This window comes from Triturus cristatus, chromosome 10, assembly GCF_964204655.1.
Source record: "Triturus cristatus chromosome 10, aTriCri1.1, whole genome shotgun sequence".
Classification (NCBI taxonomy): Eukaryota; Metazoa; Chordata; class Amphibia; order Caudata; family Salamandridae; genus Triturus; species Triturus cristatus.
In genome coordinates, this window is record NC_140593.1 from 1,093,985,973 (window position 1) to 1,094,058,061 (window position 72,089).

The 72,089-nt window shown below is 44.9% G+C and overlaps 1 pseudogene; it reads left to right on the forward strand.

The window, feature by feature from the left end:
• Nucleotides 1-15,887: 15,887 nt before the first annotated feature.
• On the forward strand, nt 15,888-44,879 carry LOC146796627 (uncharacterized; annotated as a pseudogene).
• The last annotated feature ends 27,210 nt before the right edge of the window (nt 44,880-72,089 follow it).

Here is a 72,089-nt window from a genome sequence, read left to right on the forward strand (position 1 = left end):
TAAATACTGACTAAGAAATTATAGGCCTGAAGCACAAGTGTGACGGTGGTTAGACCACTACATGCATAGTGCATACTACTTGGAAGCAGTTCATGCCCTAAAGCCTGCCTAACTGAAAGACTACATGCTTACTGACTGAATGATTACAGTACTATAAGGAGAGACACTGGGTGAATTCACAGTTGTTTAAATTGTACTTTACTGAATAGATCACTACATGCTACGGAAAGACTCACTATGGGTTTGCAACAGTGTGTTTGCTGGAGTGTATGCATAGTGACTGTGAAAATTTAGACCTGATGCACAAGTGTGAAACTGGTTAGACCACTGCATACATAGTGGATAGTTATTTCAAACAGTCCTTGTGAAAAGGCATGCTTCACTGCATGAGTACCTGGGTACTGACTGAAACATTAGAGTAATGCAAGGAGAGTACCTGAATGAATCTTTTAAGGGTTTGGGTTTTTGTGCAGTGAAGATTAGTACATGGTGCCGGATGAGTCACTAGAGGAGTACAAGGGGATTGACAGGGTGTTTGCTGGAAGTGTATGGATACTGACTGGCAAATTGAAGGTGTGAAAGACAAGTGTGTAGATGGTTAGAGGCCTACATGCACAGTGGATAGGTGTTTGAATCAATCCATGTGCTAAGGCCTGCCTCACTCCATTAGTACTTGGATAGTAACTGAATGTTTAGAGTATTGCAAGGAGAGTGCCTGCATGAATTTATAAGTGTTTGTTTTTTTGCACAGTTCATGGATTACTTCATGATACTGAATAAATCACTGGAGAAGGGCAAAGGGAGTGACAGGGTGTTTGCAAGAACTGTATGGATACTGACTGGGATATTGATGGTGTGAAAGACAAGTGTGTAGGTGGTTAGAGGCCTGCATGCATAGTGGATAGGCGTTTGAATCAATCCATCTGCTAAGGCTTGCCTCACTCCATTAGTACTTGGATAGTAACTGAATGTTTAGAGTATTGCAAGGAGAGTGCCTGGATGAATTTATAATTGTTTGGGTTTTGGCGCAGTAAATGGATTACTACATGGTGCTGAATGAGTCACTGAAGGAGTGTAAGGGGAGTGACAGGGTGTTTGCAGGCACTGTATGAATATTGTCTGGGGTATTGAAGGTGTGAAAGACAAGTGTGTAGGTGGTTAGAGGCCTGCATCCATAGTGGATAGACGTTTGAAACAGTCCATGGGCTAAGGCCTGGGTCACTGCATGACTACCTGGGTAATGACTGAATCATTAGAGTACTGCAAGGAGAGTGCCTGGGTGAATCTTTTTAAGTTTTTGGGTTTTGGCGCAGTGAATAGATTAGTAAATAGTGCCGGATGAGTCAGTGGAGGTGTGCAAGTGGAGTGACAGGGTGTTTATTGGAGTTTATAGATACTGACTGGGAAATTGAAGGTCTGAAAGACAATTGTGTAGGTGGTTAGGGGCCTCCATGCATAGTGGATAGGCGTTTGAATCAATCCATGTGCTAAGGCCTGCCTCACTCCATTAGTACTTGGATACTAACTGAATGTTTACAGTATTGCAAGAAGAGTGCCTGGGTGAATTTATAAGTGTTTGGGTTTTGGCGCAGTAAATGAATTACTACATGGTTCTGAATGAGTCACTGGAGGAGTGTAAGAGGAGTGACAGGGTGTTTGAAGGAACTGTATGAATACCGACTGGGGTATTGAAGGTGTGAAAGACAAATGTGTAGGTGGTTAGAGGACTGCATGCATAGTGCATAGGGGTTTGTAGCAGTCTATATGCTAAGGCCTGCCTCACTCCATTAGTACTTGGGTACTGACTGAATCATTAGAGTACTGCAAGGAGAGTGCCTAGGTGAATCTTTTTAAGTTTTTGAGTTTTGGCGCAGTGAATAGATTAGTACATGGTGCCAGATGAGTCACTAGAGGTGTGCAAGGGGAGTGACAGGGTGTTAATTGGAGTTTATAGATACTGCCTGGTCAATTGAAGGTGTGAAAGACAATTTTGTAGCTGGTTAGAGACCTACATGCATATTGAATAGATGTTTGAGGTACTCCATGTGCTAAGGCCAGATTCACTACATAAGTACCTGGGTACTGACTGAATCATTAGAGTACTACAAGGAGAGTGTCTCGCTGAATTTATAAGTGGTTGGGTTTTGGTGCACTCAATGGATTAGTTCATGATGTTGAATGGGACACTGGAGGAGTGTAAGGGGACTGATAGGGTGTTTGCAGGAACTGTATGAATACTGACTGGGGTATTGAAGGTCTGAAAGACAAGTGTATAGGTGGCTAGAGGCCTGCATACATAGTGCTTAGACGTTTGATGCAGTGCATGTACTAAAGCTGGGTTTACTACATAAGTACCTCAATACTGACTCAATCATTAGAGTACTTCAAGGAGAGTGCCTGGGTAAATGTATTACTGGTTGGGTTTTGGCACAGTGAATGGATTAGTACATAGTGCTGACTGGGTCACTGGAGAAGTGTAAGGGGAGTGACAAGGTGTTTGCGGGAACTGTATAAATACTAACTGAGGTATTGAAGGTGTGAAAGACAAGTGTGTAGGTGGTTAGAGGCCTGCATGCACAGTGGATAGGCGTTTGAATCAATCCATGTGCTAAGGCCTGCCTCACTCCATTATTACTTGGATAGTAACTGAATGTTTAGAGTATTGCAAGGAGAGTGCAAGGGTGAATTTATAAGTGTTTGGGTTTTGGCGCAGTAAATGGATTACTACATGGTGCTGAAATAGTCACTGAAGGTGTTTAAGGGGAGTGACAGGGTGTTTGTAAGAACTGTATGAATACTGTCTGGGGTATTGAAGGTGTGCAAGACAAGTGTGTAGGTGGTTAGAGGCCTGCATGCATACTGGATAGGCATTTGAATCAATCCATGTGCTAAGGAATGCCTCACTCCATTAGTATTTAGATAGTAACTAAATGTTTAGAGTATTGCAAGGAGAGTGCCTGGGTGAATTTATAAGTGTTTGGCGCAGTAAATGGATTACTACATGGTGCTGAATGAGTCACTGAAGGAGTGTATGGGGAGTGACAGGGTGTTTGCAGGAACTGTATGAATACTGTCTGGGGTATTGAAGGTGTGAAAGACAAGTGTGTAGGTGATTAGAGGCCTGCATGCATAGTGGATAGACATTTGAAGCAGTCCATGTGGTAATGCATGGTTCACTGCATGATTACCTGGGTACTGACTGAATCATTAGACTACTGCTAGGAGAGTGCCTGGGTGAAACTTTTAAGTTTTTCGGTTTTGGCGCAGTGAATAGATTAGTACATGGTACTGGATGAGTCACTAGAGGTGTGCAAAGTGAGTGACAGGGTGTTTATTGAAGTATATAGATACTGACTAGTTAATTGAAGGAGTGAAAGACACGTGTGTAGGTGGTTAGAGGCCTGCATGCATTGTGGATAGGCGTTTGAAACAGTCCATGAGCTAAGGCCTGGCTCAGTGTATGAGTACTTGGGTACTGACTAAATGATTAGAGTTTTTCAAGTACTTATATGTATGCAAAGCCATAAAGTACCCACAACCTTCTCTCTAAATGGTTCCTAAATGCATACAGACTCTCAGTGTGATTCTAGACAACAAACACTATCCCATACATATTACCAAATCACATTTTCTTTTCCGGAATTGGTAAACAGAGTACACACAATACACATATTGTACTACTGCACATAATTGTAGAACCCTGACTCTTTTACAAATACCTAACCGATGACTGGTTTCTTATTCTACCAAAGTATGAGAATATGATAGGTTTTTAACCAGTTATATATCTGCAAACACATAAAATACCCAAATCCTTCTCTTACTACAGTTTCTAAATGCACACAGACTCACAGTGTGATTCTAGCAAACAAACAATATCCCTTGAATTTTACAAAAACACATTTACCATTTATGAAGAGGTAATTTGAGTGCACACATTCCACATAATTTACTACTGCTCATTAGTGTATAAAACGGACTCATTTTACAAACACATAAACAACAAATGGAATCTATTTCTACCAAAATATAACAACAGGATAGGTTTTTAAGCACTTATGTGTCTGCAAAAACATGAAACCCCCAAATGCTTCTCTCACATTAGTTCCCACATGCACACAGACTCACAGTGTGATTCTAGACAAACAACACTATTCCTTCTATTTTACCAAAACACATTCACTAGTGTGGAAGGGCTGAAGTGACTGCAGAGATTCTACATATTTCCATACTGCACACTACTATGAAAGCCTGACTCATTTTGTGAATGCATAAGCAATGACTGGCTTCTAATACTACTAAAACTTGACAACATAACAGATTTTTAAGCTGTTATCTATCAGCAAATACATGATGTAACCAAATGCTTCTCTCACAATGGTTGCACAAATGCACACACACTCACAGTGTGATTCTAGACAAGCAACACTATCCCTTGGACTTTACCAAAACACATTCACTACTCTGGAAGGGGTAAGGGGACTGCACACAATCTACATATTTCAGTACTGCACTTTAGTGTCAAAGCCTGACTCATTTTATGAATGCATAAGCAATGACTGGCTTCTAATGCTACTAAAACTTGACAACATGACAGGTTTTAAAACAGTTATCTGTCAGCAAATACACGATGTTACCAAATGCTTCTCTCACAATGGTTACCCAAATGCAGACAGACTCACAGTGTGATTCTAGACAAGCAACACTATCCCCTGTACTTTACCAAAACACATTCACTACTCTGGAAGAAGTAAAGTAACTGCACACATTCTACATATTTTAGTACTGCTCTTTAGTGTCAAAGCTTGACTCATTTTCCGAATACACTGTCAGCAAATACACAATGTTACCAAATGCTTCTCTCACAATGGTTACCCAAATGCACACACACTCACAGTGTGATTCTAGACAAGCAACACTAACCCTTGGACTTTACCAAAACACATTCACTACTCTGGAAGGGGTAAGGGGACTGCACACAATCTACATATTTCAGTACTGCACTTTAGTGTCAAAGCCTGACTCATTTTATGAATGCATAAGCAATGACTGGCTTCTAATGCTACTAAAACTTGACAACATGACAGGTTTTAAAACAGTTATCTGTCAGCAAATACACGATGTTACCAAATGCTTCTCTCACAATGGTTACCCAAATGCAGACAGACTCACAGTGTGATTCTAGACAAGCAACACTATCCCCTGTACTTTACCAAAACACATTCACTACTCTGGAAGAAGTAAAGGAACTGCACACATTCTACATATTTTAGTACTGCTCTTTAGTGTCAAAGCTTGACTCATTTTCCGAATACACTGTCAGCAAATACACAATGTTACCAAATGCTTCTCTCACAATGGTTACCCAAATGCACACACACTCACAGTGTGATTCTAGACAAGCAACACTATCCCTTGGACTTTACCAAAACACATTCACTACTCTGGAAGGGGTAAGGGGACTGCACACAATCTACATATTTCAGTACTGCACTTTAGTGTCAAAGCCTGACTCATTTTATGAATGCATAAGCAATGACTGGCTTCTAATGCTACTAAAACTTGACAACATGACAGGTTTTAAAACAGTTATCTGTCAGCAAATCCACGATGTTACCAAATGCTTCTCTCACAATAGTTACCCAAATGCACACAGACTCACAGTGTGATTGAAGACAACCAACTATCCCTTGTACAAAATACATTTACTAGTCTACAAGATGTAAGGTGACTGCACACATTGCAGAAAATGTTGTACTACACATTAGTACCAAAATGTTTCTCTCAAAATGATTCCTAAATGCACACAGACTAATTGTGTGATTCTAGATAAGCAACACTATCCCTTGCACTGTACCAAAACACATTTATTAATCTAGAAGGAGTACTACATTTTAGTGTAGAAACGTGACTCATTTTGTAAATACATAACCAATGACTGGTTTCTAATTCTACCAAAACATGAAAACAGCACAGTTATCTGTCTGCAAACACATGAAAAACACAAATGCTTATCACATAATGGTTTCTACAGGCACACACACTGACAATAAGACTGTAGACAAAAAAAAAGTACTCATTGTACTTTGGCAGGAGAAATACATTAGTCTGATTAAAATCAAAATAGACCACATACATCCCCTCACAATTAAATAACTCACCTTTCAAGTTGTTTTGCAGATTAAGAAGTATGTCAGTCACACACCAGATGTTCTTATACAGAATCTCTGCTCTGTGCACCTGTCAGCAAAACCAAAGAATGGCAAAGCTTCCCTCTCATTTTGCACACATATACATGTAAACATCAAATCACATTCCTTCCCACATTAATTCAAAAGCTAACACACATTTCTATTGGTTAAACAAATTCAACCCTTTCCAAATGACATAAATTTGAACCCTACCCCCAATCTGCCTTCTGCCTGTTACCATAGAAATAGTTCATGGAATACTTAACTGAGCACACAGATCACAAGTTTAGCACACAATGTTGCTAATCAAAACAGCAAGTGTGCTTGACTTTTCAACATATCAGCTTATCATATATAATGTTCCTTTCAATCAGTTTTCGTTAACCAATAAGAATCATGCGTTTAAAAAACAGAAATATGCACCCTAGTTTTCAGTGTAGAAGGTTGTCAAACAATCAATAATTTCTTTTCTTTTTTCAAAACTGCATAAACTGCATCGTATCCACCATTTTAGAAAAATCTTACTTTTCAAACTGCCATTTCATTTACAGTGACCATCTGAGTGCATCCAGACCTCTCTTCAAGATGCTTAGAGTGTGTATTGTGGGACACAGCTATATTTTCTGGAGCCAAAGGTATGCAGGAAACAAAGGCATTCACAAAGACCTAGGTTTGCCAAATGTAGACATTAAATGGATTGGACAGAGAGGGTTAAAGTGGCACCAATTGATGCCATTGGTAAAATCCTTTATGCATCTCCAATACCCTGACCTCATAATTGTGCACTGTGGTGGCAATGACCTAGACACTTTGACTGGGGTAGGTCTGGAAATGCTTATCAAGGACACCTTTGCAGAATTGAAATCCCCTTTGCCCCAAACTGCCTTTGTCTATTCTAACATATGCCAGAGGCAGAAATGGAACTGTTCCAATCATTTTTGTCCACAGATTGAGAAAGCTAGGAAACATGTGAATAAATCTGTTTCTGCTTTTCTCCGAGACTATAGAATGGGGTCCATTTACAATAACAATGTGCGTTTTCATATGCAAGAGATGTATAGGAGAGATGGTGTACACTTTACTGATGAAGGAAACAGAGTATTCCTCAACAACTTTAGACTCTGTATAGGTACTTACTTATATGTACCAAAAACTCTCAATGAACACAACAGCTCTTTTTAGAGCCACTCAAGAACGAAACACATAAGCTTGATGTTTATCTCCCAAAAATGTTAGTTTTGTTTTGCTTGGAGTCGCGCACCCAATGCGTTAGGAACCGCGCACCCTGCGCGAGAGAAATCGTGCACCCAACGTGATAGGAGTCGTGCACCCAACACTTGCACACCAGGGGGCATGCTGAGAGCCGCGCTGGATGCGCGACTCCTAATTTTACCGTAAAAAAAATAGCCCCAATCACTAATTTTTATTATCCCCGGGGACCCCATCCTCCGGGGCTTATAAAAAACGTTGGGGATCGTGGGGGGAGCCCCAATGCCCCCACGGTCCCAGCCGGCTCCCAGCGTCCTTCAGGAGCCGGCATTGCTTTTCCACGTGGGGAGCTAATGACTTGCAGCTCCCCGTGTAGAAAAGCAATATGGTTTGGATTTTGAAAGAGAGAGAAGGTTTCACTGCTCTCTCTTTCAAAATCCAAACAAAGTTTGCTATGGGAGGGCAGGAGACTCCCGCCCTCTCATAGCAAACAACAGTGTCTGGGGGGTGGGCACCCCGGGACACTGCAGGAGCCGGCCCTGGGGGGTGGCGGTCCCCAGGGCCCTCGAGGGCTTGAGGAGGGGGGCCACACAGCCCCCCTCCCTCTAAACAATAAAGCCCCAGGGGGTGGTGGTCCCCAGGGCTTGGGGGGGCCGTTCAGCCCCCCCACCCTATTTATTTTATAGCCCGGGGGTAACGGTCCCCGGGGCTGGGAGGCCCCCCTTGTCCCCCAATGAATGGTACAGTGTTTGCCCCCGGAATTTGGCCCACCCGGGGGCTAATTATTAAGGAAGCGCAGAAGCCTGCGCTTTGGTTTTTTTTTTTACGGCCGGATCCGCGCACCCTGCGCTCATTTTTCCGTTTAAAAAAAAAACAAAAAGGGGTCCTGGGAGTCCTTCTAGGACCCCCTAAGCAGGTCTAGAGGGTCAGAGTATTTCTATCCTGCCCCCTTTATATGTTTCACACACATATTTCCCTTACTTCTTCAGCCTCGCTTCTACCGAGGCACAAAATGGCTGCCAACAGTTCCTGTTTTCGAATGTTGACAACCACTTCACAGCCAATTAGCATTCAGCGCGTGATCGGGAGGGTGCGCGCACGGTGCGCAGAGGGTGCGCTCAGGGTGCGCATAGGGTGCACGGATCCTCCGAGGCCATAGATATGTACTTTTAACTGTAATTTTCTCAGAAACTACTCAACAGATTAACACCATTTAAGCAAAAGGCACAAGTCTGAACTGAGGACTACCTCTTTGCCAAATTTGGTGTAATTCCGTTCAGCAGTTCGGGCTGTACGGGGGCGGCTAAAGGTCCTATGGGAAAATGCATGGGGAAAACGTGGTTTAGGACCCCCCTTTTTTCTCGGCCCCCGCTTGACGAATCACCCCGAGACTTTCAGGATAGGAGCAGACCGGAGCTGGTCAAAAGTTTGGGAAATTTCGCGAAGATTCATCAACCGGCGCCAGACTTATTGGGAATAGAATGTTGCGGATTTCCTATGGAAAATAGGTCCTAACTATAACTACCTACTGGCGACCGCCAGTAGGTAATAACGAAAACGCTTAATAAAGTCTCTTTTAGGAAACCAACGGAGCCAACAATGAAATGCGATCGGTATCTTCTTTCTTTAATTCAAAAGCATCAGCCATGATGCGTTTCAGCCGGCACAGTGGCCTTGTTCACAAGGTGTTACGGCGTACTCTACCAGTGGCCTTTACATGCCATGTGTGTGACTGGCCTGGAAAACAGACTTTAGTTACTTCACTGCTGTTTTCCATGTACATAAATGTGTCAAAAAGAAAATAAATCATGGTATTAAAATTGCTAAAGCATTTCAGTGTGTTTGAAAGAAAATACTCTGATGCTAAACTCCTTTTCTCTTAAGCTTCTAACACAGTTACACATGTGTTACACACCGTGTTATTTATGCATTAGGAAAGCAAACCAACTTTTTTTTTTCGCCACTAAATAATTATCCTACCCACATTATTTATATACAAGATAATTATAAATGGATACAGTGACTATAGATAAGTATCTACCAGTTGGATTCTAGAATAAAAGGAAAGTGCCTGAGTTACAAACACACAATTATGTATTTGGAAATCCAAAATTGCTTTGCAAAAAATCCCAGGCAAGTGCCCTTTTAATAAAATGTTTTATCACATGGTATGGGCCTGCTCTACGCTGGAATTCATTTGTGCGTTCTATGAAAGAACATTATCAATGATATACACAGTTTAAGACTACTTATTACTCCATAATCATAAATCCACATCTTAGTTGATTGCTCCGGAAATAAACAAATCAATTCAAATTACAGAAAAGAGTGAAATTCTTCATCATAATTGAGACCATTTGGTGTTCTGCTATCAAGTAGAAGAATATAGCGAGTCTCTAGGGCGCGCAGTTGCCTCACTCTGTCCCCCCTCTTTTGTTCGGTGGAATAGCACCCATCACGAAATATGTGATTTGAGTGGGGTCTTTATTGTGAGTCACTTCACAATGTCGGGCTACCGGATACAATCTATCCGTGTTGGATATTGCCCTCATGTGTTGAAGAATCTTCTTATGCACCTGTAGCGTAGTACTTCCCACATACTGTAAGCTACAGGTGCATGTCCACACATTGATTGCGAAGTCAGTTTTGCAATTGTAGGAGCTTCTAATCTTAATCTCATTCTTGCTAAACAGTGTAGAGTATTTGGTTGTGTTTTTTCCAATACTGCAAGCTCGACATTTGCTGCATCATTTAAAACCCAGAGATGGTTTCAACCATCCTTGAGTCTTCTCACTTTCAGGGCTTGATTTCACCATAGCATCTTTTAATGAGGGTGCTCTACGGAACGTCAGTGGGGGAAAATTGGGAAGATTTTGCCCTATAACTGGATCAGCTTTCAAAATATGCCAGTTTTTATTCAGCAACTCATGAAATTCTCTATTCTGACGGGTGTAAGTAGTTAAAGAACACATCTGAGGTTCACCTCTCTTTTTTTTAGTACTTCTATTAGCAAATACAAGCTCCTCACATATTTTCTTATTTGCTGCCTCCCTTGCTGTATTTATGGTGGCCTCATTATATCCTCTTTCAAGAAATCTCATACTCATTTCTGTTTGGCATTTAAATAGTTCCTCTTTTGTACTGCAATTCCTATTGGCCCTGAGCATTTCGCCATAAGGGATACAATTCTTAGTATGTGCAGGATGAAAACTAGAGGCATGCAGTGTTGTGTTGCCAACGGTTGTTTTTCCAAATAACCTTGTTTCTAGTTTGCCTGCTTTTACAAATACCTCAACATCTAAGAAAGGAACCTTTATAGTACTTACTACATGTGTGAACCTAAGATTCAGATCATTACAGTTAAGATGATTTACAAACTGTTCAGCAGATTCAATTGTGCCTTTCCAAATGACAAATAAATCGTCTATGTATCCGGTCCATGCAAATATGTTAGCATCCCATTCTGGTGCAAAGTCCTTGCGGAGCACCTGCTCCTCCCACCAGCCTACATGTAAACATGCATAACTGGGGGCGAAACAGGTGCCCATCGCGGACCCCCTCATTTGTTGGTAGAGTATTCACTCAAATAGGAAATAGTTATCTTCCAAACACCTCTTTGCCATCTTCAGTAGCATGTGGGTATGGCTCCATAGATTGACTGGTCTATCATTCAGATAAAATTCCATTGATCTCAAACCATCAGAGTGGACGATACTGGTGTACAAGGTTGAAATGTCCAGTGTCATTAGGACATAATCATTTTCCATTGATATGTCATATATCATCTTGAGGAAATCGCCACTATCTTTGAAATATGACGGGATTTTTTCAACATATAGCTTTAGGAAAAAGTCTATGGGCCAGATGTGGGTAAAGTCAATTTTGCGAGTCCTTAATAGCGATTTTTACCGAATCGCTCTTAAGGACTCGCAAAATGGAATGTATGTAGGAATCGCAAAAATAATTGTGATTCCTTAATATTCCTTAATTGCGAATTGCAAATTGAGATTCACAATCAAGGAAAACGTTCCCATTCATTCCTATGGGCCAAGAGGCCCATAGTATTGAATGGGATTTGCGCACGCAATTTGCGAGTAACCAAGAGGTACTCGCAAATTGCGTGCGCAATTTCAAGGGTGCAAGGGCTCCAAAAGGACACCCTGTTGCACCCCTGAAATGTGCATGCGTGCACATGTGGAGCACATACATGCCCTAAGGGCATGTGTGTGTGCCACATGGCACTTTGAAAAAAGCAAAAATGTGCTTTTTTAAAGGAAATCGCAAAATACCACCAACTTGAAGTTGGTGGTAATTTGCGATTCCTTAAGGCAATATCGCAATTTGCGATGCCTACTAGCATAGCATTTAGGGAATCGCAAATTGCAATTCTCTAAATTCTTGCGCAAAATAAGGAATCGCAATTTTTGCGATTCCTTATGTTCCGAGTGGGTATTTGCCTACCTACATTGCACACAGCCAAATTGCGATCGCAAACGCTGAAATTCTGTGAATTTCATCGCTTGCGATCGCAATTTGGCTTCCTACATCTGGCCCTATGTACTTTGAGCAATTTTCCAACATACTGCCATTAGCTGAGATAATCAGGCGGACAGGATGCATTTTTATGCACTTTGGGTATTAAATACAGTACCGGTGTTCTCGGTGTATCATTCCTAAGGAACTTGTATTCATCATGTGACAGTAACTTTAGCTCAAGCCATTCTTCTAGATCCACTTTGAAATCGTTCTGTGCTTTCATCATAGTTTCTTGCTTGCACTTTCTGTAGCATTCTCTTTGATTGAACTGACTACGTGCTTCCAGCAGGTACATTTCCATTGGCCATAACACCATGTTACCGCCCTTGTCTACATTGCGTCCCACTATTTGTTTGTTGTTCCGAAGTTTGTTAACTAGCTCCTGGTACTTCCAATCTTTGGGGGCACGTTTCATGTCTCGTACATTAGTAGTTTTATTCATGGATTTTTAATCCATCTGCTACGGGCTCATGAAAAATGTCAATATTGTCCTTGGTTGTGGTGGGCGTCGTTCTGGACCGTGGTCTAAATGGCGTATTTACTGTGTCACACAACTGTAAATTTTGTTCTATTACGACATTGTATGGAAATTGAGGCATTCTGGGTTTCGTTTTCAATTTCTAATTCTCTCATGACTTGAAGAACAAGTAGATCAGCAATAGTGGTTCCAGTCATAGATGTGGGTAGTTGCTCCACTGATCTTCTGCTGCATTTTTCCTTGCTGATGCCCATATATATTTTCTGCAGTTTAAGTTTCCTTATGTATTTAAATGTGTCGATACAAGCTTGAGGATAATTCATGTTATGTTTGGGGCAGAAAGAAAGACCGAGTAATAGTGTTTCTTCATCAGCTTTAGTTAAAGTCAAATCCGTGAGGTTTATAATGGATTTTTGCATCTCCATGTTGCTTTGTTTTTGTTGATTTGTTTTCCTGATTCTTTTTTGTTGTCTCTATCGGCGCTGCCTACTCCGGTAGGATTTGGAGTTCTGGGATTTTGGGGCCTTAGGGTGGCTCTTGGGTCCAAGCGTAAAAAATCCAACTCATCCGAGAAGGTCATTTTTCTCCTTGGTGCTGTTGCGCCTCCTTGGCTTGGATCCCGACTAAGATCCTCATTACTCGTACTCGCTTCAGAACTTTGTTCAGTTTCCGATTCATTTCCTCGACTATTGCCAGTTGTCTTTATATCTTGCTGTTGTCTTTGTTGCCTAATGCACTGAAATCGTTTGGCAAAAGTAAAGATCTGGCCGGTCTCATAGTCCATTTTATCTTGGGAAAACTTTGTTACCTTTCTTTTTTTGATGACATCTTCTTGTTTTTTTAGCCTCGATGGCATTTCCGATTTGAACTTCATTATTAAATCCATTTCAGGTCTTACATTTAATATCGTTTTCAGGCTTTCAATTTCCTCAAGAATATTTGCGCGATCTTTATCTGCGTATTTAATTAATATCTGGACTAATCGGGCGGAGGCTTCCAAATTGCTCATGGCCCATTCTTCTAACATTTCGGGGTCCGGATTCTCAAAGCAGGGAGCAATTAGAATCCGTAACCCCTGTGGAATGCGGCCTGCATCTAAGTATTTAGAGAGCGATTTTACCTCCCACCATTTTGTCATCTCTTTTCGCTGCAGTTTTTCATATGTTTTTAATGTTTGGTAAATGTCCATATCTTGAGGTGGAGTATCTTTGGTCTGTGTCCTTCCTCGCATTCCTTGTAGATTTAATTCACTGAACATCTGTTCAGCTTCCTCCTCTCTCGCAAGCACCAATGTGGCTGACATAGTTACAGAAAAAGTTTGACTTAAGTATTGATTTGTTTTATAACACCAACACTGTACGGTTTTTTGCATTGATGACATAGCCCCTTGACACACTGCGGCTACAGAAATTAAACGAAAGGGCATACGTCTGAATCTGTAAGCACCTAGGGGTGTGATGAAGGCAGTGCGATCTTGTGACTCAGGGTGAAACTTACCTGCCACTAAGCAGTAGCCAAGTCAAGGGTTGAGAAAATCTTGGCTCCCTTTAAGCTGTGAACATTTCTTAAATTGTGGGTAGAGCAAATCAGTCCACCACTTATTTTTTGTTCAGCGCTCTTAGATCAACACATAATCTCACCTTGTTGTCCACTTTGCATGGTACCACAATGGGAGCTAACCATGCCTTGGCTTCAACTGGTTTGATAATATTCTGATCACATAATTTCTCTACTTCCATTCACACCGCATCTTGTATGTTCACTGATAGTCTGCGGGCTTTGGATATCACAGGGGTAGCGATAGGTTTTAACTTTATTTTGTGGAAGTCAGATTAAGGGCATCCTAGTATTCCACTGAATACTTTTGGGAACATGTGCACAAAAAAGTTCTCCTGGAACTGGATCCCCTGAACTTGGATTTGTGCTGAGGCTGTAGGGCACAGAACTACTCCCAGGGTTTTTTGTATTGCCCAACCTAAGATGTTGTCACCTTTCTCAGTGACGTACACTTCAGTTAGGGTTTTCTTCCCACCATACTGGGCGTTCCCCAGTCTTTCACGTTGATAGGTTGGCCCCCATATCCACCGGGCTGTATGCCCATGTTCATCAATTGGACCCTATTCATGAATTTGTCTTTAAATACCTGGTCGGAATAATGGTTAGTCGGGAACACGAATCAAACACTGCATCCACCTTTACATCATCGATTTCTATAATGTCCTTGGGATTACCTTAATCTGTATCATTCATGTGCAAGATAATTTCATCACATACTTTAGCTTTTTTGCAGTTTATATATTTTTTCTCGCTTTTCTTATATGTACAGCAGGCAACAAAATGCACCTTTTGGCCACATCCCTTACACACTGCCTTCTATGCTGGGCATTCCTTCAGTTGGCCATATGGCCTATTATGCTACACCTGAAGAACTGACCTTTGAAGCTCTAATCATTGTTTTTAAATATCTCCTTCTTCTCTTTTAAAACATTTATTTTCCCCCCTTATTTTCATGTGAATTGCTTTTGTTCTTAACTTTCAGTTCTTTCACACAGGACAACATGTGTTCCACTTCCTTTGAAACTATTAACACTTCGTTAAGGGGGGAATCTTCCTTGAGCCACAATTCTTCACTTATTCTATCTATGTTACAGTGTCTCTAATGAAGCACGGAACTTACACGTTGCTGTTAGTTTTTCTTAGCACAGACACAAAGTCCTCTCTGCTCTCACCCTCTCACTGGCTCCTCTTACCAAAGTGATCTCTTTCTAGGATGGTGCTTATTCTAGGTAAAAAGTACTGATCCAATTTCATTACACATATTTCATAAGCATTAGAAACTTCTACCTCATCCTCGGATAGATCTTGTAGGTGTTCTAGAATGTCCTGCCCTTCTGCTCTTAGGCAATGTGCAAGAAACAGTATTTTTCTGCCAACATTTATTTTCACACCACACACTACGAGGTAATTATTAAAAATCTTTTTCCATTTATTCCATAACAATGATTCACCAAGCATGTTCATGAAGAATGGAGGTGGTGTGATGTTTTGCATTGTGAAAGAGAAACACAAAGGAGTTACAAACAGTAATGTTCCACTGTGTAATTCATATAGTGAGTTGTTTCAGGATAAAAAATACAATACCATGTGTTATATAATTTTTATTAGCTGTACACTCAAAGTCTCCAGAGAAATAGTATGAGAAACATGAACTGTACACCCTGAGTCTTTGGAGTAATAGTGTGTGAATCCCTGGTCCTTGCCTTGTGATCCATTGTACTTGGAGGGTAATTTGGCCAGTATGGATTTTTGAAGTAATTTATATAAATGTTAATGCATTGCATATGCATGGAGCAATAGTGTATGAAACACTGTTCCTAGTTGTATGATTCACTGTGTTTAGAAAGCCAAAACATGGATTACTGAGACAGACCAATACATATATTACTGACATATTTGTATTGGTTTCCAGAATAATGACGAAAATGCACTGGGATCCAACAGGTGGCACAATAACAATCTTTTCCTTCCTCTTTGTATTTTCTTTTCTTCTGCAAGCCTTTCTGAAGTGGCAGGCAGAAGACATTGTGAGGGAAAGCAGCTATGCAGCAGGAGCACAGCCAGTAAGAGTATGTGAAGGCAGTGGCAATAACTGCTAAGTAGACCACAAAGCGGTACCGGTACGAGCATTAAGTTCGCCAGCTCGCATTCAGCGTGCACAGTCAGTCAGGGCTGACTGGAATCTTCGGCGCATCGCGTTTAACCTGCAGAATCAGTTAGGGCTGCTAGGAATTCTCAGCTCACAGAAATGTTCTTAATGGTCTGTGCTGCCTTGGAGCCAATAGTGAGGGGAGCGATGACTGCGGGGAGGGGCTCAAGGAGTGGCTTGGCAGAGGCAACGCTCTTGGATGCAAGCATGCATTGAAGTAGCTGTCTGCCAATGTTAGTCAATCACCGAGAAGGCGGACCACACCACAATTCCTACAGTAATTCCAGGCACAGATAAATGAGCGCAGATGATACTTATAGTCACAATCAAAAGATGCTGGGGCACTTCAGAGTGGGATTCAGGCTGGGAAGCACTGAGAGTTACACAGAGAACTAGCGGTGTTGTGGTCCGGATACGCTTTATATAGACATTAGTCAAAGTGTGTCTCCTGAAAACAGTGCACTGCTCACCAGCCGCCCTCCATTTAGTGCTTGAAGGCACCACAAGCACAGTTTAGATCAGGGGTCTCCAACCTTTTCGGTACTGAGAGCTACTTCTGTTCAATTAAATGCATTGAGAGCTACTAATATTAGTGTTATATAATTTCATTTTTTTATATGTATATTAATTCAACCAAGCAAAAGCTTTCCAATTTATTAAGCTGGGCTTCATTCAGATGAGCCCATTAGAGGTAGCGGGAGAGCTACAGTAGCTCACAAACTACTGGTTGGAGACCCCTGGTTTAGATTAACACGCACTCATTAAGACATGTACAGTCTCACCGGGAGAGATGCAACAAATGATCTCTCACTTTTTCCCCAATCACATTCCTGGTTTAGTCAAACCTGTGCCAATACTGGTGTGTTGGGGAGTTCTTCAGCACAATCCCATCCTCTTTCGCTAGTGCAGAAATGTTGAATGAATGACTAGGAGGACGATGTGCTTGAAGAGAGGTTTATTGGTAACACCCCAGCCACAGCACAGGTACAGCTCTTCAATGAGGGGAACACAGTCTCTACAGTTGGAATGTCATATCGGAGAGTTCTAGTCTCCCAAGGGATGGGGGTCATAGGCAATGGGAGGAACCACTATGGAGGAAGGAACACATCTCTTGTTATCACTGGCAGCTCCCTCGAGGGCCCTAGAAATCCTGTATGAAAAGGGCACTGCTAGTGTTGTATGACACAATATTGTGGTTGATAATATTGACTTACAATAACATCGCATCTACTGCATCGCCAAGGTACGTACATGTTATGTTATGTTATGTTAATCGTGCTTCTATAGCGTGCAGCTGCCCCAGCAAAGGGGCGTCCCGGCGCTCTGACTAGCAGAAAAGAGTACATAAAGCAGAGAAAGGAGAAAATTAGAAAAAAAGAAGAAACAACGGGCGTGATAAAAAGGTCCAAAACAAAAATTAAGATCCGAAGGGGAAAAGATGGGTTTCAATAGTCCTCCTGAACGTGAGCAAATCATCCAAGGCGCGAATGTTGGCAGGTAAAGAGTTCCAAAGCCTAGCCGCCAAATAGCGGAAGGAACGCCCTCCCGCTCTGCAGCGTTTGAACCGTGGAACTACTGCTAGATTTTGACCCAATGACCTCAGAGGGTGGGAAGGGACATAGGGGGTAAGAAGATGCTCTAAAATCGGGGGAGAGGACAACTTAAGAATCTTGAAGGAAAGACATAATGTCTTAAACTGAATCCTTTGAGCCATGGGCAGCCAATGAAGTTTCCGAATGGTTTCCTTAGCAGAACAGAACCTAGGTAGGCCCACCAAGGCTCTGGCCGCCGCGTTCTGTATGCTCTGCATCTGGGTAACTTCCGCCTGATTGGCCCCCAGCAGAAGCGAACTCGCATAATCGAGCCGGGAAAGTATAGTGGCCTGAATTATCAGCTGTCTAGTGGGGGCATCAAAGAATTTAAGTGCTGGCCTAAGCCCACGCAGGATACCAAAGCAAGTAGCAGCCACTTTTTTTGTGTGTCCACAGAAGCTCAGGGCAGGGTCTAACCAGATACCCAGATTTTTAACCTCGGGGACCGGGATAGGAGCTAAACCCAACTCTGGGGGCTACCACTGAGTACCCCAGAGGTTGCTCAGCTTACCGACAATAAGGACCTCCGTTTTCTTGACATTGAGTTGTAAACAATTGGCCGTCATCCAGCCAGCCACTGCTGACAAACCCTCCCTAAACCTTAATGCCTCAGAGTCGGAAACCCCATTAAGTGCAACCGCCAGCTGCGTGTGGTCCGCATAGGAAACCATAGTCAGGCTCCATTGCTTGGCGACCGCAGCCAGCGGCTGCACGTAAAGATTGAACAACGTGGGGCTAAGAGCCGACTCCTGAGGCACTCCCTGCTCGATGAGATAGGGTTTGGACTCGAATGGAGGTGTAGCGACCCGGAATGACCTACCTGCTAAGAATGACCGAAACCATTCCAGTGCCACGCCAGAGACACCTGCTTCACCCAGTCGCTGCAAAAGTATCGCGTGTGAGACCGTGTCAAACGCGGCACTAAGGTCAAGTAACACCAGTGCCGCAGTTTGACTGGCATCCAGCACGGAGCGCAGATGTTCCGTCATCGCAAGGAGAGCAGTCTCCGTGCTGTGGCCTGCCCGAAATCCATTCTGGGAGGAATCCAGGATATTAGCAGTCTGGAGGTGTTGAGTCAAAATTCCATTAACATGGGCCTCCGCAACCTTGGCGGTCCATGGGAGAAGAGAGATTGGGCGATAGTTCTCCAATTTAAGAGGGTCCAAGGCGGGTTTCTTCCAGATAGGAGTGACATAAGCTTGTTTCCACTTAGTAGGTACCGTCCCTGAGGACAGCGAAAGATTGATAAGTTGGGGCACAGGGGGGAAACATAAGGCAGCCGATTCTCTGAGCTGCGCGGGTCTAAGCGGGTCGGCAGGGGACCCGGATTTAACTTTAGCCGTCAGCCTATCAAACTCTACCTCAGAGATTCCAGAAAGTGTGGCCAAAGCCACATTGGCAGTAGAATTTAGCCTCAGATCCTCACACTGAGGGATGATAGTAGGAAAAGAGCGATAGATAGTATGTACCTTTTCCAAAAAAAAGGTAGCAAGCTCTTCACAATGGGACACTGAGCATATCTCAGCTGCTGAGGCTCTTTTAGCGGTAAGATCTTTAAGAACTTTAAAAATCAACTTTGCAGGATTAGGGCTGCGTTTAAACTCCTGGGAGTAATAGGCCGCATGAGCTCTACATATAGCTCTATGGTAGATTTTTGTTTTAGCGAGATACAGAATTTATTTCTCTACATCATAGGATTTACGCCTGTCTCTTTCCGCTTGTTTACAAGATTTTTTTAAGAGTGATAGAGCGCTATCATACCATGGACTGGGTTCAGAAGACCGGCTTTTACTCCACGTAGCAGGGATCAGAGAGTCAAGTGCCCGGGTGACCCAATCACAGAAGAGATCATAGCCGGATTCAACGTCGTTAAAAGGGCCCAGCGGGTATTCGCTAAGAACCTGAAGAAAGTCCTCAAGCTTAAGTTTCTTCCAAGAACGTTTAAAAATGGGTCTGTCAAGAGTTTTAGGAAGGGGGTTTCTGATCACAAGGTTTAGTTCTACTAAAAAATGGTCTGACCAGGCTACCGGAACCGGCGGCAAAACATTAGTCACTGGCAGGTTAGTAAAGATAGGGTCCAGTATATGCCCACCCACATGCGTGGGGTGGGCGACCACCTGACTTAACTGCAGCGCCTCTAAATCTGCAAGAATACTACTAATAGCAGGGGTGTGGTAGAGGTCAAAATGGAGGTTGAGATCGCCAAGGATAGTAAAGTTGGCCGATCCAAACGCCAGAAAGCTCACTATTTCAGGAAGAGCTTTCCTGAAAGCAAGGTCATTACCAGATAATTTCTCTTACCCATATCTACTTACTTAGGCACAGCTAGTGAGTCAATGTAGCAAATGTAACATATTTCTCTCTTCCATGTAAAAAAAGTGGCGGGGTGGGCTGGGGCAGGGGTTAGAAGTGCAGTTACACTAAAAAGGAGACCGCACAGGGTGGGGCATAGCCCTCTCCAGCATCTCCCAGGTGTCATGTACTTCCTGCCCTTCGTTGTGGCAAGAATCAGGAAAGCTGAGAACAATTGTGCAGGGGGACTGAGATATACTGTTGAAGAATCCTCTATTACTGGTGGAGGGTTTCACACTAACCCACCTCATTATCCTGCACTAGATGGCAGGAGAACAGGGGCAATTCTTTAAGAGGCAGAGAGAGACATACATAAAGCTGTAGTTGGCATATTAGACAATCACATTCTATGTGAGGCTGCACCTGGGTAAATTAAGCTATGCCCAGACATGTCAATCCATATCCGAGCTTTTCAGGCTGTACAGACCAAAGGAGTTTGCCCCTTATCTGAGTGCATGAGGTTGTACTGGGAATATGAGGATATGACTAGTTTATAATCAGTACAGGACATATGAGACTGCATTGGGCACAGGATGCTATGCTGGGCCGAAGAAGCTGTATTGGGAATTCAGGGCATTACTGGGGCATTTGAGGCTGCATCTGGACGTATGTTAATGTACCGCAACATAAAAAAGCCATATTGGGTAAATTCAATTTGACTGGGCCCATAAGGCATGTAAGACAGTTGTTTGATATGTAAGGCTGTACTTGGTTCTATGGATATTGAACACATATATTAGGCTGTTCTTTAAGGCATGTCAAGGCCACAGGTCTGCAGGAAAAGATGTGCCTGAGCATATGAGAATTTACCCGATATATGAAGCACCACTCATCATTTATATTAAAAATAATATATGGATTAAAAAATCACTGAGACAGCCTAAAATGCATACCATTATTTCATAAATAGGAAAATAACATGTAAATAAAGAGTATAACACACATCTATAAACAAGAAAATATGGACTGCTCATTCACATCAAACCTCATGTTAACATTAGCAGACTAACACATTTACACTCGATGGTTAAAAATAGCACGTTTAAATGACTTGATATTGGTTCTTAGATTTTACAAGTGGATTTGTAAAGCGCACACAAGATCGTCAGTACTGTTTCAGCATGCAGAAATTGAAGGCATCCTTCCTCAGGATGAAATTTATGAAGCACATGACAACACCATCATCAAATGCACAATCATAAACAAGGAGATGTGATAATCCTTGGTGCCTAGCAGGTTATCAATAAATGCATTGAACAGATTAAAAATAACAAATGGCCGGGGTATCAAATCATTCCTGCGAAGATTATTCTTATTTTAAGGAGTATATATTTATTTATTTTCAGTTTAATGTAGCGCATACATGACACAATGGGTTTCAGAGCTCTTTACGTAAGATACATTTCAACTCCAAGAAAACAGTTTACAGAAGGACGGTTTCAAAGTTACATATACATTGGTGAACCTTTTCTTAGTAACATGATGTCTACATTATTGTATGGAGTGAACAGTTCAGCCATCAAAGTCACCGTTCATCCCCATTCACTATTGTCAGCTTTCAGACAGAGATAAGGCAGTTGGGCCCATACCTAATATGGCCGAACAGGTCTTGTGTTGTTTCAGGCAAGGTAATAATGATGAAGGCATAAAAGGAAAGAAGCTGCCTAGGTTTCTAAATGATCTCCAAAGAAAGATGGCTATCTCGTTTGGATGTGATATAGGGTCTCTTTCATGTCTGAACATGTCACAATTTACTTTCTTTTTTAGATGAAAATAATTAGAATGTTCCAGTATGGATTGGGGTGGGAGATTACAGGTGTTCAAACCTGGAATAGATATAGCTAGCTTCAGGAGTCAAAGACCTTGTCTAAACTAAAGGCCAGTAGTATTGATTATGGCTCTTCGGTTGCGGGCTACTCAGGCACCTAAAACAGCCTCCTCGTATTCTGTGACACCCCGCAACAAGGGAGGAACCCGTTATGGTTAGTGTGAAGCAGTGTAGGCATGCATGGGAATAGCCCTTGGGCCACAATTTTGCTTAGTATTTTATAATCTGTGTTTGATATTGATAGCACTCAATATGGTGCCATTTCTAGAGATGTTTCTTGGGTTTCAGCAGCGATACTATAAATCCCTTATCAGACATGGGTGGCAGTTGTCCCTCTTTGAAAACCACAGCATAAAGAGCTGCTAGTCTATGTGCTAGGCGGTCCGCATAGGTGTTGTAGAATTTGTGTCGAAGCCCATTTGTTCTATGAGCCCTACCTGGTGCCAAGTCCATGAGGGTGCTCAAATTCTGCTGAACTATTGATCTCAGACTACAGTGGCCCCTGATTAATACTTTGAACAATACCCAATCTGTCAGTGGAAATGTGTCAGTCCCTGGATTGCTTTCATAACAACCGTGTAAGAAATGGGGTTGCTGGTTGAATGGGGTGAGAGCCCTGGTCAAGTAGCAACCACAATCCTTGTCAGAGAAGGGCACAAATTAACCTGTGCTCAACCCCCTGGTAGCTTAGCTTGGCACAGATCAGTCAGGCTTAACTTAGAGGCAATGTGTAAAGTATTTGTGCAACACTTCAAACACTAAAACAGTGATAACACACCACAAAAGGAGCCCACAATGGGAAAAGAAAAACAGAGTGATTTTTAATAAATAAGACCAAAACAACAAAAATCCAATTAGTAGAACGAGAGATATTGAAGCTTAAAGTTTCTAGAGAAAATAGCACCCCAATGCGTAAAGTGCAAACTATGGATATCTGCTCACACTGGACCGGAACAAAGTCACAAGCTCAGGTTGACCGATGGAGCGCGGTCCAGCTACAGGGGCCTAGTTAGGCCAATTGATCAAAGTACCTTAAATCCTAGTTTGCGGAGCGTTGCCTGGATCTGTGTTGAAGATGTGTTGCATAGCCAAAGTGATGCATCGGTTCTGAGATGCAGCAAGGCTGCTGTGCGAAGTCCTGTTTGTGACAAAGTTGAGGATCCGATCTACGAGAGCTCGCGTTGCGAACTCCAGAGTCGGGGATGCATTGCGCTGTTGGAGTGATGCATCAGATCGCAGGAACTGCAATGTGGAGTGCGGCGTCAATGTTGAAGCTGCCATCGATGAGAGATGTGAGGGCCTGTGCCGAGGATGTCTCGTGCATCGGTGGTACCAAAGGCGATGCCGGCTGCGGCGGCGATGCGAGTCTTTCCAATCCACGCAGCAGTGAAGATTCGTCGGTTCTGCTTGGGGTTGTGCCGCACATCATAGACAATATCTCAGTTCAGCTGGATTGACAGTAGCTGGCAAAGCACCTTGAGCCCACATCCAAGGGCCCAGGACTGGAGTGGCACCACTTGACATGGTAGACTCACAGATAGCAGAGTCCATGTGCAGATGCAAGGTTGTTGGAAGCCTGTTATGTTCTTGAGTCTTCAGATCAGGAGGCCAGCCAACTAGCCCTTGGAGTCACTCTGGGTTCAGGAGATGCTGGTCCAGTCCTCCACGCCCAGTCAAGAGGGCACCAGGCAGCACGTCAGCACAGCAAAGCAGGAGTCCAGCAGAGTGCAGTCCAGTAGAGTGGCAGTCCATTAGCAGGCACAACAGTTCTTCTTCCTTGCTGAGTATCCATGGGTCCAGAAGTGTACTGAAGTGGTGGTGTATGAGGTCACAAGACCATCTTCAGGACGATGATGTTGCACCATAAAAGACCTGAGTTTATGGCGGGTGGAGAACTGAGCGACGCCGGTACTGGATTAAGCCTGAATTGTTGATTCATACGTACGGCTTCCTCAATTTGGAGACTATTGATTTTAAGATTCATGGTGCAACATCATCGTCCTGAAGATGGTCTCGTGGATCTTTTCGACCGTTAGAGAAACCGAAACGTCGACGCTATTACACCTTTTTGTTTGTATTTATGTTCTTTGATGCATAATGAAAGCAATGTAAAAATATCTGATTGATTTTGATATATGGTCTCCCATATGTATAAAAAGCAAAAGGTGTTGTGCTACTACTGTGAACTATATGAATGAAATCAGTAGCTTGTTAGTTGCCGTACATGATAAAGTGAATGTGTTTCTAAAAATTGGATTAAATACAAACATTTATAAAATACTGGTTGATGAGAAATTCCCTGATTGTTAAAAAATTTTGTTCACATCTGTGACGTTTTTGAAATAAGAAATGATAAGATAAACGATTCCTCTAAGGACGTTTGTATTTTGTTATTAACTTTCTAAAAGTGGCATTTTCAGAATGGCAATTTAAAATCCAATTTCACCATAAGATAGGATTTTAAATTGTGATTCCAGAGACACCAAACATGAACTGGTCATCTCTTCTCATTTGGAAATTACACTTATAAAATGTAATAAGGCAACTCCAATGTTATGCTATGGGAGAGATAGGCTTTTCACTAGTGAAAAAACGAATTTGAGGGTAGTGAAAAACAAATTTGAGGGCTTCACACTACCAGAACATGCAAAACTTAAAAGTACATGTCCAGCTTAATAAATACATTGCACCTGGAGTCTACCCTAGGGATGACTCGTATGTATTAAAAAGGTAGGTTTGGGCATGAAAAAAGGTTTATTATCAGGTCGAAAATGGCAATGGAAAATTGTAAACATAGGCTCTGCAATGGCAGGCCTGAGGCATGTCTAAAGGGCTACTTAAGTGGGAGGCACAATCAGTGCTACATGCCCACTAGCGGGTCGGAGCACTGATATTCCACTGACTTTGCCAATCGGTTATCCGCTACAGCTTCTTGATTCAATTCTCATTGCGAGCTACTGCTTTGCCGAATCCACAGCAAGCATTACAGAGCACTCCCTACATTGGGTCCTGTAACTAAAGGAAGTTGACATTGATGCATGGACAGTTACGGATCGGTTCTCACACAGAGGTGATCCCCAGTATAGATGTCATACCCATAACATGGTATTCCCACCTGGCTACACCAGACGGATTCCTACCGTAAGGGCACAACCTTGAAGGCAATCATTCCTTCTGCATGGCACTGGTCCTATTACATATAACTCACCCCGATTCAATGAATTAGGGTGTGGACTATTGGTGAATTGGAAGACTTATGCCACCAGTAACCTGGTGCTTACGACAGGAGCCCTAGTGCCCTTAGTCCCCAGAATTATCAGTCCTGAAGATACCCCTATACCCATAGTGGGTTCGAAATGTCATCAGCAACCAATAAGGATAGTCTTGAGAGCACTAGAAAAGACTCTGGTCCTGGATCTGAAATATTGAATCAGATTCACAAAAGACATTCTTCTTACTCCCTTACCCATTTTGTTTTAACTGAATACAGTCACTTCGCGTTTTAATACTAGCTGGTTATGGTCACTTTATTGGAGTCACATAAGTCACCTTTTTTTAATATTTGTATTAGCATTATTAATATATGTTGTGTTGTGTGAGTATGAGTTTTTATACAGATTTCTGTATTTATAAATAAACATTACTCACTTCGACTGAAGTGAGTATTAACCAATACACCTTCTGGGTTACTTCCTTAATAAGTATTAGGTAAATATCACAATGTTGAAATTAATTTAGACTGTATTACTTTTCTTTTCAGGCTCATGAGATAGTCATTGCAAAAAATCATATACTTGCAACAGTGATACATTTTTTCTTGAAATTAGTTACTTGTGAACAATTGTTCCTAGCTAAATAGATATTACCTAGACATATGGATTGTGCTTGTGTTTTTGATACATGCCCACTAGTAGCATTTAATTTACAAGCCCTAGGTTCATGTAACACCACTTTACTAGGGACATATAAGTAAATTAAATATGCCAATTGGGGATAAACCAATATAAGCATGTTTAGAGGATAGAACACAAGCTGTTTAGCACTGTTTAACAGTGGTAAAGTACACAGAGTTCTAAGGCCAGCAAAAATAAATTCAGCAAGTAAATAGGAGGAGGAAGGTAAAAGGTTTGGCAGTGACCTGCAGAGAGGGGCAGGTCCAACAAACTGTCAATAGCTTCTCCAGCGTGAAATACTGGATATTCCAACATGGCACACTGCAGATGCTTTGTAGGTATCAGAGTTAACCATCGTCCCCACTTAATGCTTATTGAGAGTGGGTTATATGATAAGAGATTTTTCTATCCAAATATTTGGCATATTGCACCGGAAATTAACAGCGGCATGGTGCAGACCACTTGATTTAGCCTATAATGAAGATTATATACCTGGGAGTAGAATGAGTTTTGCCACACCTGTGGCTGTCTGTCCCTTCATGTGTCCACCAACACCCAGCCATTCTCTTATGAGTATAGCTATTTTGTGTGTCTGTGTTTGATGGAGCGGGTGGTGAGAACAATCCTAGTCCACGTTCAACACACTGTTAAAATTCCCACCTAAACGGAGTGGGAGATATGTCCACCATGCCAAAAGTCTGTAGAGGGTAGAATAAAACATTGCTTATTCAAATTATGGGCATACAGGTTTCTTAATACTATGGATGTGCCATCTAGCTGGCCCTGACTAACCGGATATCTGCCCTCCTTAAGTAACAATTTCATATCCACCACAAAAGGGACCCCTGGTCTTACCTACACTAGTGTCTCAGGCCGTATGAGTAAAAACCATTTGTACATACCTGCCACCTCCGTTTGCGATGAATTCTCTACCCTCCATTGCATTTAGATAAGTTTCCTGCAAATAACCCACATGTACCCTGCTACACTTTAGGAATAAATGTATTGTGTATCTCTTAGTCACTGTTCTCATACCCTGGACATTCCAGGTGATGAAGGTATTACTATTGTTCGATAACATTTTGGTGTTTTCACATTCCATTCCCCAGCTGTGTCAGCATCCCCCAGTCCAGAGGCATATTGATACCTTTGATGCACTTCTTGTCCCTCCTCTCTCCAATGACCCCGAGTTTCCCCCCCCATTCTCTGGGACTGCCCAACCTGGTTTTTCACCTACTGTCCCCCCTCTCAACCTTAAGGCAGAAAACAGAATTTGTTCTGGCAAAACATTGAATCAAAAGTAAAAAATCTTGCTTTCTGCACAGTCCTTCTTCTGGGTTTTTTCAGTGAGGGCTAACATGTATCATGTTAGAAGGCCACTCCTCTCTGTGGCCGCCCACTGATTGTCATATTTATGTCAGCCGGGGGTTCTTCCCTGCCCACAGCTGGGTCTGTAATAGTGGAATGTCTAGCCTAGCCACTCATTCTCCAACTGCACCGCCTTCTTCTCCCATGTTACCATAGAACAGGTCAAATACACTCTTGGCAAGGGAGACCCTTAGCTTCCGTTTATGAATGTCTTCTATCAATACCAAATTGCACATTACCATACCTGTCAACTCACACGGTGCCACCGTGTGACTTCACGATATTGGCTTCCATCACACAGTCACCCGGTGAGGATCCGGTATCATAAGGTGGCAGGGAAAACAAGCTGACGAGCTGAATACCACCGTAATTAGTGGTCTCCAGCTCGTTTGCTAAGGCTTTGAACTGCTGGCGTCCATTAGGGGGTGGGAAAACACCCCAGGACATCAGCATCGGCCTCAGCAAGATTTGCTTAGGGACGAAGAGGGGGCTTTGGAGCAGGGTGGGGTACAAAAGTGCCTCTTAGGTACTTCTTGGCTTGAGTCCCTGCCCCCTCCAAGGCCCCGTCCCCTCTTCACAAGGTGAGATTTTTGTTCAAGTGGCAGGTATGCATTACCGTGTAAGTATCTCTGAAACTGGGCATAGCAGGTTACCTGCTGGGTCACCACTTGTATTTTCTTCCCTTTGATGTTCTGCTCAGTCAATGTAGAGTAGTCTTCAGTAGCGGCCGATACAGTATGGGGGGGTGAGGCAGGGGAGAGTAGGGGAGGGGCTTGGAAAAAATAAATCACTTATAAGATCGCGTCTCCTCCGCAAGCCTTCCAGGAAGCACTCAGGCCCCCCTGAGCCAATCACAACACTGCAATGCAGTGTAGTGATTGGTCTGAGTGCTGTGGTTCGGCGCTCAGTCGGGGAGCCTGGGCATTTTTTCCACCTAGGCTGTGATGCAGCCTAGGGGAGAAAAAGTGCACATGATGGTTTGGGCAGGCCAAGACAGCCGGCCAAAGCGCCATGCGTACTTTAGCCCCTTCCATGCTGGACGGATTCCCCTGCTGTGCTGATCTTTTCCTGCGCGGGCGTGGTCATGACGGAACGGTTCCGTCATGAGCACAGCTCAACCGTGGCTCATGACGGAACCGTTCCGTCATGAGCACCGAAGAGGTTAGAGTGCAGCAACCACTCCTCCTCCTTGATGTCAGGGAAGGCAAGGCAATTATCATTTTATTTTTAGTATCATCAGGTTAGGGTGGGGTGGGCCCCACCCTAACCTGACGATACTAAAAATAAAATGATAATAACTTCAGTTATTATAATTTATTTTTTTCTTTTACACTGCTCCTTGAGCAGTGGGGTGATGCTCCACCGCCTTGCGGAGGAGCCGCCACTGGTAGTCTACTGTGCTGTTTGTCTCTGGGCCGAATAAGCTCGTCTCTTGCACTCGCTCACATAGTGCCGTTGATATTGCAATTGCCCAATCTTATCTTCTTGCACCTGTTCTGGAGTGGGGATTGGACTTTTGATGTCTTTAGCAACTGGCCTGTTTACTATCTTATATTTCCAGAGCTGTCTGTTACAATGTGGGCCTTGGTACTGTCCTAGTGTGACTGATTTAATGGGGCATCCCAAATCATCCTAGTTGAAGGGTTTAGGCATTACGCATCCACAGACCTGTCCCTGTCATTTGTGCCGGCCTTAATCAGGGCCCTCTATCCGTATTAGGCCTGGGCTGGGATAGGGCCTGCAGTGGTTGGATCCTGAGTACTGTGCTCCTAGGCCGGCAATAGGTGTCCAACATCCCTGGCCTCTGACCTTGCATCACTCCCCTGTGATGCTTCTTGGTCTCCTGCTGTCTCCCCGGCTCCCCTGCTTCCTTAATTTGTGCTGTTGGGGCTCTTCCAATTCCACTAGCTTCTGCTGGCTTCATTCCACGACCAGTCTGCAGGCAAAGCTAGGACCCCAGCGGCGCACCACCCAGGTACTTGCTTTCACCAACAGTCTCAGGTTGCCATAGTCCTGCCTGCTTTCACTGCTTCCGATGCTTCTCGAAACTGCCCTATTCATCGGGGTCCTGAGTTGCTCACCTTGGAAAATAGGATGCTGGACAGATAAACGAAAATCAGGATGAAATAGTCTGAAAAGCAAACCCTCCATATTGGCCTGCTTAGCCACACCCCAACTGAGCTAACATTGTTGCATAGTTTGGTCCTCGGTTCCGCATTATCCTAGTAGCTCTAACAATAGAATAGTTTGAAGAGCGGTTTAGGGTCTATGATTATTATGATGAAATCAGTTTTTTACATCGAATGTGAAATATTTTCCATAATTCATGGTTCTCTGTGAAATATGGGTTTATACCACTGCATTTTGCACAATAAAAATATCACACATATATACAGATGCATGCCAGTGAAAATAAATCTGGCCCACTAACTCATTGAGCATTTGGCCGTGGAATTGCCGATGTCCCTTGGGGTAAACCCCTGTCCCCACAGACACCATCCGCCTCCACAGTCATATAATTGACCATGAACACAAATTCAAGTTCTTTGGGTTAGGGGTCGTAAAACCCCGGGGTGTATTTATTAATTCATATAGCCAGCAAAACATTAAAAAAAAAATGTTTTGCACAGTAACCCAACAGTTTTACATTTTCCTTACAAAGTTTAGTCCTAGCCTTAACAGAGACACTAATACATGGGATTTACCTAGTCATAACTAAGTTTGTTCCTGTGCATCCATCACACAACATCTTTCCTGTGTGAATTCATAGTTGTTTCTAGTTCTGGGCCCCATCCTCTTAAAACCCTTTGTCCAATCCAAAATGGACATGGATGGCTCCCTCCATTTGCGAAGACCCCACCCTCCGAACTCCCATACAGGGAGTGCCTATGCGGGGGGCCCATCTGCCACTACTATAGCTACTTCGGGCACCCCCTACACCTTATTTCCCCCCCAAGGTGCTGTGCTAGCTTGCACCCACTGGGCATGTGCGGGTGGGTGCGAGGTAAGGGCCGTGTATGAACGAATGCCCCCAACCACCGGTGCCACTGCAGGCTTCTTTTGACTTGCTGCCAGCACCTCTTGGAGTGTCCAGTGATGCTGTTGTTCTTTTGGTCTAAAAGGATGTCTTACTTGGACCCGAACTGTCCCCCAATCTTGACCTCACCCGCCAACGACATAAATACAACACACTAATCCGACCTGCAAAAGAAACAACTCAACATAAATATGACATACTAATAAGCCTGCAAGATACACTAAGGTGCCGATTACGATCCTGTAAAAACCGGGTACGAACCGTCGGTCGGAGCGTTTTCTCCGTCCGACTCGTACCCGGTCGTAAAACTTTACAAACATGGAATTACGATTCGCACGGAAACACCATTTCCGTACGAATCGTAAAAAACACCGACCGACGAAAATATACATACGAATGTGATCCGGGAATGCTGCGACGTGACGTCGGGACGCTTACAGGCAGCGTTTCACGACCCAGGAAGTACGATTCGAACCGACAGCAGTCCGGACGGCAATATTTTCACGGCACCCAAAAAGTGCCGGAAAAGCGAAGTACGGCGCGAAACGACCAGAGTAGGTGGCCCGGTACGCGCCGTACCCCCCCCCCCAGCCCCCGTACGTTCGAGTCGTACCCCCACCCGTGTATGTACATCCCTGTACGTGTCGTACTCCCCCGTGTATGTACACCCCTGTACGTTCGAGTCGTACCCCCACCCGTGTATGTACACCCCTGTATGTGTCGTACTCCCCGTGTATGTACACCCCTGTACGTGTCGTACCCCCACCCGTGTATGTACACCCCTGTACGTGTCGTACTCCCCCGTGTATGTACACCCCTGTACGTTTGAGTCGTACCCCCACCCGTGTATGTACACCCCTGTACGTGTCGTACTCCCCGTGTATGTACACCCCTGTATGTGTCGTACCCCCACCCGTGTATGTACACCCCTGTACGTGTCGTACTCCCCCGTGTATGTACACCCCTGTACGTTCGAGTCGTACCCCCACCCGTGTATGTACACCCCTGTACGTGTCGTACTCCCCCGTGTATGTACAACCCTGTACGTTCGAGTCGTACCCCCACCCGTGTATGTACACCCCTGTACGTGTCGTACTCCCCGTGTATGTACACCCCTGTACGTGTCGTACCCCCACCCGTGTATGTACACCCCTGTACGTGTCGTACTCCCCCGTGTATGTACACCCCTGTACGTTCGAGTCGTACCCCCACCCGTGTATGTACACCCCTGTACGTGTCGTACTCCCCATGTATGTACACCCCTGTACGTGTCGTACCCCCACCCGTGTATGTACACCCCTGTACGTGTCGTACTCCCCCGTGTATGTACACCCCTGTACGTTCGAGTCGTACCCCCACCCGTGTACGTACCCCCACCCGTGTATGTACGGTGCGTACCCCCAGCGCTACACGCTGGGGGTACGCACCGTACATACACGGGTGGGGGTACGACTCGAACGTACAGGGGAGTACATACACGGGGAGTATGACACGTACAGGGGTGTACATACACGGGGGGTTCGACACGTACAGGGGTGTACATACACGGGGGAGTACGACATGTACAGGGGTGTACATACACGGGTGGGGGTACGACTCGATCGTACAGGGGTGTACATACACGGGGAGTACGACACGTACAGGGGTGTACATACACGGGGGAGTACAACACGTACAGGGGTGTACATACACGGGGGAGTACGACACGTACAGGGGTGTACATACACGGGGGGGTTCGACACGTACAGGGGTGTACATACACGGGTGGGGGTACGACTCGAACGTACGGGGGCTGGGGGGGTGTTCGGCGCGTATGCGGGCACATGTCTCCATGTTTGCTATGGGTGTTCAGTGCCGACAGTGTTTTTTCCATACGGTTGTAACATCGGACGCACGGGATGGATCGTACTTGCGCAGTCGGACTTCACTTTTCACGTTTGTACGGTAAATCGTCCGTGGACGTGTCGGACACATTTTCCGACCCGAGGACGTGTGGGGAATTCTTCCCAATGCGATTCGTATGGTCTTTTTCCCATGCGAATCGTAATTGGCAGTTTGTAGGGCACTTGTACGATTCGTACGGTAAAAAGACCGGATACGAGTCGTACGGGGAATTTTTTTACCGGATCGTGATCGGCACCAAGGTGTGTAAGACATGCTGCAAGACCTTACCACAAATTCAGGTAAACACGGATGACAACAAAGCAAGATTGGAAAACCTTACATCTGGCTGTAGTGTTGCGCTCTAGTCCTCACGCGCTACGTGGTGACGGAGCGCACGAGGACGCATGATAACGAGCGAATGCGCATGCGCGAAAGCCCGCAATTACCACGAGGTCGCATATTCCCGGCGCTCTCCTGCTGTTGTAGAAATAAAGTATAATTCTACCCACAACCTCTGCTCATGGTCTTTGTGAATCAGGAGGGAACCCCCCCAACATTACACTGCCTCTCCTGCTAAGCTAAAAGAAAACAGCGCACTCCCCCTAACCCAATGCCCCTTTGCTCTGGGGATGGTGGGCGGGAAAAACAAGCTCTCTAACTTGTGCAGCTCCCGGCGGCACCAATCGATGACGAGAGCTGAGGCTGCAGAGTCACTGCAGCGGAGCATGCCGTTGCTGGAGATGGGTGGGGGAGTTGCAAGGAAGTTTGCTCCTGTTGTGTCCGAGGCGGCATACGGGGAAGAGACCTGCCTGCCACCTTGTGGCACCTTTTAAAGGGGCAGGGCTGCCCGAGTTGCGGGAGTGACCCCAGAAGCTTGTTAGAGCTTCAGGGTGCCGAGCCCCGGCCCATCAATCCCACCCTGACTCTGCCCAGAGGTCGCAGCGGCCTGCGCTGCAACCCCGGTTCTGGCCCTGGCTCCCCTGCCATAGGGTCGGCTCTCCAGAGTTGGGAGCACCTCTGCAATAGGGGTAATAAATTGCATGCACTTTATTACCATGATACAGGAAAATTGTCATGAGAAAATTACAGTTTTCTGCCTCACAGACAGCAAGTTACAAAGACTTTGCACATTGAAATGTACAAAATCATAGATAGGTAACTGAATTACAGGAATGTTTTTCATCAAGGGGTTCTGACTGATTTCAAATAGACAATGAAAGCGAAACTTGAGTTGCCTATGTTGTCACTCACATCCACAGGTGAAAAACATCCTTGTAATTTTCATTTTACCCATCTATAAATATTATGTTGTACGCGACCACTGCCAAAGGGCAGATGAGTAATGGGGAAGCCATATATAAACTGTAATTGTTTTTTTTTAATCTGGCCTTCTTTCAACCTCAATATACCAAACGCCCCTTCTAACTAAAAAAATACATACCTGGCCTCCTCCCACCCTCCCCTTCAACCGCCTGCAAAAACCCACCTCTGACACATATAAAAAATGCATGGCCTCCTGCCACCCACCCACAGTGGACATACTGAAAGAAAACGCTCAAAGTATACTTTTTTCTTACAATGAACTCAGTATATGAAATTAAAAAAATATATTTTCTGTTGGGAACCAAAATGTCTAAGGAACTTTAGAGGCGTGGATTACATATGAATGACTGAGTATATTATATATGCAGATGTGCAGAGTGTAATATTTACATAACACACACACATGCACACACACACACACATATATACATCTTCTAGAGAAGATTCACTCCACTAGGGAAAGAACCGGAGGGACACAGACGGGGAGCCAAGAGGAAAACCTTTATTGCAGCATAGGGGGCATGACACGTTTCGGGTTGAGCCCCTTTATCAAATGCCAAACACCGACTCCTGACACCTGTAGCTTATCAGTGATCCATCTCGCTGCCATTGGTGGAAGCCCAGGTGTGTCGTTTAGTTGACTGAAAGCCTACACGCTGCCTCATCGAAGACTTCGTTTCCCAGCATGCATCATCTTTGCTACCAGGTAAGCGTTTCATTAACGGCTCATAAAAAACTCGTAATTGAGTGCTGGCGATCGTGACTAAGCTTGCATAGGTGCAGTAAATTAATAACACAGTGTCCTTGCTGCACCAAAGTCTCCCCCTGGCCCCCTTGACGTCTCACCGCAAGATTCAAAGTCCATAGAAGTCGGAGACTCAGCTACAGTGACGCTGGTCCCTCCGTGCAGTCACGGACTGCATTCGCAGTAGCCTTGCATTGTTCTTTGGTTGCGGGGGTCTGAGCTGATTCCAATACCTTGGACACAACAGAAGCTGCAGAGCAGATACCCTTGAGCTCAGTCCACAAAACGAGACAGGTCCCCCAATCACGCCCAGGGTATGGCGCAAAATATCCAGAGAAGATTCACTCCACCAGGGAAAGAACCGGAGGGACACAGACAAGGAGCCAAAAGGAAAACCTTTATTGCAGCATAGGAGGCATGACGCGTATCGGGTTGAGTCCCTTTATCAAATGCCAAACACTGACTCCTGCCACCTGTAGCTTATCAGTGATCCATCTCGCTGCCATTGGTGGAAGCCCAGCTGAGTCGTTTAGTTGACTGAACGCCTACAGGCTGCCTCATCAAAGACTTCGTTTCCCAGCATGCATCATCATCTTATATATATGTGTGTGTGTGTGTGTGTGTGTGTGTGTGTGTGTGTGTGTGTTATGTAAATATTACACTCTGCACATCTGCACACATAAATATGCAGAATAGTTTATGCCATTTATTACCGTTTTGTAGTGTGGAAAGAGGCTAGGATTCACAGTCCTAAAACCCCTCCCTCTGCAAATGTAAAACAAAAAAGCAAATTACACACTGCGTATCTGCATATAATGCTTATGTCATGGTATTTTTTCCTATTTGTTTGTTGTTTGCTATTGTATTTACCCGCAACCAACATGCAAAGGGTTAAATTCATGTATTGAGGGAAAGTCACAATGAAGAAGAGTGTGACTATTAACATAGTTGGTGTCTATGGTTCACATAGGAAGCCTTTAGCGTCAATAACTGAATCAGAATCCAGTTATTCACTGCGGTGAAGTCACAAAAGTGGTTAGCCAAAGTGGTTTACCAGTGGTGTGGCGTCACCAAGGTCATATCTGCCAAGTTTTTAAACAACTTGTTATGGTTCCAGTGTACGTATGAATGACATTCTACTGCCATGTGTGACGTTTGAAATGACACATTCTCATAAATAAAAATGAATCAGTGAAGTCCATATAAAGGGATAATTGTCAGAAATTGTCCTTGAGAGGCCCTTAAGTGTCCTTGACACCGCTGCCAAGCATCAGTAAGAAGGATTGACAATAAATTACTGGATGGTCAATGAACTTGCTTGAGAAATCTCTGTGTGTTTGAATCATCATAAAACAGCATGGAGGGTTAATGTGCCTGCTGCAAAGCACAAAGTACAGCGACATAGCAAGGGGGGGACAGGCGGTCACGGGTGGTCAAAGGGCTAGCTATGCCACTGACAAAGTGTAGCACACAGGTCACAGATTCGTATTTTATGTAGGCAGCTCAGTCGATTACTGCTTATGCTTGAGCGATCCTTATGTTATCCGCAGGTCACATGTTATACTTCTTGCACGCAGACTGCAGTGCGTAGGTCTGCGACTTTTCGTTTTCTCAATTTTTCCTTATTCCAGGTTTGCTGAAAAGGGTTAGTTTGGATAGTATGGCTTATTGGTTAGTGCTGTATAAATAGTTATTTATGAATTATTCATGTAGACAGGTATAGCTTACCTTCTTACAATGTATACATATCTCTTACAAAGAGATAATGGAAACTCAAAAACCTACCTCCAAATTATAGTTTAACAAAGTTTAATCACTTGTGAAGTGACAAGCTGAATATCGTTGACAGCACTAATTTAGAGCGCTTTGCTCAATCCTGGGCTGCATCACAATGCTATAGGATTTTGGGTTAAATGTGCTTTTTTATGAGATATACCACACAATACATTGTTTATAATTCATTATTATACACGTCATTGCTCTCTGGCTTACCCAATGATGTCCTCCTACAGAGTATTTGTTATTTGATGTCCTATTACCTTGCTATCAGTGGCTAGAATGTGCAGGAACTTTAAGAACCTGATTCTCCTAAAAGGTTGGTAATTTACTCCAGGAGGCATGCTCCTACATTTGGAGTAGATTTCAAATTATTTGGAAATTCTCCGAAACTTCTAGGGGTATCTGCAGGCATGCTCTGATAGGCACAGTTTGCCAGGAGTAGTTCAGGAGGTCTTATGTGAATTCCAAGTTCATCCAATGTAAAGGTATTGCCAGATATATATTTTGCAGGTTTAATTACTTTGCAAAGGCTTAATTAGACTTTAAATATTTTAAGCAGTTTGTTTCTCCACGAGAAACCTATTGTTCCCTGTGTAGAACCACCTTCACCTACATCTCCACCAGCTCGGGTAAAACCAGCCGTTAGTGTATCCAGCGCCGGCTCCTCCAAAGTGTCGCCCAACTGCTTTTCAGCAGTGGTAAAAAGGAAAAATAAAATGATAAAAATACATTGTTTTAAAAAAATTATTTTTCTATGCTGAAGCCAGTTTTGGGGCGAGGCTTGGCTGTCATTACAGCCTGCAGGGGCAGGAGTGGTTGCTGCACTTAAGTGTGCATGACAGTTTGGTTGGCTTTCTTGAGCTGGCCAAACAGTCCTGCGCACTTAGCATGTTCTCCACCGAACATGCACAGACTCCCAGTCCCTGTCTGAGCGCCAAAACACGGCATTCAGACCAATCACTATGGTGTTGCATGCTGGTGACAGCAGTGGCGTGATTGGCTTAGGGGAGCCTGTGTGCTTCATGCTTCCGAGAGGAGAGACAACAGAGGAGAGACGGAGAGATGGCAGCTGTGCAGAGGAAGTGTTATCTTTTTCCTCCTTTCACCTCCTCCCCCCCCCCCCCCCCCCCGAGACCCCTGTTCTGTACCAGCCTCTACTGTGTACATCAAAGACAACTTAACAAATGGCGTGGTGAATCAGGCCCTGGTGTGTGAATCAGCATTGTGTTTAAAGCTGCTGCTGTGGCTTAGTGTTGCAGCTGTTTCCACTGATTAATGACTTTAGTGGCTGAATCAATCATCTCCCCATTTGGCAGGAACTGCGTCCCCAAGGAGTGGCTGCTAGTTGTTCTATATTAAAGAATAAACACATTTTCAACTTTGATAAAATCAAGTTACTTTAGATGTCAGTGTTAATACTGACCACTGTCGTTACATGAAGAATTTGAAGTGGACTCCGGTCTATTTTGGTTAGCTTTTCTCAAGTCTTTTTACTTGGCCGAGATTTTACATTCCACATCAATATGTAGAAAATAGTATTGGGCTGAGATTCAACCGCTGCAGTAAGGGCTGCAATGCTCAGTGTTTGCGCAAATATCATTCTATGTTTTGCATCTATGTCAGGCAGGGCTGGACAGGCCTCTTTTCCCATCGGGCATTTCCCCGGTGGGTAGGAGCCCTTGGAGACCGGTTTTGACATCCCAGGGGCACTCCTGGTGCCTCTGCCACTTTTACCCGCTCACCGAGATTAATTACTGCAGGTATGGGGAGGCTTCGAGAGAGCGAGAGAAAGAAAGGGGAGGGGAAAGGTAGAGGGAAAGCAATGAGGGAGAAGAGAAGAGAAGAGAGGAGAGGAGAAGAGAAGAGAAGAGAAGAGAAGAGAAGAGAAGAGAAGAGAAGAGAAGAGAAGAGAAGAGAAGAGAAGAGAAGAGAGGAGAAGAGAAGAGATGGTTTAAGCATTTATGATGATTGTGGCTGATCCACACTTAATTGGAAGGATTGGCCTCAACATATCATGGACATCAATAAGGCGTAGTCAGGGATATTTGATGCTGCCTCTACTTTTATCCTTGGAGCTCCCACCTCTAACTGGGGTGACCAACCGTCCTGAAATTTCACAGACAGTCTGTAATTTTCACATTCTGGCCTTTGTCCGTGAAGATATCTTTAACAGACACCATTTGTCCATAATTTTAATGATGTTGGGAGACACCCAATGATGTTGTGCCTTTCACTCTGCAATGGTTGCCCAAGACATTGTATGGAGAAGCAACATTGCTACCTAGGATTGGCTTGAAAGCCATCAGTCAATCCTAGTGCTCACTGCTCCACTGCAGAACTGTTCTCATTGGCCCTGATGCTTCAGGGCCAATGAGAACAGCTTTAGGGTACCCAGCCTTAGAGCACGCTTTTGTTCTTTCGTATCTGTTTTTACAAGGCCCTACATTTTTTGGAGAGTGACCGCGACATTGTGGGCCAGAAGACCCGGACCACAGAGTCATCCATGAGCTCCATTATGCATTTCCCCCAGCAAACAACTTCTTGAACGGTAAGTTGAATGTATGTGCTTTGCATGTTTCTTTCTTACTTTTACGTGTGCATTTATTTTCTGTTTATATAAGCTTATATATTGTGTACTTCTCTCTCTGTTTCCCCTAGTGTACTTGTTCCTAGGCTCTCTCTGTCTTTCTCTCTCACCCTATCGCACTCATCTTTCTCCTAGTTCCCACTTCCAGGGCCCTCCTCCCCTTCAAACTATGCCTCACTCTCCACTCTCCTGTCTCCTTGCACGTTTGTTTAAGCTTTACAATCGCTGTGATTTAGTTCATGTCCCGAGTAACCAAAAGACTGAAAAAATTAGACTGCATTTGTTGTGCTACTTCCCATTCACTGTTTCCAGAGCAAACAGAGGAGACTTAGATTATTATACAAACTGGACTCCTTGCTGGTGGGGTGCCTCTAGGCACAGGCCTTAGGATTATAGACTCGGCTGCACACCCACTGTGAGTGCCCTGTCACGCGAAGCACCCAGATTCATTGCTAGTTATCCTGCAAGCATGGAGAGGAGGCAGAAAACACATGTTGCAGGCACATGTGAAATTCAAAAAGTAACACAAATGGGCACCCTTGTGAATGGGCATTGGTTGGGCTCAGGGGCTTCTTTTGGAAGGCCTGGCCCTCCCGGGCCTGCCTGCTAGAATCAGGCCCACCCCAACATCACATCAGGCCACACAACTCCTCTAGCCAGTTTGCCTCCTCTCTCTTGTGCATGTTGCGTCCTATATGGAACTCGGTGCCTTGACCTTTGATGCCACCCTGGACTTCTGCCTCATATATTATTCTCCTTCATTATTCTCTGGTGCATCCACGGGCCCATTGCCCTTTGCTCATCTATGTTCACATTTCACCCTGCACCTTTTTTGTCAATTGTATCTAATGTCCAGTGTATGTATTCCCCTTTGCTATCTGAGTACTGTATGCATGCGTATCTGCCTCTTGTTACATGTGTCCCACTGCACCTCCCACTGTTTTGCCAAAACCCAGCTACTTTCGCTTCCACCTGTATGCCCACATCACCCACTGTCCTGGTCTCCCCTGTGTGCTTTCACTGCACTGTCTGTGAATGTGCTTTGTATTTGGGAAACACAACAAGATGATGGATGCATGCCCTTTGGCTTTTGCTAAGTGTGCCATATTTGGTTCTTGACTGTTTGTTTGAAAATGTCTTTATAGTTCCAAAATGTAGCATTCTTTGTGAATGTGTTACTATAGTTTGTGAACCTCTCTCACAATTCATTACTTACCTGTTTATTACAGAAGGCAACATTTATGAAATGATGGTTTTGAATTCTGTATTGCCACTCACATTTCTCTTAAAAATTATTTTGGAATGTCTTTTCATCTCAGCGGTAGAGCAGGACGGACATATGCTTCAGTAGTTTGGGAATCTGACTCCTGGCTGGTCGCAGGACCAAGTCCACATTTTCATCTCTTACAGTGAATGGACAGTTAGGGTAGTTTTAATGCTTAATAGATGGCCCACATACAACAGTAATGTTGTCCAATGGATGTGAAATAAGGTGCAAACTAGTGTACGCCTGCAGCACTGATCATTCCATCTTGACTGATGTTCGCAAGACAATGTACAATACAGGCAAATTTGGTAACAGTACTTTGGGAGCAACCATTTTACTGTTCTTGTCATGTCACAACCCATCTGAATTTTTCTGACACTCGTACCTTAAACAAACTAGCTTTTCACGTTCAGGAATTTGCTCATGTAAGCCAGAGCGATCTTGTAGCGTGGACATAAGAAGTTCAACATTTTGAAACTCATACAACATCATTGTGGAATCAGACGACAAAGCAGCATTTTTAGCAGCACTGTCAGCAAAAGTGTAACCTTTAGACACTTCATCTTGAGCTGGTCAGTGGCCAGCACGCTTACGAACAGCTACTTTCCCTGGAAGGTGGAGGGTGTCCAGCAACCATTTGATGTAAAACTCTTTATTGATTTGGGGTTGCTGCAGAAAACTCTTGCTGTATCCATATGAGCCCAAAGTCATGGACCCCCCCAAATGTATACTTTGATTTGGGACAATGGGTGTTATTTGCATGAATAATGAGAATGCAAGCACACCAAAGAGCAATTAATTCAGCTACATGGGCAGAGTATGCTGGTGGTAAACATCGACCCTCAACATTTTTATGAAGTATGCAAAAAGCATAACCAGAATCCAGTGTTACTGTGTGATTCCTGAGACAGAAGACATCTACATAATGCAGAAAATCACAATTGAGGTTCAATTTATCAATCAGGGGGTTTAAAGCATGCTACTCACCTGTGAGGGTCTCAAGGCGCTGGAAGGGGGATGCAGATCCAAGTCAGCCGAAAAGCCAGGTCTTGAGGCTCTTCCTGAAGGTGAGCAGAGTTGGGGAGGTTCTGACGTTGACCGGGAACTCGTTCGGTAGTTGTGACGACACAATCATGCAGTTTCCCATTAGGGTAAGTAGATAACAATGAAGCTGGATTCAACTCAGGACATTGTAGTACAGTATTATGGGAAGCAGAGAATAACAGTATATTATGCTGGGATAGCATGGACATTGATAGATGCTAGTTTTTCATTATCAACAACAGTACTGCCATAGCATGAGGTACAGCAAGAGTGAGGGGTGACCCAAAAACAATATTTGCAGGAACCTCAACAAGGGGGTGTGGCTGATCCAGCAGTGCGCGACCATTTGAAGCAGCCTTGCTGCCACAGCATTGGAAGCAGAGCAACAGGCAATCAGCTTCCTTCTGTCACTGTGGTCTTTTACCAACCCTCAGAGGGCAAAACACTCCCTGGCTTGGCAATATGTTATGTTATGTTATGTTATAAAAGCTTGTATAGCGCGCAGCTACCTCCAACGGAAGTGTCCCGGCGCTGTTCCTAATCATGAGGACCTGAACGGAAGAAAAGAGCTGTGCAATACAATGTGTAAGGATTGGTATGGCTGTGTAAACACCATACAAGGGCAGAAGACGGAGCAAGTGTCAAAGACATGAAGGCTTGTTATACTTTCATGGACCAGGGCAAAGATTCTGGGGTATACAATTTTTCACAAACTTTTGTAATGGTTTTACAGTGATAGCGTAACTGAAACTACATTCACAGCAATAACTGGCCATTCCCAGAAGAGTGCGCACAACAGAGATGATGAGAGACAGAAGCAGCTTACAGACAGCCTCATTGCATTCCACAAACAGATGTCTTTTTCTGGACCAGATTTTCTGTGGAAGCTTCATGCTCTCATTTATCTAATTCAATTAGGTGACAAAAAGTTTACTCTGTCTAGCATTGTTCACTGTGGGCTTAGTAATGGGGAATAGGCTTAAGGCAGCGCCCCAAGTCTTCCCTAAGCCAATGTGAAAGGGCAATACAGTGCATTCCTGTCCTTTCCCCCTGCACTGGTGCACAATGGGCTGTGTCCAAGGGTGTCTGCATTGCCTGTAGGATTGTTTTTGTGCAGGAATGAGCACCTTCCTGCACATTAACTATCCTGAGAGGTGTTTTCCTCTTTCTGTTTGCAGTACACATGGAAAGAGAACATTTCTCCTTGTTACACCTGCTGCAGGGTGGCGTAAGGTTTTGGCACTTTCCCAGGTTTGCATGATTAAGTAAATCTGAGGCAGCGTCAAAACCCATGGGTGTTCTTGGGAAAACCCACTGCAAAGCCCATGGAAACAACTTCCTGGCGCAGGCGTAGATGACTTTACATTCTGTTTTCAAGGACAAACGCCAGGCTGTGTCTTCTGACAAATTTCTGCTTATACCTTTAACGTGTGGATTGGTGTTCACAAAATTCCCTAACTTTGCAGTCAAAGACATAATAGGATAACGGACCATTTGACAATCTTGTTGTGGTGGTAAAGGACATGTGAAAACAAGGGATGTAAGCTCTAAGCACAGGTTTGCTTTTAAAATAATGAAAGAAAATTCCTAATTGTAAAGTGCAAACATTTCACCTGTTAAGGTTTCAAGGCGCTGGGGCAGTCGGGGAGAATAAGTGAGCTATTGCTCAGAAGCACATGATGCTGAGTAGAGCTGCCACCGGCCATCGAACCGTGATCGAACTGTGAACGTTGCGCCCCGGAGTCATTCGCTCTGGCTGCTGCGCCGCACCTCTTCTCAGGTGCTCAGTAGTGCACTCATGCAAGTGCAGAAAGGGCTGCTGGCCTCTAAACTGCCATGCCCTTTTATATATATTCATAGATAGTATAGGTAATTTTAATCCTCCCGCCCTATTATCTACAAGGGACTTATAGGGTAGGACATTCCAATTGTCAGTGTACCCTAATATATAGTGTACCCTAGTGCATGTGTCTGTTTTCACTTAGGTTTTCAACATTACACTGGCCTGGGGCCTGGTTAGACAGAGCCCAGGGACAGTCAGTCAGTTACCACCAGTGACAGTCAGCAAAACAAATGGGGTGCACAGGGCACACAGGCTGACTTTGCACCCGATGGAAACAAAAGGCTTTTTTAATAGGGTCTAAACATTCAAGACACGTTCCTCGGTGATGTTCAATCGATGCATATTTGCTAAATCTTGATTTCCACACATTATTGTTTGTGTGCTATATAGACCTGCACAGTTGCTCAAAGCTGCCAGCATACCGGAAAACCGTGAAGTGTATGTTTGTCTCTCACACCTTCATAGCAATTCCTCCTAACATAATATCCACACCTCAGTGGTCATCACACACAACATGGAAACACGTCTCACATAGAATTGTAAATAAAGACAACCTATTGTTATCCGCCGTCCCCTCTCTCCCAGGAGGCACCCCACCCCAGGCCTATGCCACCCCTTCACCACCACCACCATGGTGTGCACGCAGTAATGTGGATTATGGTTTTCTTTGTCCCTCAGCTTTGGTTCTGCAGTTAGAAGTGTTCACAGCTGACTTTGGCATCATGATTGAAGATTCAGCCAGGTGTGAAATGCGCCATATGACAAACTCTTCCAATCACTGCCAGGTCTATAAGACTTTAATGGCTGTATAGAAGTCCTTCTATTCCACTCTGGGCAAGATTTCTGATTATGAGTCAGGCAAAGGTGCTACAGAGGCAACGTTCACATCGGACTGTTAGGCATATTCAGGTGTAACATCTACCTTGCAGCCAGACTCCTTGCAAGAGCCACCCAAGAAAAAAGAAAAAAGGTGCTTTGTGAAGTACAGACCAAAACGTACACATCACAACATCCAGAGGTCGTCAGAAGATGTTTACAAGTCCAAGTGCAACCTGTGTAATAAAGACTTTTTCATTGCCCACAGAGGAGAACGGGATATCAAAATGCATGAGGCAGGAACACAGCATAAAAAAATTGCCTCAGGCAGGGCGAAGATGGCAACAATTTCATCATACCTGCAACCAAGCTTCCAGCCAGAAGTAGCCAAAGTAAGCAATTGCTTGCTTCGTCATAATGTGACATAGGTTGTATGGAATTCGTGTACACTCTTCTTGCTTTCTCACACTCTTTCTAAGACTCCCACACTGATTAACTGATTATGTGAACCTTCTTCTTGCAATTATCTGTTATTCTCTTTAAATGTGCAGCAGTGTTTACCAAGTCAGGTTCACTTTAACATGCTTTTCTCACTCTATTTATATCAAGAGTACATTATAATTGCTTTTGGGTCAGCAGCTGGCACTTTGGTTTAAATTTGCAGATCTAAGCCCCTTTGTGGCCACTATCTTCTTCACCAGTGGAGACTTTCTTTGAGTACTGCTTCTTCCTTTATATTTTCTTCACAACAACAGAGGTGACTCAGGTGTACTATAGAGTGAAGCATCACATCTGCTAACGCTCCCTGGATTGTGGCATCAAGCTATCCAAAGTAATTTATCTTGACTCATCCATTGCAATGAAAGTATCCTGTGACTGCACAAAGTCATCAAGTATCACTACGAATGTGCTTGCACCTCTATTGTTGCAGCAGGCATATGAAGATTCAAAAGATGGATAATTTTCAGTTTGCAGGGATGCCTCAAACATAGGAAACAGTAAACTCTAACCACTTTTGTTTCAGCACTTTCATTTCACTTCTGGTGTGACCTACACTCTGCTGGATATCTATGAGGATGCAGCTGAGCTGTTACAGCTATTGCACAGCAGATCACAACAAAATTAAAAGATCATGGGTTGAAATTGCAGCACGTCGCTGCATACTGTGGAGACAACGTAAGCGTCAACTATGGACGACATCATTCTGTATTTCAGCTGTTGAAGGAAGCAAATGAAGACATTCTCCCTGCAAACTGTCCTGCCCACGTCCTTCACATCTGTGCTAAATGGGCCATTAATGGAATTTCTGTGGATGTAGAATCCTTTATTCTAAAAGTTTACAGCCATTTCTCTTCTTCAGCTAAGCGAACAGCAGAGTTGCGAGAATTTTTTCTTTTGTAGACCTAGAGTGGCAGCCTTTGTTTTGGCAGGTCCCAACATGGTGGCTCACTTTGTGCCCAGCCATCGGATGACTACTGAAGTGCTGGGAAGCACTAAAATCCTATTCCTTTCCCTTGGGCAAGAAAAAAACACCCAGAGCAATATGGTATTTTCTAGGACTTGAAAGTGGGGAGGCTACCATGTTACAAGGTGAAGCTTACCTTTTCTTTGTTCACGATATTTTGGTCATTTTTAACTCGTCTATCCTGCAGCTTGAGAAGGATGAGCTGAGCACCCTGGAGGTACCAGGCATCTTCAGGATATTGTGGACAACTTAAAGGACAGAGTGGAAAATAAGTTCTTTTGTTTCCAAGTGCACAGTTATTTAATTCCCCATGATTCAGAGTTGAGCGCAACATGCAGAGCAATTGTTTGAGATTTTTGGAGCTCTCCTTAACGTATTTAGAAAAGTTTTTGATTTTTCAGAGAGACATTATTTGCCAGCATTAGAACCATGCTGCTTAAGGGAAACACTCACTTTTCAGCAACTCTGCAAAGCTGCTAATGCAGTTAACTTGACCCATCATATGGAACTGCAGTACTTATTTAATGAATACAGTATAATTGCTCCTACTTTGCGAGCTGTGGCAGGCGCCAACTTGCCATGTGCGTAGAAATGGCTGAATGTTTTGTCGAAGTTGCCTTGCGATGTTCCTAACAAAAAAAAAATCATGTAATTTTTACTTAGTATGCCAGGCAGTAGAGCACCTACTAAGAGGATTTTTTCTCAATTGAAGTTCATCTGGACTGACACTCGAAATGAGCTTGTTCAGGCAGAATTGCAGATCCAGGTGAACATGAAACATTTGTGTGCAGACTTCTACCAATTTTCAATTTGGAACAGAGAACTTCTGAAGTGTGTTAGTTCAGAGAAAAAGTACAAGTTCAAAAAACAGTGCTAAAACTAATATTGCTGCTGTTAGTGAGTCCATGTACTAGCAATAATATTAAGGGGCAAAATCCTGTTACTTACATTATTGGTCAAATTTTGCTTGGTGTGGCTGTACTTCTTTTTAGCCTAACATAAACTCATTTTCACTTGTACTTATGTTTGTTGTCCATTTACTTACTATTGCGCTGCCTCCTTTATAGTGTCTGTAAAACTTACCCTTTGTCCCAAATTGTTGTCCTTAATTTTTACCTTCTGTCATGAATTTTTGTCCTGGATTTTCAATCTATGTCCTGAATTTTTACACTCACAGTCCTGAATTTACACCCATGCCAGTTGGTCACCCGAGCTCTAACCCATTCTACTCCAGGCCACAATGGCCATGAAGGTAACAGCAGGAACAGGAAGTTAAGAGTGATCTAAACAAACATTTTCTTTCTGTCATTTGTTTCCATTGAGTGGACCTCAATCAGACTTTCTGCTTCAAATAGGATGCTGCTAAGTGACTGAAGATAGGAGAAGGAATCAAGCCTATGATACCATCTGATGTCAAAGGGCATGATAAGTCACTGTTGCTAACTCTGGCATTTTGGAGAACTAACGATTACACAACATACCTTTCTGCTTTGCCATGGAAGGGTGCAAGGTTTCTGAAATGTAAGTGATTTTTGAAGGTGGTGCTAACAATTCACAGGTTCTTCTGTGGACAAAGCCTTCATCTTAGCATGTGCACTTACTTATTGCGTTTTTAATTTGAAACCTTAATGAACCTAAACCATTATAGGTAGGTTTAATCACATCACATGGCAATATACCATGTATTTTACCTTGTATACATCTCTTACCTGTTGCTCCTCCCCCGCAACCCCTAGCTGACGGTGGAGAATCCAGTGTTATCAGGTGTGAATGTATCAAATACAAGTTCCTCTTTGTCTGGACGTCTTGATGCCTTGGGCCCGTTTAACCACATCACGTTAAATAACACTTACCAAGGGCCCCACCTAGAAATACATTCTGGAAGAAACCAGGATATCCTGTTACATTCTATTTCAAAAATTGGATATTTTCATGTTTTAAAATTACTAATTAGCCTGAGTGCAGTGTAACCTTTGTGATGATAACACTTCAACGGTTTGCCAGGGAGTAATGATGGTACACTGTTGCCAGTATTTTTTTGCGGTATTGGGTTGTTTTATCAAACAGGAGTTGAATAACTAATCCTTAGTGTGTTCATCTGATTCACAGATGTTTGTGGGAGCTGTTGTGCAGTACATATCTGGATTCAGCCAGGGCTGAATCATCTGTGATGTCCACTTCACAGAATGGTTTGCTGTTCCGCTGGAAGACCAAGGAGTTAACTTGTCCTTAGGTGCATCAATATCCACATATCTCGGTGGAACCTTATTTTGAGGATGCAAAAGCCCTCACCTGCCTAGGTGGCACAGTTCATCATTGGGCCTGGTCCTCGTTGGGTGGGTGCTGCAATACCGAGCGGGCTCCAAGAGACTGGAGCTCTGTATCAGAGATCTCTCTCTCCCTGGGCCAGTATTAAACTGAACTCATGATACTGACCTAGTTTGGGAGCTAGTAAGAAAAAGTTGTAGGCTGGGTGAATAGGGAGATTAAAACTAGCTATGGGTACTAGGTCCTGAGCTGACTGAACATAAACCGAGGGCTCTTAATTATGCCACTTTTGGTTCAGTTTTGATTTTCATCTGGACATAGCCACTCGCCAGGAATAAATACAATAAAGGGAGTATTCATAGCCAATAATAATTCCCCTATTCACCCAGTCAACCACCTGTGCTTACTAGCACCCAAACTAGGGCAGTATCCTGAACTCAGGCTAATACTAGGCCAGGGTGAGGGAGAAAAGATCTCTGATAAAGAGCTCCAGTCTCCTTAGCCTGCAAAATATTGGAGCGCCTACTCAGGAAGGAGCAGGCCTGAGAATGAATCATGCCACCTAGGTGGGTGAGGGATATTGCATCCTTAAAATAAGGATCCCCGGATCTGAGAATATTGATGCACCTAAGGACAAATTAACTCCTTGGTCTTCCAGCGGAACGGCACACCATTCTGTGAAGTGAATTATTGGTTCGGGTAGGACGTGTGCTGGACTGCGGTAAATATTGCCTCTCCCATTCCCCTCTAATGTGGTTGTGGCATCTGTGATGTAATCAGTAGAATGTTGCTGCTGAGGGGAAGAGAATTTTAGGCAGTTGAGAGTAGGAGGCTAAGGAGCTAGGAGTAGAGACAAAGAAGGGACAGAAGACAGGTAACCCTGACAGAAGCCTTTGTACAGATAGACTTTGATCTGTTTATCTAACCAGGGTCTCCTTCATTCACTTATCCTGAGAGAGGGCCTAGTCTCTTGAAACCTCAGATTTGTTTCAGTGAATTAAGTTTGCTTCCTTAATAGGAGAGCAGAAATGTCAGGGAGTCGCTGGGATAACTAGTATTTCCGGTGGGCTGCCAGGATTCTAACTGTTGAGGAGCATTGTGGTACATGAGCTATTCTGTTCTTTTGCCTGAAGTACTCACAGTGAATACCAACATTTTATTTACACCTGATAATTCACTGTGATTACGTTGGGCATAACAACAGAATAACTCACCACAATGCTACTCCACAATTAGAATCATCAAGGGAATGTCAAAGAACCAAGTGTAGGTGAACCAGTAGCTCACCTGTCCGTACATTCGCCTATAAAATCACCAAAGCCATAATAAAGTAAATGTGATTTCAAAACATAGCAGTTTAAATCACCAAGATCTGGTGAAACATACATTATTGTAAGATCACCTCCTTTGACTAAACTAAAGGACAAGTTCTCAGCATTTGTTGAATCAGTCTGAAATGACCAGTGCATGGATATCATTTAGGTGTCACCAGGGGTCGCAGCTGTAACTCCTGGCTTTTTCCTTCCGACCCCTGACCTCACAGGTAGCAAGAGCAATCCTAAAAGTGTAAAGTAAACAGTCGCGTGATGAGCGCTGTTTACTCTCTGCTCCTCAGACTGGGATCAAGTTCTATTACATAAATTCAGCAGAGTAATGTTCAAAAATTTTGAAAAGCACATTATTAACAAAAGATAATTTTTCATTATTGTTAATATATTAAAAATTAGGTAAACAGGAGGAGGAGCCTAGCGCGCAACCAAGATGGCCGCGTAGGTGCGAGGCTCCCGAGGACCACCACGACCTCCTGAATTAATCCTGGCTATATCCTGTCCTTGTTGAGGGGACTGCATCGGTGAACCCGAGCTGAGGCGCCATCCGTTTTTCCTTTTCGAATCGGACCCCGGACACCGGTGGGAGCACCGATTGAAGGTTGCGGCCTTCTCTGCGCTGGCCCCCCGGATTGGAGTAGTGGGGCGATCCGGGGACAAAGCGAACAACAGCGGCGGGCAGGGCTGGGCGACTCGCGTATCCCGTGCTTTCACTTTCGCTTTTGCGCTCTCCTTGCCCTCAAGCGAGGTAGGGTTGCGGAGCGGGGTGCGGTGGTGTGGCTTTGTCCAGGTGCCCGGCTGACCCGCCGGCCGTGAGTCGTCCTGCGGCCCAGTGGTTGCCCTCCCCCCCCCCGGAACCCGTGAACTGGTTTATCGGCCCTTTCGAGGAGATTGGCACGACGGTGGGAGAGCAGGCATGTCCACCAAACAAGATGGCGACCGGGCGAAGGTGAAGACGACCCGCCGCGGCCCGGCGCCTCAATCCAACAGTATGGACCGCTACACCCTCCAGAAGGGATCTCCGGAGACATCGCGCACATCCCCGGCGGGCCCGACGGAGGCATCTGCTCAACCGGTGGATCTGACCCTCCGGGACGTCATGGGCGCCATCGCAGAGATGAAGGCCTCGGTGGACCAGCGCTTCGACACCCTAGCGCAAAAGATAGACTCGGTCCTGGTGGATGTTAGCCTTGTGAGGGCTGACTTGTCCAAAACCAACGACCGGGTCGATTCCCTGGCCCGCACCACAACGGGCCTCACGACGGACGTGGTGGCCCTCCAAAAGGAGGTGCGCCGGCTTGGCCAGGCGAGCGCCCTGATGGACCGGCGACTGGAGGATTCCGAGGGTCGGGCCCGGAGGAATAACGTTCGCATTGTGGGAGTGCCGGAGGGACGAGAGGCGGAGGCGGCAGATCTTTTTGTGGAAGAATTGATCCTTACCCATCTCCAGCCCCGGGGGCTGAGTAAGCTTTTTGCGGTGGAACGTGCTCACCGGGTCCCTGGGGGCAGACCTAAGGCCGGTGCCCCGCCGCGGCCTCTCATTGCCCGGATTTTTAATTTTCGGGACAGAGACGCTATCCTGCAGACCTCCAGGCAACAGGGACCGGTCAAGCTTGATAACATGGATGTGCATTTCTACCCAGACTTTACTCCGGCGGTCCAAAAACAGAGATTGAGTTTTCTCGGAGTTAAACGTCGCCTACGGGACCTGAACCTTAAGTACTCAATGCTTTTTCCAGCTAAGCTGAGGGTGGAGGTGGATGGGAGCACGCACTTTTTTGACCGACCCGAGGCGGCTGGGGACTGGTTGGACACTCTGCCTGGAGATCGGGGCCGAGGGGGTGGGGGGGGTGCGGTTGGCGGGGAGGGCCCGCCGGATCAGAACTGAGGGGTGAAGAATAGGCCTTGCTCTGGACAACATTCCTTTACCATTTACTGATCGTTTATGTTCCCCTCCGATGGAGGTCGTGTGGGGTCTGTTGGGGGCTTCCCTCCTCCTCTGGGGGACTAGTTAGTTTTTCATCTATGGGGCGACAGGCACACTGCACTTTGGGGGGGCTGTTCGGGCTCATGCAGGGGTGCAGGGAGGGGGGAGTTCTGTTGGGATGGGGGGGTGGGGGGGGTGTGTTGTTTGTTTGCACCGCAAGGCAAGCCCTTTACTGTATTGTTGCTCTCGAGATGCTCTGTGGGGGACGACTGATTGCTTCTACGTATGATGGGGGGTAGGGATTTGACTGTGTTGTCATGGAATGTTAACGGCCTGGGGGACAGGATTAAGCGTGGTGTGGTCCTGCAGTACCTGAAACGTATCTCACCAGATGTTGTCTTCCTGCAGGAGACACACCTTATAGGTAACTCCTTTCATGCCATGAATCGGCGAGGCTATCGTTTGGTGGCCCATTCGGGCTTCACCTCGGGCTCGCGGGGGGTGGGTATCATGATTAAGAACTCGCTCCCGTTGGAGATTGATGAGGTGCGCCATGATGAGAGGGGACGCTACACTGTTCTGGTGGGTAGAATGGAGGGTAGAGTGTTTGTTTTTATATCAGTGTACGTCCCGCCTGGGTTACAATCTACTACATTTGCAGACTTGGGGTGCCTCCTCCTGGACCTCCCGGGTGGCCTGCTGGTGGTTGGGGGGGACTTTAATGCGGTAGTTTCTGGGTCTATGGATCGCCATCCCCCTAGGGACCTCCCCCGGGCACAGGCCTGGCTGTCCGGCCTTTTAGATACTCTGGGCCTGGTGGATTGCTGGCGACTAAAGCAACCCGCACGGCGGCAATACACCTTCCACTCGGGTGCCCATGGTAGCCTCTCGCGGCTTGATTACATCCTTGTCCCGGCAGCCTATGCTGGGAGGGTGGGAGAGGTGTGCCATCTGGCGCGGGGCATTTCAGATCACTCCCCAGTACTGTTACATTTCGATGTCTTCCCTAGGGGGGAGGGCAGGGTGGCTCCAATCAATGCTTGGTACTTGCGTGACCCCACTATTCGTGCCGACTTGATCAAATCCTTACAGAGATACTTTGATGAGAATGTGGGGTCTGTCCCTTCGGCCATCTCCCTGTGGGAGGCTTTTAAGGTAGTTCTCAGAGGGGAGGCCCTCTCCTTTATCGCCCATGCCCGGAGGCGCGAGCGGGAGGAGGTAACCCGGGTGGAGGCCGAAATTGCGGAACTAGAGGGTGACCTGGGGAGCGGGGTAACAGACGCCAAGTTGCATGTTCTGCACCTCAAGCAGGCGGCCTATAGGGCCCTCGTCACGGAGGCGGCCAGGGGCCTCAGTAGAGAGCAACAGGGGCGACTGTATGATGTGGGTGATAAGGCTGGTAAATTGATTGCGTGGTTGGACAAGAGGGAGAGAGCGAGTCGTGTGGTTCCTTTGATTGAGGGGATGGATGGTTTGCCTGTCACCGAGCCGGAAGCCATTGTCTCCTGCTTCGCGGATTACTTCCGCGAGGTGTACTCCCCGGTTTCTCCCTGCTCGGAGGAAGATTCCCATGCCCTGCTTCGGGACATCGCGCTGCCCTCCCTTACGGTGGAGGACAGGGATTTGCTGGACGCTCCTCCCACCTCGGACGAAATTGCCCTGGCTATTCGCTCGGTCGCATCCGGCAAGGCCATGGGCCCCAATGGTATCCCCATCGAGCTTTACAAGCTGCGACCGGATGTACTGGCGCCCCACCTGCGCGCCATGTTCCTGGCGGCCCACTCGCAGGGTTCCCTCCCGCCGGACCAGCGTCTGGCCACAATCGTGGTGATCCACAAGGAGGGGAGACCCCGTGAGCGGGTTACATCCTATAGGCCTATCTCGCTCTTGAACGCGGAGCCCAAAATCCTCGCCAAGGTACTGGCCAACCGGCTGGTTGGCGTGGTGGGCGATTTGGTCCACCAAGACCAATCTGGCTTTATACCCCATCGCAACACGGCTCTTAATCTGCGACGCTTGCATGGGGTGCTCGCGCGTGTCCCGTTTGTGCGGGAGCCGGCCATCTTGGCGCCCTTAGACGCCACCATGGCGTTTGACACGCTTGAATGGCCATACATCTGGGCGATGCTGGCGAAATTTGGATTTGGACCGGGATTCATTAGCTGGGTCAAATTGTTGTATTCGGGCCCATTGGCGCAGGTGGTGGTGAATGGGCGAGTTTCGGCCCCCTTCGCGCTGGGGCGGGGCACGCGTCAGGGTTGCCCCTTGTCACCGCTCCTGTTTGCATTGGCCTTGGAGCCCTTGGCGGAGTGGCTGCGGTGGCACCCCTCTATCCGTGGTCTCCGCTGGACCCCCGAGCATGAGGACCGCGTGTCCCTCTACACCGATGATATCCTTTTGTATCTCGCCTCCCCGCGTAACTCGCTGATTGTCCTGGTTGATGTTTTGCGCTCCTTCGGTCGTAACTCAGGCCTTGTCATCAACTGGGCGAAATCCTGCGTGTATGTGCTCTCCGGGGAGGCTCCGGCCCTACCACGGGACTGCCCGATCCAGATTGCCTCCCAGGGGTTCCGGTACCTGGGTATATATATTACTCTAGACCCGGAGGCCCGCTACGAGCGGAACTTGCTACCCCCCCTCCAGCGCTTGCGGGAGGACGTTGCGCGCTGGCGGCGTCTTCCGCTTTCGCCGCTTGGCCGAGCGGCCTTGTTTAAGATGATGTCCTTGCCGCGCTTTCTGTATGCGCTTCAGAACACTATGGACTTGGTTCCGGCGCGCTACTTCCGTGAGGTGGAGAGCCTGCAGCGGCGCCTGTTCTGGGACGGGAGGCCGCGTATTGCTCTGGCTAAATTGACGCTCCCGTGGTACGATGGGGGGGTTGCCCTCCCGGACATTAAACGGTATTACTGGGCCTCCCAGCTCGCTGCGATTAATCATGGCCTTTACGGGCCCGCCCTGAACCCGGCATTTGAAATGGACAAGATGCTCCTGCCCGGTGGCGACTACAATCGAGCGCTCTATTCTGGCGCGCCCGACTCCTGTCTGACGGGACCGACGCGTGTCATGGTGCGTGTCTGGCACGCGGCTAATGCAGCGATGGGGTGGAAGGACCGTTTGACCCGGGCGACACCGCTATATGCGTCTGAGAGGTTGGGCTCCCTGTGGACATCGAAGGGCTTCGAGAAGTGGGACACGATCGGAATCAGCACAGTGGGAGACCTCTGGACAAGGGGTGGATTCAAAACTTTTGAGACGCTGCGGACGGAATTTCAGCTGCAAGGCAGTGAGTACTTTCGGTACTTACAAGTCCGCCACGCGCTGGGCTCCGTCTTCCCTGATGTCGCGTCCATTCCGGAGTCTTCCCCCCTGGAGGACAGAGTGCTGGATGGCCATGTCCCAGACAGCACGATCTCCCTTATATATAAAAAACTGATCAACGACAGATCGTGCCTGCTGACTAGTCTCCGCGAGGCCTGGGTTGCCGACGGGCTGGAACTGGACGACGAGGACTGGATTTCCGCGGTGGCCTCTCCGAAGGAGGTGGCCATCCCGGCTCGCCTTCGCTTCGTCCAGCTTAAGATCCTCCACCGGGTTTACGTGACGGGGCCAAGGCTTCTACGTATGGGCTTTGTTGGTGACGGATTGTGTAAGCGTGGCTGTGGTGCCTTGGCAACTTTCATGCATATTCTGTGGGAATGCCCACAGGTGGAGCGATTCTGGCGTGGTGTGCATGAGGTCCTGCGTGTGGTGACGCGTGTTGCGCTGTTGCCTGAAGCGAGGAGATGCTTGCTGAATGTGTGGGAACCAAATGACTATTCGGTCCCGCAGACGCGGTGGGTGACTCTGGGATACATGATAGCTAAGCGCGACATTGCTCAATTGTGGGGATCCCAGTGGCCCCCAGCGGTGTTGGCCTGGAAAGAACATATGGATTGGTGTATGTTTCGTGAAAAGGTAGTGTATGTGGCGAGGGGTAAGCCTGGGGCGTGGGTGAAAATCTGGGGCCCCTGGAACGCCTATCGCGGGGGTATTTGTGAGCCGCCACTGCTACCGGCCGCCTCACCAGCTCCGTCCCCCTAGCCGACCCCCTCCCCCAGCCACGGGCGTGTGGTTCCCCTGTCCCTGATCTATTCCCATTCCCCTCTTCAGAGTTTGGCTGCTGGTTGGGATCCCCCACTTAAGGAGCACGTGCCGTCACTTTGGATGGCGGGTTGCCTTGCGGGTGTGGTTTTTTGTGTTGTTCTGTTTCGAAAAAAGGAAACCGTATTGTGGGCTTGGAGTTGTGTGGCCTGCGCTATTGATATCTCCTGATTTACCGATCTGCACCGCCAAGAGACTCTTACTGTAGGTATGTCATGTGCTTCTGCCACTCTAGCGGCCGGCCGGATGGTTGTAGGCCCATACTTGTAACCTTTTTTTAACATGTTTCAAAAAAAAAAAAAAAAAAAATTAGGTAAACAAAAACTTTCACATTTGTACTTCTCAACTGGGCCGTCACCTTTAAAGCGGTCATAAGTCAAAACGTTTTAACAACGATAAGGAATACTGTAAGCCAACAGCACAGTTCACATTCAATGTATGGCCTATATAAGTTAATAGAAGTGTACACAACAGCTAAGTTTATCTTTATTTATTTTTTATTTATGTATTTATTGTTTTAGCTTACAGCCTTGCATTATTTTAAGAATGTGTAATATAAAAACAACTCCATGAAAGCATGTGCACAGCAATCTATCAATAAATTCATCGGAAACTTTAAAATGCAAGTACAATGAGGTGTTAAAAATACGCATTTCCTTCCAAGGCATACAAACTGAAAAAACATATATAAATTCTTCAGATACAGTAAAGTGTGAGTGCAGTGAAAAGGTGCACATTACCATCAGAGGCCCCATCCTGAGTGAGAGAAAAACTTTGCATCACTGTCAGTTAAAAAAAGCATAAGAACATTTGGTAATTATTTTCTATTCAGATATAAGCAATCTGCCAACCCACCTAGAGAGTAGAAGTGTAGTGCATAAAAATGTTACAAAATTGTTCAATTTATGCAAAAGATAGCAGCGTGTTCCATTATGGGAAACAACCAGGTTCGTGGAGCCTACATACTTAAGCATATACCTAGAGTTGAAGCCAACTCTCTCAGGCAAGGTCACATAACCCATAAATATGATGCTCTTTTTATAGCATTTTCCTTTGATGTATCAATACATTTTGACGTTTTGGTGTAACCATGGAACCCTTTGCATCTTGACCGTTTGTGGTAGTAATAATTTTGGTTCCTAGTGTTGTTCTATGTTTCATGGCACTATATCATCTGAATAAAAAGAAAAGCTTAATATTTACTTGGCATTTCATGTCACCATTCTTATTATACTACAGGTGTTATCTAAGGTAGAAACATATTTGTGTTAGTAACTGCTGTGTTATTATATTAATTGTGCACCTACTATGGGGTCAAAGGTTATATGACATGCTTTCCTGTGATGTTAATGAGTTGTAAGTATGTGTTATGTCACTTCCGCTACCCCAGGCATTTTGGTTAATCTACGGTGTATGGACCCGTGCTAAATTTCTAAGGGTTGTACCTAGCATGATGTCGTTAAGGAATATCTATCAGAGTCTGTGGCTTCTGTGGTTGAGTTACCTGATAAGGTTGGACTTGTTTATTCAGCGTACTAACTGCCTTAGGATTTGCCATGATGTTTTCGCCATGCTGCATAGAGAGGTGACTGAGGGGTTAAGTGACCCATTGAGACTAAGTGGCGTTACTAGCTATGTGAACATTAGAAATATAAAGTTTTGGTAGCGGAATATCCTAGATTGGTGTGAGCTTGATGTACACAAGCACACTCAAACACACACACATACACACACACACATGCATGCATGCACACACACTTTGTGTCTTATCAGGCCCACAATCATGAAATTGCTGAACAAGGGAGTAGTCTCGCAGCATAGGTTTTTCCCATTGTTCTCATAAAGAAATCTGAGAAACCAGACAGAATCAGACTGTGTGTTGACCTGCAATGCCTCAAAGAAGCCTTCAGGAATAAGTCGTACATTGCTATGGGTATAAGTATTTTTATTTTTTGCTGTGACTAGGCAAGGATCAGAGGAAAGAAAGTCAATGCCTACTTATTGTGAGAAAGTGGCTCTGTATATACTGTTCCTTAATAGGTACAGGGTGTACAGAGTCCACAGACCCCAAGGGTTTAACAGAGGTTAAAGTTAGATATAACCTTACTCTCCAAAGTGGTAGCCTGGTCGAGCAGTAAGGCAGTATCAGAGGACGTGTAAAGCATTTGTTGTACACACTCAGTCAGCAAATAGTTCCACACACTCAATAACTGAACTCTAGGCCAATGGTTTGTATATAAAAAAATATATGCTTGTTTTATTTTAGAACCAACACTTGGAATTAAAATATACTTTCTCGACAGGAGAGGTTTCATAAAAATACTTTTGTATATGCAATAGACTTTTTAGTAAACAGTTACAAATAGTTGCAGAAGGCAACTCTATTTCTAAACACAATACATTGAGCTCAATGCTAAATTCAAATTATGTGCAACAGATTACTTTGTAGATTACTTCTGTAATTCCAGGCTTGGATCCTAGATCCAGTCCTGGGTCGGTTCTCAGAATCAGCTGTTGAAAGTCGACTTTGGTACTGTAGTGATTTTTAACTAATATTTAGCTATTTCAAAAGTGAGCACTTAGAAAATATTTCAGAGCAAACAATCAATGATTCCCTATGGAAGGAAATATAGGTTACAGGTACAGTAGGTTATCGTTACTTTTGTAATCCAGTACTGGGTGGCTAGACTCAGTACTGGGACATTTATCCAAAACAGGTAAGTAATTACGTTTTCAGATGTTATACGATTTTTGAGGAATACTTAGAAATTGCAGAAATAAACACTTAGAAGAAATTTCATAGAAAAGCAGTCAATGGTTTCCTATGGAAGAAAAAATGAGTTAAAGGTAAGTATAGTTGTGGGTACTTTTTAGAGTCAGTGCTGGGCACCAAGATCCAGCACTGGGAGCTCACCTAAGAGCAGGTGAGTAAATTCGTTTTTGGTACTCGGCTGATTTTTGGTGAATATTTTGAGTTTTGAAAAGTTCACACTTAGAAGAATTTCCAGGAAAAAGCCAGTCAATGTTACCCTATGAGGAAAATGAAGTTAGCGGTTTAGGGGAAGTTCTCGACTGGCAGAGTTGGAGTTCTGGGCATAGACTCAGGGGTCTCCCAGTGTCAGGTAGGTACGGTCACCCTCAGCGGTTTCAGGACGGCCGGGTACAGAGAGAGTTAGGCCCAATGTTATCCTATGAGGGATAGGGGGGCCTGGGTTGGTGGCTGCTGTCGGTCAAGCCACGCGGCTGTGGGAGCTGAGCTCCTGGTCACTTACTCAGGGCAAGTGGGGAAGTAGGTTAGAGTAGAGTTTTCACTGCCAGGGCCACTCGGGCGGCTGGCTGCAGAGTGCTTTTGAGCCGTCGGGCGCTCAATTGATTTCTATGGGAAATCTCTGGTTTGGAAAAAGACTGCAGGCTCGGGGACGAGGACTCTTCGGGTGCCACCACCACTTCGAGGGGTAAGTTGGGTAGTTGGAGGATAGGTAGGTACCCCGGGATTGGGCACAGAGGGCCGTGGGGCGCCGGGTGCAGGGGTGCCTTTTGATGTCGGAAATCTTACCCTCTTGTTGATCGCGGTTGGGGTGGCACTCTGTTCTAAGGCTGCAAGCTTCTTCAGGATAGTCGAGGGGGGTCCTTGGGTGCCGGACTCGGGGTCACAGTCGCCGTGAGGTCATCCTCGTGGGTTTAGTTCACTCCGGCACCGGCCAGGCTTTGCGAGTGCAGAGTGGGCTGGGATCGCGGTTCCGGGCTGCTGCCAGGGGTGAAAGGTAGGTTCTGAGTAGAGCCTCTACTCGTGGGAGTCTCAGGGGATCAGAGTTCAAAGGTAGCCAGGTCCTCCGGGGATTCTGAGGTTGCTGGCCACAAGAGATGCCGGGTTTGGAGCAGGGGCAAGTCCGAGGTCGACAGGCCGGTAGGGCTGGGGCCAAAGCAGTTGGTGTCTCCCTCTCCTTTGCAGCTGCAGGGCAGGTCTTCTTTTCTTCTCGCTCTTCTTGTAGTTTCGGAATCTGGAATCTGGGGAAGGAAGGTTCAGGGTGCCCCTAAATACTAGATTTAGGGGCGTTACAGGTAGGTGAAGGCCAGGGACCAATGGGTCCCTGTCCTGGGGTGGGTACACCCCCTATCCTGCTCCTCTCCTGTGGGAGGGGGGCAGTAGCCTAATCCTGATAGGGCAGGGTCTCCCATCTTCAAGATGCGAGAGCCCGGAGATGTGCTTCACCTCGCCTCCCTCACCTGAGGGGTGGGGTGGGCAGGCGGGCACATCCCCTGTCCTTGTATGGGGTTTCCGGCCAAGCTTCCCTCCAGAGTGGGGGGTTGCAGTGGCCTGGGGAAATTCCTAGAGGCGGCAGGCCTTTGAAGCTTCCCTTTGCTCATCCTGGGGGAGAAGATCTATCACCTCACCCAGGATGTGCATTGTTGCAGGCCCGGGAGAGCAGGGGCTCTCCCACCCAGGGGTCCAGCAACGTGTCTGCTGTGTGGCAGCCTGGGCAGCCTCAGAGCAGACGTGGATTGTAGGTTAGCTGCAGGAGGGCATCTCTAAGATGCCCTCCGGGGTGCTTGGTACATTAAATCTCACACTGGCATCAGTGTGGGTTTAATGTGCTGAGAAGTTTGATACCAAACTTCCCAGTCTTTAGTGTTGCCATTATGGTGCTGTGGAGCTCGTGTTTGACGAGCTCTCAGCACCATGTACTCTGAAATGGCAGCACTGCACTTACAGTGCCCGGGAATGGACCTGGGTACTGTAGGGGCACAGGGCTCCTGCTCCTGTGCCCACACCATGGGCATAAGGCACCCAGCCAGAGGGGTGACTGACATATGTCTTGGCAGTGTGGGTGTTGGGCATGGCACACAGGGATGTGTGCCATGTCGACTCTTCATTTTGTCCTGCACCCAGACACTCAGCCTGCAAAGGCAGTGTGTGTGTGTGAGGGTACAGGGCCCCTAAGGGTGGCACAATCAGTGCTGCAGCCCTTAGGGGTCTCCCCTGGTCACAAGGCCCTGGGTACCTAGGGTACCATTTACTAGGGGCTGACATGTGGCCAGGGTTTGCCAATTGGGAGTTTGTGTGTTTCAAGGATGGAACATAGGCTCTGGGCACCCGATTGGCAGGAGTCCAGGGTACACTCAGTAAAAGTACATTCAGCAATTTAGCAAAAAGTGGGGGCATACCATGCAAGAAAGAGGGCACTTTCTCACACTTATTGCATCCCTGAGCCTGGGAATTGGAGGCAAGCAATAAGCTGTGTCACTCTGGAAAGGGAAACGAAAATCTTTTAGGGCCTTACTGGAAGAATAAATTTAATCATAAGGAAAAATATGAACAAATTACAAAACGTGGACCACTCCCATTGGAAGCAAGAATGGTGGGGATAGTAAAATCCATCACCTTCAGATTTCCTAGTAAGGGTCTCAGGTGCTAGATTGTCAAAGATTGGTCTATTGTTACACCGAGGTGTTACAGAGCTATTAGAACATTGGAATGTTGGGAGCTCCATTGAAAACAGCTGAGTACTCCGGGCTTCTAATAGTAGAAACCCGGAGCTCCATCATTTTAATGTTGTCATTCACAGTTGTTGCTGTGAACAAAATGTATTTCAATCCCCTCGGGCTCCGTGAGGCCTTTGTTTAACAAATTAGAACATTCTAACCTGTGAGGCCGGAATGTTTTTATAGCCTGAGAGCACTCTGTAGCAGGCTCTACCGGCCATTAATGGCCCGCTCCCTTGTTAAAGGCCTGAGCTGAACGCTGGAGTGGGCCTTTAATGGCCGGTAGAGCCCGCTATGGGGGCTATAAGGCTATATTAGTAAATTGGAATGTTGGTAGCGCTATTGTTAACAGTGGAGTGCTCCGGGCTTCTAATGACCGGTAGAAGCCTGGTGCTCCAACATTCGAATGTTGTCGTTCACAGCTGTTGCTGTGAACAAAGGCCTCACGGAGCCCGAGGGGATTTTACTCCCCTCAGGCTCTGTGAGGCTTGTGTTTTATTTGCTAGAACACTCTGCCCTCTAGTTGCAAAACAGACTAATAGCCTTTTAGAACTCCGTAACTGGGCTACACCGGCATTAAAGTCCCACTCCCTTGTTCAAGGCCCGAGCCGAATGCTGGAGCGGGTCTTATTTTATTTTATTTTTTATTTTCATAGTTTTGTATAGTGCGAACAAGACCCAACATAGGGTAACAGAGCGCTTCACAGTAAAGAGTAAACAAATTCAAGACAGTTTAGTAGGGTCCTAGACAGAATAAAATCAGGTACATACGAAGAACGGATAGGTACAATACGATGAAAACATGTTAAGAAGACAAGGTACTTCAGTTCCGGTCATTAATGCAAATTTCAGTGTAATCAAATCTTATTTGTCAAGGCAGTCCACACAAGGAATCGTAGAGATGAGTTTAGAATAGCGGGCTAGGTGGGATGTAAGCAGAGATGTACACAATGTTAGAACTTCCTCAGGAACAGTGATTGACGAAGTGTGGAGAGTCATTCAAGAGAGGCGCAAATTGAAAGGAGATTAGTTGAAGTTAAATGAGTCAAGGTGGGTGGGAATACTAAGAATGTAAGGGAGAAATTTGCTTATCTGAAAGATTTTAGTTTCCGTTTTGAATGTTGACATAGAAGAGATTCTTCTGATGCTCGGGGTGAGAGTTCCAAATTCTTGGTGCAGCTCCGGAGAATGCTCTATCAAATGTTTTTTTCTTGCTGAAGCAGGAAGGTTTTAAGAGCAGATTGTTGGAGCTCCTAGTGAGTCTGTTTCCACCTGATAGCGTACGTTTCTGGGCTAGGTATTGGGGTGTCTTGTAGTGTAAGGCTTTATGAGTGAGGCAGGCCATCTTTAGCTGTATTCTCACTTCGTAGGGCAGCCAATTGAGTGCTTTCAAGTGTGGCGAGATGTGGTCAAATTTTCTAGAATCTGTTAAGAGTCTTGCGGCTGCGTGGAGGCAAGCTTTCAAAGGGGCTGTGGAGATATTGGGAAGACCTGATAGTGTTGTACATTCGTATTCCAGCCTCGAGATGACTAATGCTTGAACTGCAGTTTTGAGGTCCAGGGTCTCGCTGAATGGTTACATTTTTCTGAGATAGCTGAGGTGAAAATGGGCATTTTTAGCTAGCATTGATGTGAGTTTGCATGTTTAGGTTCTTATCCAGCGTGATTCCAAGTGATTTGGTGGAGTCCACTAGGATCGGGGTACAGTTTAGAGCAGTGATCATCTTGGTCCAGTCCATCAACGTCGCAGATTTCTTTGGGGGGGAAATTAGAAGGTATTCAGTTGTTTGCGAGTTTAGCTTAAGGTGGTTGGTGGTTAGCCAGTGGACTGTCTTTTCAAGAACATGATTCATCAACTTGATCTCTTCAAGGGAGTTAACCTTGATGTATAACTGTGTGTCATCTGCGTACATATGGAAGGAGATATTCGACTGTTGTAGTAAATCAGTTAGGGGTTCGAGGTAGAGGTTGAATAGCGCAGGGGATAAGGTAGAGCCTTGTGGTACTCTGAAAGGTTAGGAGATGGAGGAGATAGATTCTTGTTCACCAAAAACCTTTGCGTCATGTTTTTCAAGAAGGATTTGAACCACTGAAGGACTGTGCCTGATAGTCCCATCCTGTTTTCTAGCCTCTCTAGAATTTTGCAATGATTAACAGTATTGAAGGTGGACAAGAGGTCGGGCAGCACTAGCAGACAAGTTGCATTCCGGTCGAGTGCGAGTAGGGCGTCATCTACAATGTGTAGAATAGCTGTTTCGGTGCTGTGCCCAGGTCTGAATCCAGATTGGCAGTCATCCATTAGCTTGAAATTTGTGATGTGTTGGTTAAATTGCTGTTGAACATATTTTTCCAAGACCTTGGCTAGCATGGGAATGTTGGTTATTGGTCGGCAGTTATTTGGATCAGAGGGGTTATCTGAAGGTTTTTTCAGTATGGGGGTGACTTGACCAACTTTTAGGCAATTCGGGATGGATCCTTGCGAGAGAGAAACATTGATGATTTTGGTCCAGAGAGGGGTGATGATGTGGCAGATAGGAGATAGGCAATTAGAGGAGAGAGGGTCATTGAAGTGGTTGTTGGGTTTGATAGTCGATAAAGTTTTTGAAATATAATTGAAATCGTAAAGCTTAAAGGATGACCATAGAGAGTTATTTTTGGTCGACGGCAAGGTAGGTTGGATTAGATGATCAGCTTGATGTTTCTGTGGAGTAGCTGAGTTGATTGCGGCCGCCTGAAGCTCATTCTGTAATGCGTTGGTTTGGCTGTGAAGAAGGAAGAAAATTCTTCACTGCTTAGGTGCGATTTTGAGGTCAAGAGTGCGGATTTGTCCAGTTTGTGTGATTGGTGTTTTAAGATGTCGAATCGTTTCTTTGGTCTGTTTTTAGCATTGTCAAGTTCTGAGCGAAAGAAGACTTTTTTAGATTTGAGAATACGTTTGTTGTAGGAGTTACTGGATTTGTCTCCATATCCATTCAGTTAGTCTCAGTTTGAGCCTTTCTTCGTTAAGGGCTTCATTGAAACACGGGTTTTTGTCTCTGTTCGGAATTCTTTTAAGTTTAGGTCGGGCTAGGTGGTCAATTAGTTTGGTCATCGTGGAGTTGTAATGATCCGTGAGTTTATTGACATCGGGTAAGTTATTGGGAGGATATTTGTAGCTGTTTGTTAGCTGGAGATAGCATTATTAAATGTAATATTGCATACCAGTGCTTTCTAATGGAACAGCCAACCCAGCTACAGGACACAGCTTTTGAGGCCTTTTCACTGTAAGGAAATGTTTAAAACTAACCTTTTACATATCCTATTTTTAAATAGCATTTACTCTGTCTCGTCGACAGTAAAGCTTACTGACTTATTAATATTTAAAAGAAAGATGTCTGTCAAGATGGATTATTTTGACAAGTCAAATTTGCAGTTTTAAATCATGGTAGGTATACAGTCATGTTTACGCTGTCACTGTAGTTGATGGCATAATGGGTGCTGCAGTCCACTTATGACAATTAACTTACATGTCCTGGCTACACGTTTGTACCATATACTAGGGACTTGGAGGTGTGTTAATATATAGGTCGGGCATTCCAATATCCTTGTGTTAAAAGGGGGAGCATAGACACTTTCCCACTGATTAGCAGGGGTAAAGTGCACAGAGTTCTACAGCCACCAAAAATAGTCAAGACAAACATCTCAGGGTACACTATGCAAAATATGGTCAATTCCAACACTTTAGTTTTAATGTAGCATTTAATGTAATGTAACATTTGGACTTAAAACCACTGACTCCTTTTAAGACAATGATACATAATCAATTTTTGAAATGGGTAAATGGTAAAACAAATAGGAATAAGAATAAAATGTAACAATGGTCAGATTGTATTATTGTTATTGGTCACATAATAACTTTCATTATTAATTGTTTTTAAAGGACAGAATCTTTTAAACTCAGTTCACTTTTAAACACTTTTCCTCAGGGCAATGCTGTATTTTAGTGCCAGAAATGAATGCACTGCTGACACATTGTGGCTGTTTTTGAGAATCACAACCAGCACAATATGTTGTTTCATCTTTCTTCAAAGACTGCTTTTCACTTCAAGAGCAACCCAATTCAAATTGTAATAACTTTTGATGCCTACATCAGAGGTGTTTTGATTTCATGTAATTTTGATAATTACAGTTCTACCTAAATTGGTTTAGATATTTTAAATTGCTTATTGCACATGCAATTTTCTACTCTGAGGATGGCTTTGCTGCTTGTGTTAACCCTGCTATGGGTAAGCCAGGGATTTTTCACAGAAACCAATTTACCTAATAGGAATTAAACTGTTTTTGAATTTGTAGGATCATATCCAGAGCTCACATCCAGATTTCTTTTTTCTTTTTAAATTTTAACCTTTATTGAAAATTCGTACGGTACATTAGTGTGATGATCAACCATCCTATCGTATTATACATAGGTACGTATACATATAACACCTTCCCGTACGAACAGAACCATGGTTATAACCCCCCCTCTCACTAACGTTGATGCAGGCCATATTTTCTTTATACAGTCCAATCTGTATCCGTCCATTATAGCACCATGTGAAGCAGTCTTCTTGTTACCATGGAATGTGTAATTGCAAGTCCTGATAGCCTTCATAGTTACCCCAGACATGACATCACCCCAGGCTGCCCGACCCCTGCTCTACCCCTCACAAACATTGTAGAAGGAGTCGCACCCTGTTTCCAGCACCCCACACAGAACTCCCCCTCCACATTCCCTCCTCAGATGCCAGAGCATGGCATAACTATCTCCACATTACTTGTCCCCTGAGCCCCCACACCACCCTCTTCCCCTACCTCCGCTGCCCGTTCGAGCAAATAGGAAGTGAGCGGTCCCCAAATGTCTTTTGGTCGGCACTTAGTGGGCAAGAGGTCAGCATAGTCTTGCACGTGTCCCTGCCATGTAGTCATTGAATGAATCCACTCTTTAAATTTGGGAGCCCGACCCCTCCCCCACCGGCAGGCCACCTGCCTTTTGGCTAGCAGCAGTCCCATTGATAGGAATTTTTTGTAACGTGTGAGTACCGTTTGCGTCAGCCCCAGGAGACCCAGGAGGGGACAGGGTGGCACCAGGACCCCTATCATGCTAGAGATACCCTCAAACACCTGCACCCAGTATTCCGCAACCAGGGGGCAGCTCCAGGCCAGGTGTAGGAAGTCTGCCCCTTCCTGCCCACAGCGCACACAGCGATCACTTTCCCTAAGTTGGAACCTGTAGAGCTTGGCTGGGGAATAATACAAACGGTGCAGAAATTTAAAGTGTATAAATCGTAATCTACTGTTGCCTGTGATGGCCTCTGTCTGTGTGCAGCTAAGTTCCCACTGTTCGTCAGTCAATGGGGCAGCCAAGTCCCTGTCCCACTCGGCACGGAATGTATCCATGACCGCGGGGGGCGCGTGCCAAAGAATTGCTCCTGTGTGCGGAACTGCCCCGCTATGTAAAGATCCCCCCACGAGGAGTACTCGAGGCTGATCAGCATCTTACAACATATTCTCTCCTCCGTGATGCGTAGCATAGGGTTTCGCAGCAGAGGCATCTTGGGAGAGTATAACATAGGACTTCCCAGCTTGCGAGCTATCCGACGCCAAGCCAGTATGGTACAGACCACCGTGGATGGGTCTCGCTCGCGCTCCCTAACTGCTGTAAAGAGGTACCCTGAAGGAGGGGTCGGGCCATATAGCCATCCTCCACTGCCAAATGAGCCATAAACGGTGGTGGATGAAACCAATAAGTTGCGAAATGTGCCTGCGCACAGTAGTAATAAAACTCGAAATCAGGAACCTCGAACCCCCCCTGGTGATAGGGCAACATAAGCGTGGCTAGGTTAAGGCGCGCCTGCTTCCCTCCCCATATAAGTCGCGTAAGCTGCGCCCTAAGCGTACTAAAGAAAAAACGCCCTGGATGGTATGGTATGTTGACAAACAGGTACAGGAGCTTCGGCAATAGCACCATCTTAATTAGTGATATTCGTCCCGCCATAGAGAGGGGAAGGCGTATCCATTTAGTAACATCATCAGTTATCTTATCCATGGCTGTCCCATAGTTAGCCCTCATTAACTCCTCCTTGTCCCTGGTAATATGGATGCCCAAATATTTCAATTCCTGAGACTCCCATATGAGAGGGTAGTCCAGCCAATACGGTTGGGTACTTTCCGTGAGGGGGAATACCGCTGATTTGGACCAGTTGATTTGTACACCCGATATAGATCCAAATTTAGTGATTTCTCGCAATATGGGGTTCAAATTATCGCAGGGGTTCCTCACGTACAGCGTCATATCGTCAGCATATAAAGAGATTAGCAATTGTCTAGTGGGATAAATTAGCGCCTTGTCATTATGATGCTGTCGGAGCTTCGCCGCTAAGGGTTCTATGGCAAGCGCGAACAGAATCGGAGATAGGGGGCATCCCTGCCGCATGCCTCTGGAGATGACGAATGGGGAGGATCTGGAACCATTTAAGAGGACGGAGGCCATTGGCTGGCTGTAAAGCAAACGTATCCAATTAAGGAAAGTGAAGGGCATCCCCATGCGTTCCAAAATCCCTAGTAAGTAATCCCATTCCAGGGAGTCGAACGTCTTGGTGGCGTCTAGAAATACCACCACCGCCGAGCAGTGAGGGTCAATGTCCTGTAGCACTGCCGCAAGAGTGCGAAGGTTATGCGACGTAGCTCGTTTGGGAATGAACCCTGCCTGGTCAGGAAGCACAGGCCTCTGCATTAACAAGCCGAGTCGGGTCGCCAGTACTTTAGCAAGTATTTTAGTGTCGCAATTTAGCAAAGATAGGGGGCGATACGAGTCACAGGAGAGAGGGGACTTTCCAGGCTTCAACAACGAGGTAATTAATGCTTCACGCATAGTACCAGGCAAGCCACCCTCCTCGAGCGCCGCATAATATACCTCTTTCAGTATGGGGGCAAGAATCCTTACATAAGTTTTGTAAAATTCTATGGGTAGCCCGTCCGACCCCGGCGCCCGACCAGACTGCATCTGTATAATAGCCTCTGTAATTTCGTCAACCTCTAATTCTAAGTGTAAACATTTTTGCTGATTCTCTCCCAGCCCGGCGAGTGCTGTATCCTCTAAATATTCAGGCAGGTCTAGGGGGACACCTCTCTGCGACGAATACAGAGTCTTGTAGAACTCACAGCTCACATCTAGATTGTAATACCTCCTCCCCCGTAGCTTAACAACCGAATTTCCTACACATTTTATTATCCACATAAAGCAAACTGAACTCTTTGAATCTGGAGTTTGCCACAAGGGGTTGTACTTAAGAATATTATTATTATTGAAATATTGCCTGACAGAAATATTGTTTAGTAGGTATAATAAGCAAAAAATTGTCCTATTCATTTCCCATTTTCCAACAACTTTGGAATGGATGCAAAACAACATTTTTTATTTCTCTTTAAATTACACGTGTTGCAGTTGAGACATCACCATGGATGGTCTGGAGTTCTTTTGTGCCTTTCAGATTTCTATGGTTCTGAAGTTCAGATGGTATCACAATAGTTCCATAGCAATCACACCTGGATGTGTTTTTGTCACATCAAGAGAACTTGGAAATCTTCATAAGTAAATTGGTAGGGTTAGTTATACCAACTTCTGCATATGACTAACTTTATGTTTGCTAATCTGAAAGTCTTTTTGTTTCTTCAATCAGTGCCATATTGTGTCTTCGGTTAAGGCCGCTATGGGTTATCATCATCTCATTTTCTCGCCTCTGTTAATTTGTGTAATGCATGACTCACCATGGCTTTACTTGGTATCATTTATTGTTGAGGGGCTCTCAATCTCCCAACTAATATAATTTCGGCCCTATATTCTCAGGCCTACAAAACCCCTGAAGTAAGCAAAGCATGCCATGTATGTACAATGCAAACAGTCAACTTAGTTTTTACTTTGCTGCCCTTTATCTTAAGGTGTTTATCCCCTTCCCAGTATCTTATATTCTATTCTATTCCTGTGATAATTAAAATCTTCTCTTCTCTGAGTTATACTAATCTCAACTTCAAGTACATGTTTTTTTTTGTCCTATTAGACTATTAAATATCTTAATTTTACCTATTTTCCTTCTTCAGCTCTCTAATACTCACGTTGGGCATCACCCGCAGCATGTGCTGCACCATTTCAGGGTGGTTCACAAGTAGGTGCTCAGTAAGAGGGGTGCCAGCGCATTATTTTTCCTTTCATAGCGCTTCTGCTGCACGCATTTTTCTGGTATTCAATGCCCCTTTCACGTCTTCTCCCCAAGGATTGTTAATGTTAGCCCATTAGTAGTAAGATATTTCTATTTGCGTTTGAAAGCCTATCTATGCCCTCTCACCCACTGGGAAGTAAGGAACTAAAGGCTTTATGTTCCAACGTTTAGCGAATCACAAATCCGTCTTTTTAGTGACTTGAATTCTTACTGAATCGCAAATGGGTATTGGCTAATCAGGGTTAGCGTTTCGGTATTCTTATGTTCAAAGCATTCGGGATTTACTAATGGTTGCAAAATGCCTGTTTGCATTCGCAATTTACCATTAAGTGGAAGTAGGAGGTAACGGGGTTAAAACTATTAAAAAGGGGCCCAGAATACTTATTTCTTTTCAGAATGGCTAACTAGTATGCTGTGATGAGGCAGAGGCAGATTTTGGCAGCAGTGCACAGGAGAGGGAAGAGGCAAGAAAGTACCTATAGGGTCAGAATTACCCTCTTTGACCAAACAGAGAAGGAGATTTGTACCAAGTACAGGCTAACTAGTACTGTAATTTTAGATTTAATATCAGAACTGCATCCTTTATTACAAAGAGACACACGTAGAAGCCAGGCTATACCCTTACACACTAAAGTGCTGTGCTCCTAGCATATTTTGGCATCTATCAAGCCATTGTTACTGAGGCTGGAGGCATTGAACAGAATGCACTCTCTAGGTTTTTTATTTTTTATTTTCTTGAAGCCATGTTGCTTAAAATAAATAGCTAAATTGTATTTCCCCATACATCAGTGGAGCTTTTGGACGGTCAAGGTTGCATTTTTCCAAGTAGCACAATTCCTGCAGGTAACTGGCTGCATTGGTGGTACTCTCATTGTAATTTGCCCCCAATCCAGGACAGAGGATTTGTACAGAAATAGGAAAAATTAGCACTCCTTAAATATACAGGTTGTTTGTAATAGTGAATGTGAAATTGCTGACATTGTGGCACAATATCCTAGCAGGACCCATGAGTCCTATTTGTTCCGACACTGCGGTCTGTACACCCATCTAAGTACAGGAAAGCTTGGAGATGGTTTTCTTTTGGGTATGCAATACTATATCTCTCTCTCTCTCTCTATATATATATATATATATATCCAGCTCAACTTTCCGTCTTAATCCCTTCACTCACGATCGGGTGCTTCCAACGCGGTGACGGACACCGCATACAGTCCAAGCTCTCGGTATACCAACAGATACCAGCACTCACGGGAACAGTGTTCTGAATTTTTTATTTCAGAACTCACAGCAAAACGCGTTTCGGCTACCGCCTTTGTCAATTGCAACCGGCGTCGACTTTTAGTGAACATAAATACATGTCTTGTCTCATGAACAACGACAGAGGACTTACTTCAGTCCTACGATGGCAGCCATTACTAAACATGCAAATCTTTCTTACATTTTTATATATATATATATATATATATATATATATATATATATATATATATATATATACTCCAGTTCCAACTCCCTCGATAGGGATCGGACACCAACCGCAAAGAAGCGGTTTGGTACAAATGTCTTCTTTTTTAGCGCTTTATTGATCAGCTGTTGCGCGTTTCGGCATTGCTGCCTTGGTCACACCAATATAACATTGGTCTGTGTTGAGTGAAAGAAAAAGTAAGCCCACTGGGGCTTGATTTCGGTAAATGAAGCATTAAATGCAAACTGTTTCCTTTATTTTCTTAAAAATGCATTTGTTTCATTCTAGTTTTATTATACTAAAATGCGATACTTCAGATGTCAGCGCAGGCTCATTTGAGTGCAATTGAGGGAAAATTTATGTAAATAATAATGCACTGTAAATTTGAATACCATAATTAGATTGATTGAATGATCATTTATAATACATGGTCATTAGGGAAATTAATTTTTACAGTTTACACATTTGATATCAACTGGAAGGAAAGTAATTGTAAATATGATTTTGTATACACCATTTAAAAAGTGACTTTTCACTAGCACTATGTGTGCAGTTGTCATGTGACATGTTTGAATCATGGAAGTAAGTTTAAAAAATGGCTGTGCTCAAGACTTCGGTATCAGTGAGCCAGACTGCTGTGCAGTCGAAACGCGTTTGATGGTGGCCGAGAATACATTTTGAAAACCGCACATGGCGTTGTCTTCCTTTTTCTAAGGAATGAGTTGGATTTAATGAGAGCTACTCTCATGGGGTCCGTTCGACGACGCAACCTTCGTTCTGGTGGTGGCAAATACTGCACGAGGCAGAGTACAGAGGAATATATATACATATATATATTTCAAAACAAAAAAACGATATATATATATATATTCACTGAAAAAATCATAGGTTTCAGGTACGTTATACTTAGTTGGACATTTCACTCATACAAAACCAGAGAAATTCGGCCGTTATAGTTAGCTGCGCTAACTATAACTCGCGCCCCCATAATGCACTGTTGATGATGTCACATATTACATCATTCATGACATGGTCAGTGACATCACTGATGACATCTCAAATGACATCACTGATGACATCATCCAGTGACTGTGTGTTTCTGTAAAGTTTAAAGATGTTTTAAATATATATAGGCCAAGGTGTATTGAAGAATGAGTGGGTGTATGACTGTCTGAATGGATGATTTAGTAGGTGTGTGACTGACTGTATAAGTGAGTGATTAAACGTGTCTTACTGAATGCATGGGTTAGCGGGTAAACTGTGTAACTGTCTATATCAGTCTGTCAGTTGGTGTGTAAGCAGCTCCATGGGTTGGTGAGTAGCTACATGAGTGTCTATATGGGTTATTGATTGCTTGTCTGAGTATCTGTATGGGTGCCTGAGTGTCTGTGTGGGTGGGTGGGGTTTGTGTGACTCACTGCATGGATGTGTGAGTAGGTGATTCCTTGCATGTATGGGTTCAAGAGTGAGTCTGTGAGGAGCTGTATGGGTGGATGAGTGTGTGTATGGGTGTGTTGGTGAGTGAATGAATATCTCAGTAATACATTTATGAATAACTACATATGTGAAAGGCAGTATATTTGAGTGTTGTAGTATATAAATGACTGTGAGAGTGAGTGATTGTGAGAGTGTCTGTATGGATGAGTGTGTGCTTGTATTAGTGATTGTAAAAGAGAGTACGTATGTGTTAGTATCCGCTGTATAGGTGAGTAAATGGGAGTGTGAATGATTCTTTGCATGATTGACTAGGTGTGTGAGTAACTTTATGGATGAATGGCAATGTGTGAGTGTCTGTATAGGTGTATGAGTGCAAATGATAGTGCTGTATTGATAAGTGACTGCATGTATGAAAGACTGTATGGGTGAATGAGTGGACGTGTGTGTAGACCTAGGAATCAGTGAGTGGGCATGTAGTAACTGGTATTGGTGTGTCTATGGTTTCAAAATTGGAAGTATTTTAGAGTGGGTGTATCAAAGGTTATATTAGGGTGTGAGGAGGTGCATCAGATTATCACGTGGATGATGTCATCAGTGATGTAATTTGAGATGTCATCAGTGACGTCACTGACCATGTCATGAATGATGTAATATGTGATGTCATCAACAGTGCATTGCGGGGGCGCGAGTTATAGTTAGCTCAACTAACTATAACGGCCGAATGTCTCTGGTTTTGTACAAGTGAAATGTCCAACTAACTATAACGTCCCTGAAACCTATGATTTTTTTCAGTGAACATATATATATATATATATTTTTTTTTGTTTTGAAATATATATATATGTATATATATTCCTCTG